The 67982-nt window shown below is 47.1% G+C and overlaps 1 protein-coding gene across 2 annotated transcripts; it reads right to left on the bottom strand.

Annotated features, from left to right (window-relative positions):
- Nucleotides 1-16081: 16081 nt before the first annotated feature.
- On the bottom strand, nt 16082-46849 carry LOC138498084 (zinc finger protein 84-like). 2 transcript variants are annotated; one of them, XM_069621933.1, is made up of 3 exons: nt 46742-46849; nt 46508-46568; nt 16082-25335 (listed from the first exon to the last, which is right to left on the bottom strand). In XM_069621933.1, exon 3 carries the CDS (start codon nt 24937-24939, stop codon nt 23482-23484), a length of 1458 nt encoding a protein of 485 aa, XP_069478034.1. In that variant the 5' UTR covers nt 24940-25335; nt 46508-46568; nt 46742-46849; the 3' UTR covers nt 16082-23481. The 2 variants fall into 2 exon arrangements, with proteins under 2 accessions (XP_069478034.1, XP_069478035.1); XM_069621934.1 differs by lacking the exons at nt 46508-46568; nt 46742-46849 and adding an exon at nt 38582-38700.
- Between the last annotated feature and the right edge of the window lie 21133 nt (nt 46850-67982).

The raw sequence follows: 67982 nt of genomic DNA, 5'->3' as shown, positions 1-67982 counted from the left end.
GGGGTGGCAGCTATTCTGGTTTGAATCCTTTCCTCAGGAATTATGGCCACGGGTTTGGATGCAGTAAAAGCCTCTTTTTCTTCACTCATTCATGATGGAGCGTCTGCTTTCCTATTGCGTACTTCAGGTCTATAAGTGATAATAAAATCGTATTCCGCGAAAAAGAGATCCCAACGAAGTTGACGCGAGGATTGTGCTTTGGCGGTTTTCAAGTATTGCAAGTTACGGTGGTCCGAGATGACAGTGACCGTATGTCTCGCCCCAAGAAGGTAATGTTTCCAGGCCTTGAATGCTGCTTTAATCGCCAGTAATTCCTTATCTGTGATTGCGTGGTTCAACTCAGGGGCTGAATGAATGCGACGGGGTGTAGCTGTCCTGTTTCAGGGTCCCGTTGTGACAATACTGCTCGCATTGCTATTTTTTAAGCATCTGTCTCAACTATGGGCCTCATCACAACTTGGGCATTAGGTATTAGCCCTACCGCCAAACTCCCCGGCGCTGATAGCGCCGGATCACGAGTTTGGCGGTAATGTTAATCCCCATTCCCCATTGAGCCCATTCGGGAATCCCCATTCCCCATTGGGCTCAATGGGGAATTTCCGCACTCTTACTGCCGGCGGAATTTCCCCGCCGGTGGTAATAGCGTGAATTTTCGGCAGATTTCCCCCCCAGCTCAGAGCCTGGGCGAAATCCGCCGAAGCCCTGATTTGGCGGACCCTTAAATCCAGCGGTAATAGCGCGACCGCTGGATTAAAGGGTTACCGCCAAAGTCGTGATGAGGCCCTATGTAAGGTAGGTCTGGTCGTGAGTGTCAAAGGACTGGTGCTGTAGTGAATGCTAGTTTCAACTTCTGGAAGGCTTCTTCAGCTTCTGTCCAATGGAACTTTAGATTTTTCTTTAACAAGAAGGTAATTGGATGTACAATTTGTGAAAACCCAGGTATAAACGGCGGCAAAAGTTGGCAAATCCAAGCACGCATAGCACTCCTTTCGTGGATGTTGGTGAGGGCCATTGGAGGATTGCATCCACCTTTCGTGTATCCATATGTATGCCTTGTGGTGTGAGCATGAAACCGAGAAACTCAACCTCGGTTACATGGGAAAAAATGTTTTCCAACTTGGCATACATTTGGTGTTGTCGAAGCCTCTCTAACACTGCCTGGACATGGCCGACATATTCTTCCATGGAATTTGAGTAGATAATAATGTTGTCAATGTAAACAAGAGCGCAAACGTCCAGTAGTTCACAGAGTACATCATTCATAAAGAATTGGAACGCTGGGGAGGCATTGCATAGCCCAAAGGGCATGACCTGGTATTCAAAGAGGCCGTACTTCGTGCGGAAGGCTGTTTTCCACTCGTCTCCCTCTTACTCTTACAAGATGGTATGCTCCTCTTAAATCCAGTTTTGGGTAGATTTGAACATGTTTCACTTGCTCCTGGAGCTCTGGTATAAGTAGTAAAGGATATCGATTTTTATACTGTGATCTGATTGATGGCGCTATAGTCGATGCAAGTTCTTAAGTCCCCCTCCTTTTCAGGCATGAAGAATAAGGGCGAGGATGCAGGTGACTTGGACGGGCGAATGAAACCGTTTGCCAGGTACTGATCCAGGTAAGTTCTAAGATGCTGATTTTCCTGTTCTGTCAGGGCATAAATTCGGCTGCAAGGGTACTGGGCTCCGGTTACAAGATCTATTTGACAATCGTTGGGTCTGTGCAGGGGCAGAACGTTGGCTTGCTCTTTTTTGAAGACATCCTGGTAATATTGGTATGCAAGCGGTAAGGAACTGATGAGGCTCAACACAATTCCTTTCTTCGGTTTGATATTGGTGTCATCTTTTTTGTAACATGTGTCGGCACAATCATGAGGAAATGTCAGAACTCATTTTCGCCAGTCGATCCTAGTATTGTGGGTCTCCAGCCAGGGCATTCCCAATATCATCTGGAACTGAGGAGCACTGATGAAATCGAAAGTAATGTCCTCTTGAAGCCCGTCCTGACACAGAAGCTTGACTTTCTCTGTGTATTGTGTCACCGGGCCGGATGATAACTGAGAACCAGCCACAGCATTGACTTTTCCGATTTCTGCTTCTGTTGGGGAGGAAGGCCTATTCGGAGAGCCAAGTCTTGGTCAATGTAGTTACCCACAGCTCCACAATCAATATATGCCTCCAAGGCAAGTATATTTTTATGGTTGCTTGTGATTCACCAAAAGCGCTTGATGGACTAGATGTGAGGTCTGTACGGATTCCTTTTTCATGCTCGACAAGTGGACCCCTACACTTGCCGGGCATTGGCGGTTCCCGAGTTCTAGTCTTCTTCATCAGTTTTGTCTGTTGCCCCAACTGTTTTCTTGGGTGGTTTTACCGGGCAGTCACGGAGGAAGAGACCTGCTTGTTCACAATATGAGTAAAGCTGTTGTTGACTTCTTTTTTCCCTTTCTGCTTTGGTAAGGGGACTTCGTAATCCACCAATTTGCATTGGCTCAGACTGTTCATGTGGTTTAGTCTGATTCTCACGCGGTCCTACGTAAACTGACCATCCCTCTGATCTAGCTCAATCCATTTTCCGATTCTGCAACCTATGATTGAGTTGCACCGTCAGATCCATGCAGTCCGCACACCTCTCAGGGGGATTCACCACTTGCGCTAACACATCCTTAAGTTCTCCACGTAAAAGATGGAAGAGCTCTTCTCTTCTGGCTAGTTGGTCTGGGCTATGAGACAATTCAAGGTTGCAATATAGGTTAATAGATCTTGACTCCCTTGTCTGAGTGACAACAACTTGTTGTCCAGAGCATGTCCTTGAGTATGATGGGCAAACAATTTCTCCATCTCATGTTGGAAATTCCCAAAGTTCCGGAGTAAAGGGTCATCTTGATTTACCAGTCCGCTGCACTACCTCCTAAACACGAGAGTACAAACGCCACTTTGGCTTGGTCATTAGGAAAGGCTCCTGGTCTGCACAAGAAATGAAGGCGACATTGGTTCATAAATACATCAAACTTGTTTGGGTCACTGATCAAGCGTTCGGGAGGGGCTAGAGGCACTGCTCCTGGAAGAACAACCTGAACCGGTGTTGATTGTTGTGGTGTGGAAGAATGAGAAGAATGCGTCACTCCATGTAGTGGAACCGGTCCTGCTTGTGCTTGTAGCATTTGTCTTGCCAATTCGTCAGTTCCTCCATAATGCCTTGGTTTCCTGTCTTGAAGCATGTACTTCAGCCTGTAATTTCCCTAGTAAGAGGGATAACTGATCTGTTTCTGAAGTTTCCATAATGCCCAGGCAGAGAGTATTAGAGGCTTTGCGTTCTTTTATGCTCACCTGGTCTCTGCGGAGGCGTTGGGGCACGGTTGCAGCCCTCCCTGAACTTGAAATACCCCCTTCAGGCCTCCACCTCAGTATAAAAGCTGTGAGCGGTGGTACATGGTGATACTGCTCCTGCGTGGAGATAAGAGTGTGTGAGTGCGCCCATCTGCGATTGTTGTACCCCTCAAACGCTTCATCCCAAAGTACGGATTTTGTGAGCATACGCCGGCCCATACAGCGCACCTGTGAATTATGGAAGATAAGCTCTCCGTCCTGCTACTTCTGGCAGGGGAAAATCGAATGGGATCTAGTTCCTTCACTGATTCCTGATAAGGATTAGTCCAGTCCAGCTGCGACTATGCTTCGCCATATGATTGGTAAGTCTTTCTTGAGCTCTTGTAATGCTGTTCGTTCTGTTTAATGTCTTTATATGTTGCTCCTATTTATACCCGCAATAATGTCTCTCTTCTGTTTCTTCCCTTAGATGGAAATGCAGCCTCAATGCAGCTGTGAGACGCGAGATGCGGCTGAATGGAAGATGGATGCTTCCGCAATGTTCGACAGCAGGTAAGTGATGGTTTAAGGAAAAGCTCGAAGTATGGCGAAGCGCAACCTTAAACTGACTGTTTTTTGGAAGTCTAACCTTGTCTTCTGTTTTTCCTTGCAGGCGCTGCTGTTGACAATGGATCTTGTCGTGTTGCGGTGCCAAGATGAAGATTTCGGCGTTCCAGAAAGTGTAAAGATGAATACTCGGTTCGCTGAAGAGATGTACAGGTAAGAACAGCTCCCCCAGTTGGTAAGTATGCTGGCAGGAAGCAGAATGTCCAGGAAGCAGGATCTTCAAAGGTAAGTTTGAACTCAGGCGACGGTGAGCGTTACGCTGCTTTCAAGTGCAGAATAACGCGAAGCGTCTGTCTTCAGGATTGGGGCAGCTTATATAGCTGAGATTGTGGGCACGCCCATTAGGGCCGGCTTACCAGCCACACCCTGCCACTCCTAGAGAGTGAGCAGGTGCGAAGGCAATCCATTAGCAGCCACACCCAAGAATACACTTGGGTCTGCTTAATGGATGGAATGTTCAAGGTTAATGTATCCTGCTTAATGGATGGAATGTTCAAGGTTAATGCATCTGAAGTGATATGTCCATAATAAAAGCTTTTTGGTGTTAAATGGATGGTCTTGTTTACTTTTGTTCATGAGTCTGGCACCAAAGGCACCAGGACAGTGTCCACCCAGGTCTCCTGTGCATGCGACCCCTGCATGCCTGTTCCCTTGACTTCATGACCATGACACTTTGCCACCAAAACACAGGACACCCTGAACACCATTGCTACCCACCCTCCCAACCCATCCCACGCCCCTTTTGCCTCCCTTGGCCCCTCACACTCCTCCTTCTCCCCTGTCACATTTGAAGAAGTTACCAGAGTTGTTCGCTCCATGAAGGTCTCTTCTAAACAGGTTTCCCCTTGCTCATCCAGGTCCATCAAGGATAACATTGGCTCTCTTGCCCCCGCACTCGCTGATTTCTGCAATCACTCTTTTTTTGACACTGAACCTTTCCCTCCTCCCATAAGCACTCCCTTGTGCACACACTCCTGAAAAAAACCTTCAGTAGACCCTACCTCCCCTGCCAACTACTGTCCTATTTCCATCACCCCCTTCCTGGGGAAGCTGCTGGTGAAGTTTGGATTGCCCCAACTCAACTCACACACCAAACGTGTTGATGGTCTCCACGACCATCAATCTGGATTTTGAGCATGCCGAGGCATGTAAACTTCTCTTCTGAACACCCGTGAAGAACTGCTCGCATCTCTGGACTCCAACTCTACTGCTGTCCTCATACTTCTCGATCTCTCCTCTGCCATTGATACAGTCAATCATTCCATCCTCGTACAAAAGCTCCACGATACCCTTGGTATCTTGGAACAGACACTGGACTGGCTGACATCCTTCCTTACAGACCGCTTTTCCAAAGTCTTCCTAGGCACCTTCTCCTCTTGTACTTCCTTCTCCACCTGTGGTGTCCCCCAGGGTTCTATCCTCTCCCCTTGGCTCTTTAACATCTATCTTGCTTTGCTTGTATGTTTCATCTCCTTCCCCTCCAGCTTCCAGTGTTATGCAGACGACACACTGCTCATTTTCAAACTTCCTGCTGACCCTCTTGTAGCCTCCATCACCCCTGACTGCCTATCTGCCATCCACTCCTGATGCACCTCCACCAAGCTCTACCTCAACGCCTGAAAAACTGAGATCCTTCCCATCGGGACCCCCTGCTCCCTCCTTACCTTATCTCTGCCATTCCTCCTTGGGTTCTCCCCCTGCTCCTTGTTCTGAAGCCAGAAACCTTGCCATCATCTTCACCTCCTCTCTCTCCTTCCTTCTTCACACTCAGAACAAGAAGGGCCACTTTCAGCTCTTCCTTCTCAAAGGATTCCTCCCTTTTCCACCTTTTGCCCAGAGGCTCAATGTTACCCGAGCCCCGGTTCTCTCTAGGCTTGACTATTGCAATAGCCTCCTCCTGAATCTACCTTCTTCCACTCTGCAAAACACTCCGCAAACATTCCAGCTAATCCAGAATAGGGCAGCAAGACTTATCCTTGGCCTTAAGCCCAGGGACTGCATCTCTCCTGCCCTAAAAAGCCTTTATTGGCTCCCAGTCGCTGCACAGATTAAATTCAAATCCCTCTGCAACATCCACAAGGGTTTCTGGGCCCTGGGACCACACTATCTTCAACTTTATTTTACTAAATACTCTCCCTCTAGACAACTACATTCCTCAGGTACAAACTCTTTGGCCCTCATTACAACACCGGTGCTAAACCATGGCGCTATAAGCACCATGGTTGGTGCCGGTGTTGTAACAGTTCGCCATCGTTCAATGGGGAATTACCACCCCATTCCAAGGTTGGCGGGCGGTAATTCCCCATTGAACCATTGCCCTTCCCCAGTCCCATCCCATAGGGCTCTATGGGAATGGGGAAAGCAAATTGCGGTACCATACTTAGCACCAAGGTCCCTTTGCGGGTCCCTACTTTAACGGCTGGTGTAGACCAGCCGTTAAGGTCGGGTCCCGCAAAGTGACCTCTTAATCAGGCGATAATGGGTTAACGGCGCCGAAGCCTTTTACGGCGCTGTTAACCCATTAGCGCCAGGGTCGTAATTAGGCCCTTTGTGTGTAAATAGAAGGTAGGTGGTCAATCGCTTTGCTGAGCTGGCTCCCTCCTATGGAACAGCCTCCACCTGCATCTGCCCCTTGAGCAGGATGTTCTTAAATTCTGGAAGCTCCTCAAGACTTTCCTCTTTACCTCCTCCTTCCCTTCTTCTCTTCTAATCCCACAGTTGCGGTGATTGGTGTCCGGGGCCCTTATGCATCCTTGGGCCCCTGACCTCCCACACCCAATCAACCTAGCTTCTGTCTACCTTCAACACTTGCCTTGGCACACCCTCCACCCTGGAGGTTCGCACTTACTCCCAATGTGGCCCCTGGCCATGTAGCACTTCAACAACCCATGAACTTTATCTGTGGCTCACTCATGAGCCCGGACACCCCAGCACTTACGCCGTCTTCCCTGCTGCACTTGCACGTTCTGAATGCTCACAAGGGCAAGTAGTTTCGTCCCTAATTCCTTTTCCCTCGTTAAATATTGAGTTTTGTAAAGTGTATTGCGCTCCCATGTTCCCTCCACTCGCCCTGTGGGTGCTTTGAAATGGTATTTTACTTGCTGTATAAGCGCCTAATAAGCAACCAATAAACAAATAAACAATAAATAAATTCATATCATCCAAATGAGTGGATAAGTTCATCAGCAGGAGCATGTTCTCTTCCACTGCATTGCGTGTGTATATAATCTTTTGAGACACAACCGAGACGTGGCTACTTCACTTGAGCCTTCAGGGAACATTTCTCTGGATTCAGAGGTCTTGGGAGGTTCTGCATAAAAGCTCTAGAGGCGTTTTATTTGACTTTTTTTAGGCAGCTGTTGGTTTTTTGCTTTTTTTGTTGATTTACGACTGTGATGCTCAAGTTTCCAAATAAATAACTTTCTACTTTCTGTTCTTGGCATATTTGAGTATGAATTTGTTGGTACTGCCTCTGCCTTTTCGGTTTCAATGTCGGACTCCGACATAACCGGTATAAGTTTGGTGTTGAGCAGATTCCACCATCGTTAGATCTCGTCTTTTCCCCTTCCAGTTATCCTCCGAACATCTCGATGGGACGAACTCACAGGATGTACCGAGACCGTTAGTCTAGCAGTCTCCCCTCATATCCACTGGAGGCAGAATATTAGTGGGGGCGATGTACGAGGGCCCTTGGTCACTGGCTCCCGCCACCTCTCGCTCATGAAATCTCTTTTGATGTCATTAGAGTGTTTTTAATCCACTGCCTCACCTCTAGCATGGTCGAAATGCCTAGCTTGCCATTGGGCAGATAATTCTGCTTCTGCACGGAACCTGAGAAGGATTCAAGAAAGATGAGCTTGGCGTGAATCATCGCTAACAGAGTAGCCTGGTCCTTTATTGTTTCACTCCGTCTCATACAGTTTTATAAAGGGATTGATTGATACATTCAAAGCAGCCATCATCAAGTTCTGGAGTTGGATGTGGTCTATTCCTCCAGATAGCAAAGCTTGGTGTGAGTTGGCCAGTCCATTCCTCATAGAGGTTAAGCTCGCTCAAGATTCAAAGGAGACTGAGGATGTTCATGGGGCAAACTTGAATTTGGTGAATCTTGAGGTTGGGTCCTTTTTAAGATATCCTTTGGAATCGTCTTTATGTTGCTAACGTCACCTCCATATTGCCTCCAGGCAAGGCATTTGGTGGTTTGCTCCTTAGCATTTATGGTTTAGTGGTACACCGCTGCTTAGCAGATTGACTTGAGGTAGCGATTCATTCACTTTAGCATTAGGGGTCAGGAACCCTGTTTGCCCACTTAGCATAGAGGTTGCCATTTCCTCTCGTAGCTTCCCCTGCCCTCTGGTGCACAGACCGTTCAGCGGTAGCATACTGTACAAACTCGAGGCGGCACTTCAGATAATTTGACGTAAAAATGCCATACAGGCACAGGGCAGTACTTTAGTCGCACAGTGGCCGTGTTCTTACTTTCAGGCCAAAATCCAATTGTGCAAGAGCTGCAGACCAGAGCTGAATACCAGAAACCTCAGCAGAGAAGCTTTCTCCCTTCTTCCAGCCTGCACAGCTGTGCAGCATGATCCGCGCTGCCTCCCAGTAGACGCAGGAAAAACACTCCCTTTCCAGTGATAGAAAGCCGGACTCTCTCCTCAAAACAACTGCACACCTCAGCTGCACAGCTCCGCCTACAGCCTATTGTAACACCTTCCCTTTTTTCCCCATGGAGAGTAGTAAACATCTTTTGTTACACCCTCAAGGCAAACTCTCAAAATCTAAATGACCTTGTAAATTTACAAAACCCTTTTTCCAGCAATTTTCTTCCAAACCTAGTTAGCCTTTAAAACCTTCGTACAGTGTTTTCAGGAAGGGACTACTATTCCCACAACACTGGGATGAGGAAGAGGAGCGCAGTAATGCAGAGCACAGGAAGCGGTCTAGTGGCAGCAAGCGCACACTTGTGTTAGGGACATTTAAATCACAGAAGCAAGAAATACAAGCAGGCTGCTGGCTGGAGAGAGTTGCTCATCTCCGTGCGAAGGGACGTCTGGAAGGAAGTTGGTGGAGCTCACCGGCTCAGGAACCTTAAGAAAGAAGACTGCTGGAAGCGGATGACATGGAGAGAATGCCAGAAGCCATCGGAGAGCTCCAGGGCGCTCGCCGGCATTGGAGCACGGCATTTTGCTCACCGGGATTCCCATGTGACGCATACAAGCACAGCGGATGCATGAAAACAGTGGAGAAACTGTTGCGAAGCAGAAAGCAGCAGGAGACCAATGGTGGACCACAGAAGAAACGAAACGCCACCAAGAACCAGTGAGTCCACAAAGTGACAGAAAGAAACAGGGTCTATTGGCAACCGCGCCAAGCTTAAATTACTCATAGCAAAACCGATAGAGAAAACAAATGGTTTCTAAAACTGGAGAAAGACTGGAGAAAGACTTTCAAGTTTGTCAATGCATGCTGCAAGCATATAAGAGACAAAGGGCCTCATTACGAGTCCGGCAGTAACCGCGGCAGTAAAACTGCCTGTTTACTGCCAGACTCGTATTACCATTCTGCCTCCGTGACTCCCGGAAATACCAGGGCATTACGACCCTGGTGTCGTGGGAATCGCGGAGGCGGAATTTGTTAAGTCCCCATTCCCATTGAGTCCCATAGGACTCAATAGGAATAGGGAAGTGGAAACACCGGCACCATCTCGTGATGGTGCTGGTGTTTCCACGTCCGCCTGCGGGCGGGCGGTGTTCAACCCGCCAGGTCAGACCTGCCGGGAAGATCACCTCCCACCTGTAGGACTCTGGATCGGGCAGTCCGGAATTAACAGTGGCTGCGGGTTTACCGCTACTGTTAATTCCAGACCGCCCAACCTGTAATGACCATATATAAATAAACCAAGTATATTAGCCAAGGAGGCTAAAAAGCAGAACCATCAAAGGTGGGAGAGAGGCAGGAGTTCACATATGAAAAGCCCTGGCAGGAGAGTATACCATACTGTTGCAAAGGTGCATATTGACAGGGAAATACACCAGGAGAGTTGGAAGTGAATAAGACACAAGATATAGCCAGCAGGCTGTGTTTGTTTAAGAGACTTGGGAACAAAATCCTTGGCAGGAGAGTACACTAGGTATCCTAACCACACATAAAAAGACAAGTTTGAAGATAAATGTTGCTGTTGACCCATGGGAACGTCAAGAACTGTTCTTCGCACCTGGGAAAGGCGGTCTGACCAATCAGAATCCGCCTTTCCTGGTTGCGATTCTCCCTTCACCGCTTGCAGCGGCTCAAAAAAAAAATAAGCAAAAGGAAATGGCTGCTGCCATTGACATAGAATAGGGACTGGGCCCCTTTTTGGATTACAGCAGCCATTTTTGAACATATTTTCAATGGATGCCGTGATCTGAAAAGGAACCTAGTCTGTCTTCCATTTTAATGGCGGCAACCATTTTTTGTATTTTTTTTTCCTGACGGGAGATGCATTCACACAGAGCGCATCTCTGGTCAGGCAAAACCCTGCAGAAAACTAGCCGCACCCTGGGAAATCCCAGGGTGTGAATAGCTTTCACGCCGCTCTGCCGGAGCGGACATGGCATTTAACGGCCTGCAGCTGAACATTTATAAAACACTCAAGGCGAAAGACATTGGACCTCATTACAACTCTGGCGGTAGCCGTGCCATTAAAAATGGCACGGCTGCTGCCGGAGTTGCATTTTTTCCGGCACCCGCGAATGGGCAAGAACCGGGTCATGCCGAGCTCGGCGGACCAGTATTTGCCCATTTGCGGGTGCCGGAATCAAGGGTGTCCCGATCCCCATTCTGCCCCATAGGGCTGAATGTGGATGGGGACGTCGGATACACTGGCACATTCAGAGTTGTGCCGGTGCATCCGGCGTGCTCTGCTCGCGGGTGCTGTTACACCCGCCAGGAAAAACCTGGCAGGTGAAATGGCACCCGCGAGCAGAGCACGTAGTATGGCGGTCCCGGAACTACGGTACCTGCATGCTTACCGATACCGTAGTGCCCGGACCGCCATGGTTGTAATGAGGCCCATTATCCTTTTCACCTTAGAATTCATTTGTTTAGAGTAGTACTTTGGACACAGGATGGTTTTGATTGGACATTCTGGCATTCTGACACCAACATATCCTTAGTTTTGAGTTTAGGTAGGGAAATTACACTAGTACAGGGACAGCAAGGCCTTTTCCCAGCCCAGATGTGTTATAATAAGTCTTCAGCCAAAATCATGGCTAACTCGTCTCCCAGTACCATTCCCGACGCAAACCCATGCAAAATAAAACACCAGAGTAATCAAAATCCCATACAAAAGAAAGTTCATCCATCGCTTTTGTTCAAAGTGTAAGAAAAGTGGCAGGTCATGCTAGCAAACTTTTATACAAAAGACAGGAAATATAGAATGTGGGTTTAATTCACTCGATTGATTACAACATTTTGGGCCTCATTACGAGGAGGCCGGTAAGGGGTTAACGGCGCTGGTAAAGGTGCCGGAGCCGTTAAATCCTTACCACCCTATTACGAGGTCCGCTCGAGGGAACCACGCAGGACGTCTGGTTTTACCAGACGTCCTGAGCGGGCCCCGCGAGCGGCCCTGCATGCCAACAACGTTCCCATCATTAACGGGCCTGTTGTTAGCATGCTCCCCATTCCCATTGAGCCCTATGGGGGCTCGAATGGGAATGGGGATGGACCAGGTCCAGGTTCCCTGAATGGGGAAATAGCGGGCCCTCCAATGTCGGAATGGCCCGGTATTTCCCCATTCAGGGAACCCGGCCCCAGACCCGAGTTTGGGGGTAGCCATGCCCTTATTAAGTGCATCGCTACCTCCAATCTCGTAATGAGGCCCTTTGTATCAATTTCATTGATTTGTGTGCACTTACCTTAATTTACACCATTTTGTCTTTAATGCCATATCTTCTTTAGCTGAGGGTTAAGGTATTTATTTATTTATAAAAAATGATTGTAAACCAAGCCACATGCCCATGGGCCTCAGAGCGTGCACATACAACGGACAGACACAAGAGAGCATTACAGTAGAACAGTACATCTGAAGTCCGGTAGACGGGAGAGAAAGAGCTGGAGCGATTGGTCAGGTGGTAGGTTAAGAAGAAGTGCCTTCAGCTTTTTCTTAAACTCTACCGTTGTTGGGATAGCTCGAAAGGCTACATTGGAGCAAATTCCAAGCAGTTGAACGCTGAACATTAAAGCTGCGCTCACCAGCCCTAACAAGTTTAAATCTGGGCTTTGCAAGTTTAAGTTGGTTCTTTGACCTGAGAGTACGGGACGGAGGATATGACTGAAGACGGGCTGCAAGATATTTAGGGGCAAGATTGAGGAGACATTTGTGGGTCAGGGTAAGGATTTTATGTGTTATTCTGAGCTTCACTGGCAACCAATGCAGGTCCCGCCTAGACGCACTAATACGAGTTTGTCTTGACAGACTAAGGACTGCGCAAACTGCTCCATTCTGCACAACTTGAAGAGAAGACATATTAGATATCAAACAGCCACTCAGAAGGCTGTAGTCTACTCAAGAATTAATGAGGACTGTAGCATGTGTTGCTGCATTTTCCTGAGTTAGAAATGGTTGGATGTTGCATAAAAGTTTGTTAATCAGGCCACAGGAGTATCTGGTCTGGGCGACATGCCGATTCATAGTGAGCTCGGCATCTAAAACAACACCCAGAGTCTTGACCTTCTTAGCCATGGGAATTGTGGGGCCAAGGATAAGAAAGCTCTTGTATTCAGGCAAAAGCGATTTCAATTTAGATCTAGAGGCGACAATCAGGAGCTCTGTCCTCTTGGCATTCAGTGCAAGAGAATTGGTAGCCATCCAGGCATGGATTGAGGCATAAATAGAGTTACGATTGGCCATCTTCTTGGCATTCAGTGGAAGAGAATTGGTAGCCATCCAGGCATGCATTGAGGCATACATAGAGTTAAGATTGGCCAGGTCCTCAGAGTGGGAGCCAGAAGGTTTTACCACAACCTTGGTGCCTAAGTCGCATACTGAACACCGAGGCTGTCGAGAAGTCTCAGAAAGGGGATGATATACATGATGAATAGAGAGGGGGAGAGACATGACCCCTGCGGGACACCACACGCAATCTGAGTAGGCTTGGAGAAGACCTCACCAATGCTCACTATGGCATTCCGAGGGCCTAGAAAAGAAGAGATCTATCCTCTAACAGTACATGATCAACAAGATCAAAAGCAGAGGACAGATCCAGCAGCATCAATACTGCCGGTTGCCCACGATCAATACTATTTAGGTGGTTTTGGTGCCATGCCCCATTCTGAACCCTGACTGGTGGGCCAGAAGTATTTCATTCTCCTTGACAAAATTCTGAAATTGGATATAGGCCACTTTATCCAACGTTTTTAAAAGAAAGGGAATGTTTGTAATAGGGCGATAGTTATCCACAAGGAAGGGAACGAGATTCTCCTTTTTTAAAAGAGGGGTGACCCAGGCCTCTTTCAGAAATAATGTGACAGACCCCTCGGCAAAGGAGAGGTTAATAAATGTTGTAACCGGGGGGGGGGGGGGGGGGTAGAGCACATCATACATTTAATGAGGAGGCTAGAAACATGGCCCTGGCAGAATGTGGGATTCATCCTGGGAATCATTTGCCAGATGGTGGTTTCAGAGCAGGGAACAAAGGAGAATAAAGAAGAAGTAGGTGTGGGAAGATCCCCTTCCGTACTGCCCATATTAAAAGTAGCCCGGCCATAGCAAGCATCCCTGCTAGACTGAATGCTGGTTTGATGCGTATTAACCTCATTGATAAGAGTCATTAATGGTTTGACACCAGCTTTTGTCTTTCACTGGGGCCTGCACAGATTCAGGCTTACCCTTGAATTCACTTAGAATTGCAAAGAGTTCCTTAGAGCTGTATTTTGCATTCAGAATCCTGTCATTATAAAGGGAGGATTTAGCCGTGATAATGGCGTCCTTGTATTGTTTGCCCCGGATTTTATAGTTGGCCAGAGTCGTTGCTAAAGGGTTATTTCACCAGCAATGTTCAGTGGTCCGTTTCCTGAGCCTGAGTTGCATTATGTTATCATTAAACCAGCCTTCGTGAATGGATTCACTTTTAATGGACCAATCTTTTAGGGGAGCTAACTGATCAGTAACTGCCTCAAGGATATTTGTAATGTGACGAGCTAGCTCATCAGCATTTCCAAAGTCCTCCAAAACACCAAGCTTGTCGCCCAGTAGGAGAGAGAACCTCTCGGGAGTTAAGGACTTCTGGATACGCATACGCACGACAGATCGAGTATTAGTATCAAGTATAGTGGGGGGGTGGTGCTGGAAGAATAATGTCGAATGACAACAGGGAGGGGTCAGACCAAATGTAGGGAGAGATAATCAGATTAGTGAGCACGAGATGATGAACCAGAAGCCAATCAAGGGTATGCCCAGCAATATGAGTGGGGCGTGGGGGAGGACACCATTGGGAGAAACCCATAGTATCAATAATGCACATTAATGAGACAGTGGCAGCATCGGGAGGAGCATCAAACCAGTAATTAAAATCCCCCAACATAAGAACTGGTGTCTGGGACTTAGTGACCTTATTTAATAGGTTTAAGACCTGCTCTTCCATAGAAGGAAGAGCCATCAGGGGTCTATAAATAACAATGATGGTAAGCGACGTGTTATCTGAGATTTTCATTTTCACCAGGAGAGATTCACAATCTGTGGAAGATTCGTGCAAAACTGAGTGAACCCGGAGAGAGTTTTTAAAAATAAAATAGAGCCACTCCACCAGCCCTACTGCTAATACGGTCAGCGCGGAGAAGGGAGTGGCTGTTGGGAACAGCAGGAAGTGCTTCTGACGGTGTAGTTTCATCAAGCCAGGACTCAGTAGTAGCAAGTAAGCCGGGACTGGTGGAAAGCTAAAGATCTGCAATCTCCACACTGTGACGACGCAGAGAACGGGTATTGAGAAGTGCAGCTTGAAGGAGGGGGGCACCTCTAGCAGGGGCTGTAAGTGGGATAGTGGACGGAGGGGCTTGAGAGAGCACAGCCACCTTGGCATCGAGGGGGTAGCAGGGTTCTACCTGTTCAATACCCAAAATGTATAAAGGGTTCATGACAGTAGCCAGCATGGGGGGCTAGTTAGTAGGATAGAGCTAGGCTGTGTCAGAGGCCTCATGGTTGACATCAGAGTGTGAGCTTACGGTGCAACCGGCAGGACTGGTGGAATTAGAGAGCTGGGATGTATGCAAATCGAAGGCCTGTTATCATATATTGCACTGCAAGTCTGGCTTGTCTATTCTTCTGAATATTCCTGACTAAATCTGCATGAGACATTAAAGAGGCGGGAGAAAATGTAAGCCCTACGGAACCTATCGTGGGTAGAGGAAGCATCCAGGGAGAAAGGAAGTTAGTCTGATGCACCCGAAATGCACCGGACACAAACTGGAACTGACCAGACAGTCACGCCTGGAGGCGGGCTAAATATTATGAAGGACTACAATAAAGTGGGAGATGAGGTCCCAAATGAGCGTGCAGCGAGGAAACGATGTTTCAAATCACTCAGGATCTAAAATAGGGTGAAGTTATATGCTAAAATGCAATAAATAAAAAAAGGATAAATGGAGGCAAACGTGGCAAAATAAAATATATAAAACCAATTACAGATTCTAGTGCTAAAACGATAAGGAAACTGCTATTTAGATAAAATACACAGAAGGAAACAAAGTATCATGGAGCGCACGCCATGCAGATTTGAACACCAGCACCTCCTTCTCTTTACCCCACATGCTCCGTCACGACCAGCTCCCTCATAGTAATCCACATTTCCCCCCCTCCACTGACCCTATTACCACCTCATCTTTAACCCACCTCCTGTCAGGACCAGCTCCCTCCATGTTCACCTCTTTCCCACTCCTCCACTGAACCCATTACGACCATCTCTTTACCCCACCTCCTCCATCACAACCTACTTTCTCTCCATGTTCATGACAATAGTGTTTAAAAAGTGGACAGTAACATTCATTCCAGCATAAAACTGGAAACGAGGTGGTCACCCCACTAATTAAAACAAATGAATCACCTCAGTTCCAGGAAGCAGTTCACACAAAAAGTGAAGCCAGAAAAAAAGAGATTTAACACAAATGGAGCTACTACCAACAATTTACATTTAATGTTAACACAGTGACATATTGGCGGAAGTTCAATATTAATTTCATTCAGTGTATGAATCCCGGTGGGAGACTTTTACATTAGACATGTCTGTCTATCCAAGACCAGCTTTATTTTGTAAACATTTATGTCCACTATTCCTTCTTGGAATTTAGAGAACAGCTAGGATACCATTACACCCGCAACTCTTTCAATTCAGACAGAAAGGTACCATTTTATTTCCAAATGTGCAGGAGTTTTATTGTCTCACAACACAGCAAACATTTCTATTCCATTTGCCCTTTCTTCTCTATTCACAAAATGTCACTTTTCTAAAATACATGTCAACATAATTTAATGGAACACTTGACATCTTCTCCGGGCCCTTTACACCAAACCAATTTCTTATAAGATAGTGCTTTAATAGTGGGCATGCACCCTCCCTTGTGTAATCACACCCTCACATGTCGATCCCAGGCTAGGGAACCATCTACTAATCCTAAATGCTCCGACAGAGATAGGCAATAGTGTAATAGACTAGAGGGGATCTGGGGAGAAAAGGAAACTAGTGCTGTAGAACATGCAACATAAAGTGGAAACACTGCAGCATTCAGTGAGGATGGCACTCAAGGTGAGGCATGCATTTCTTAGAATCTGACTTCTGGATTAATATTGGAGATTCCAGTTTTATAGATTCCATGCACCATATTTTCCTTTGTAAAACCGTCTTTGCACATGTGTTGTGCCAAACTTAGTCTAATTAGCCATATGAGATATAGCTTTCTCCAATTTTATTAAGAAGGGCTCCAGATAATTTGAATTTGGGGTATTGTAATCCCTATGTGTTGATGTTGAAAGTAAAATTACATCATGGGGGGTGTACAAATGTAATTCCCAGTAGAGGCATTTCTAATGGATCCCTTCCTGCCACAGATTCCTCATCTACGATATCCATATCCCAGGCCAGCTGTTCTCCGTAAACATTTCTTCCATCAGGGGGCTCAGCACGACTCTGTGTCGGGTCTATCCAAAGCCTCTTTGCAGCCTGCGCCAGAAATGACAGTGAGGCCAGTATAAGTAGTGGAGCGACAGCCCATGACCTCAGTTCCTTTTCCCACACATTCACGCTTCAACGTGTCAGCAGTGTCACGCCATGGACTCTGCGGCTCTGTGAGAATATTTCCCGCTTCCCATCAACACTTTTATGTCAAAAAGTATGACACAATAAGGATGGCGACCAGATCCCATTTGGGTTGGAGCCTATTAGTTATAGAGAGGAGAGGGAATTCCCTGAGGAGTTCTATGGGAGTGGCGAGATGCTGGACTTGGCAGCTGACCTACCAGGGGCCAGCGGTATGGACACTTTCCTGGAGTTGGACATTCTACCAGCACCAACACCAGCTAAACCTCAAACTGCTTTTTAGTGCCTGATGGCAAAGATGGCCGATAACCTGGGTTTCTCTGCGCCGCCCAGGTCCGTAGTGCAATACGAACTGTGCGACATTCTGGAAGATGCACCAAAGAGGCGCTGGTGCCCTTCAATATTGTGGGAGAGGCACCAGTGTTGGACGTGTGGTCGAATCCTGCCTTGGTTGTCCCAATGGGCAGGGATCTTGCATGAAGCAGTGTCATGCACCTTCAGACTCAGCTTTCCTCCCCGACCCACACATCATCTGAAAGCCTGGACCAGGCCACTACGGCAAGCATGAATACATCTACCTTTGCGTTCCTTCCACCGGATAGGGAAACAAAAGGCTGAATGCATGGGGTAAGAAAGTGTTTACATCAGGCAATATAGCGGAGTGAGGCGTGAATGCATCCTGTGCCATGGCAAAGTTGTCCTTTGGCCTCTGGTCGGCTGTAGTCGGTGCGGCAGAGCATGGCGAGATGAAGGAGGGGTTTTTGTCCCTGGTCTCAGACAAGGACGCAGAGTGGCAGATGCTGCAATCTGGCCTATACACAGCGGACTACATGGGCACGTCCATGATCACTAGCATGGTGCCCAAGCACCATTCATGGCGAAGGATGCCCGGGTTTGCCACCGACATCCAGTCAAGGCTGCTAGAAATGCCTTCTGATGGACAGAACTTATTTGGAGCCAAGGCTGATGAGGCCATCCAGGAAGTCCAAACATCTAAGAAGACCACCAAGATATTGGGACTCACAGTTCGGCAGCCTACCATGCTATTCTTGCCACAGAGCAGGGATTTTTGTCCATTTCCCACGTTTGCCCAGAGGTGCTGTGAACAACCTTCCCCGGGAAGAGGCCAAAGCAAATACTTCCAGAGAGGCAAGGGAGAATTTCACACTCAGGAGATATTGCAGGAGCCACTATCCACTCACTCAGGGCACCAAACCTGTGACTGGCTCCAGCACCTGTCACCAGTAGGGAGAACGCTGTCCCTGTTCAGCAGGGAGTGGTCGGAGCCCAGGTCCGAAGCTTGGGCCCAGCAGCACATCAATCAGGAATATTGTCTCCTTTTCTCCAATGCCCACCAGACCACAGTGCATGGGCCCACCCCTCTCTGGACTGCATCCTTCAAGCACCCATGGTTTTCTCCAAGTTGCTTGCAGTGGTAGCGGCTCGACTCAGGAGGGTTGGCATCCATGTCTTTCCCTACCTGGACTAGCTCGTCTGAGCTCGCTCACTGGAGCTAGTGTCAGAGCATGTACAGAGTACATGCACTCTCTTGCACAGTTTGGGCTGCTCCCTGAACTTCGAAAAGTCTTAGGTTCTGCCGTCCCAGTTTCTCCGAGGTGGAGGGGCTATCAATTTCTGGATGGTCAATGTCCTTCAATTACAGACACAAGGCTGAGCCTCTTCCTTCCTGCGCCTTCTGGGCCTCCTGCAGCCTAGTGGTGCAGGAGTCAAGACTGTGCATGAGATTGCTTCAGTGGCTTCTTTATTGCCAATGGTTGCAGTTCTCGGGCCCCATTTGGGGCCTCCTGGGGGTCTTGATTCCGTGGCTCAGGACCTAGCATGGTGGGGCGGGCAAGAATTTGCTGAGGCACGTTGTTTCTGCAACCTTGTCCCAGGTGACGATGGTCACAGATGCATCTGACCGGTTGGGGTGCTCGCTTTTCAGATCTTGCGGTGAGCAGACTGTGGTCTCCCACAGAGTCTCAGGAGCACATCAACTTGCTGGAGTTGGGAGTGATCAGGATGTAAGGAGAAAGACCAGGAGACAACCATAAGCATAGACATTGCAGGGCAGGTTTTAGGGCAATCTGGTAAACTATAGGCCATGTTTGGAGGTCCAAATAGAGTAAAGAAGTCAGAGCATTTTTCGGTAACAGTAGTTTTTTTAAGAATGCATTCTCAATAAAGGATGAGCCTTTTATTTGCGCATATCCCCAAACCTCAGCACTGTATAATGCTGCTGGGGCGGCTTCTTTGTCAAACAATTCCATAGCCGGAGAGATTGCCCCACTGCCATGGCTGCGGAAAAACGACAGAAAACCCTCACTGTATTTAGAAAGATTAATCTTACCTTTCATCATTTGGTCGGCCCAGCCTACTACTTCATTAAGCCTGATCACCAGGTAATCAAACTGCTCAACTTGCTCCAATACACTGCCCTCTATCATTACCCTCAGTTTATGGGACTTGGAGAAAGGGGGCTTTAAAACCATAACCTTGGTTTTACTCGCAAGAAATATCTCAAGCGCTACTACAAGACCCTTGAGGGGTTGTTGCGAGGATTGCTGCATCGTCACTGAAAAAGAGAGTGGGCCACCTCTTGGATGTAATCCTGGGCACGTCCAAGGAACGATTTCATTGATTGGACCCAATATGTGTCATTAAGTTCTACATCTCTCATACTCGAGAGGCTAGGAAGGATGACCAGCTTTTTGTTGGTTACGCTGGTGCTCATGCTGGCAGGGCTGTGACTAAACAGACCCTGCCCAGGTGGAGTATTCTCTGCATCCCAGAATGCTATGATCTGGGTATGAAGGGTGTCTCTGGTCCTGGACATTTTCCAGGCGGCAACGTGGGCGTCTCTGCACACGTTCGCTAAGCATTACTACTTCCGATTCCCGTGCAGGCCAGTATGCCCATTTTGATAGCGCTGTCCTCCAGAGTTGTCTGGTTTAGGTGGTGTCCTTGCTTTCCTCCCTCCTCCAGATTATGTACTGCTTTGGGAGTCTATCATAGATGGGGAATCCGTGGCAGGAAGGAATCAATTAGTAGAAACGTACCTCTTGGTGGTTCCTTCTGATGGATGTTCCTGCCACAGATTCCTCATTGCACTTCCTACCCTCTTGCAGGAAGCTAATACACCATCCATTCTAAAGTACCTCAGCGACAGACTGCTAGGGAAAGAGGGTGGAACTGAGGTCATGTGGCGCGGCACCGCTACTTATACTGTATTTGTATTTAGTATTTTATTGTTTATATAGCGCTTTAATCCAAAGCGCTTTGGTTACAGTTAAACAACAAGAAAACATCAAACATAGAACTAAGAAGCAATAATAATATACATGAATCAAACCCGGAAAACAGCATTTGAGAAGGAAGAGAAAAGGAGGGGGAGGGGAAGGAGAAAAGGGAGAGAGAAAAGGGAGTAAAGAGAGTAGTAGGGAGGGTGGAGATCGTAGGGGAGACAGGGAAAGATAAAGGAACAGGAAGATGGTGTAGGGAGGAGAAAGAAGAGGAGGAAGGGAAAAGGAGTCAGGGAGGGGGGTGAAGAAGTTGTGTTTTCAAGGAGGAACGGAAGGAGGAATAGGTGGAAATGGAGCAGATCGTGAAAGGAAGGGAATTCCAATGTAGGGGGGCAAGGAGCTGAAAGGAGTGGGAACGAGAAGAGGCACAAGGAGGTGAGGGAACAGAGAGTAAAAAGAGATCAGCATAGCGCAGAGCGCGAGAAGGGGTATAGAAAGAGAGGAGAGGAGAGGTAAGGAGGGGCAAGGTCATGAAGAAATGTAAAGACAAGACAAAGGAAGTGAAATTTAAGTTGGGAGTGGAAATGAACTGACCCAGACATATACTGGCCCAGACATCATTTTGGCGCGGGCACATAGAGGTGTCAGACCAATGCGGAGCTGTGCAGCCCCACCTAGCGATGGAAAGGTTTCTAGAGAACAGCTGCACTAGGATATGGATCTCAAACATGAGGAATCCATGGCAGGTCTATCCATCAGAAAAAACATTACTGACAGCTAAGTAATTTGTTAGTTTACTTACATAGAAACAATTGTAGCTCTGTAATTCACACTCCTTTACAACTAGCAATTAATGTAAAATAAAATACATTTTTTACTTTTTAGTTTCTCTAAATATCATGCAGAACTCCCTGCAGACCACCATCCACTGGTACTGCCTGGCTGGCACCACTGGGCTGAACACATTCATGAACCTGAGTGGGAGAAAGCAGGAAGGATGGCACCTATTTGTCCATCGCTTCCAATTTTGCAGTTGGGAGTTTTGCTATGTTTGTGAAGGAAGTAATTGCCCATTCTTGGGGAGTAAATGGTTAATATACTGCTTATCTGTAAGGCTGGTATTAAGAGCTGCCTTTTTAAAAATAAAATAAGAACATCTTTCTCTATGGCACTTATTCACCCTAAGGTGTCGGGGTTCTAACAGCAGGTGGACATAAAAACATAGCAGAATCCAGCAAAATTAAGGAAAGAAACCAGCACAGATGGGTCTTCAGCAAGCATCTGAAGGTCATTTAGCCTGTGGTGGCGTGCAATCTTAGACAGAGGGCATTCCAGATTTAGGGAGCAAACCCCCCCCAAAAAAGGTACATCCCCTCTGCATCTAGATGAATAGATTTAAAGGTACAGGGAGGACAAGGTTGGAAGGATCCAATGCAGAAAGAAGGGATGTTTGCCATAAAAGACACAATGAGCTAGACAAAGCACCTTATACCCAATCTGAGAGGTCACAGGAAGCCAGTGCGATTGTAATGAAAGTGATATGGCCACATTTCTCAATGGATGAAAAAAACAGGTTGACACTTTGTGCCACCTGAAGTTATTCACACATGCTAAGGAGCACAGAAAAAAAAGACATTGCCATAGTAAAATCTAGAAATAATGAGGGTTATAACAACTGACATTAGAGCATGAAGGTTGAGAAGCATCTATACAAGGGCTGGTTGGCTGACTAGCTGAGGCGATGCTATGCTGAGATTCTGTGAGAGGGAGAAGGGGGTGTACACTTTAAGCTTCACCTTTGAGTCATGATCTGGGATATTATTGCAATGGGCTTTGCTTTACTCAATGTGCTTCAAAGTTGTTTTTTTGGGATGATGCAGTGATGTTTTGCTATGCATTTGAACATTATGATGATTTACATTGAAATATATTGCTTGATATAGTGTGATTTGCCATAAGATAGGTTTGACAAGTCTATACAAGCTATCACGTTAGAGGTTACACCTTTGTGATTTTCCTTAAACAGAAGGGATATGGTTGGACAGGACTTGTGTCTGTCAATGGAAAGGCGATTTAAACCCCAGGTGGAGTTGGACAGGGGGGTTATATGCTTTATATATTTGAATATCCACGACTAAAGTGATGTAGATTGACTTGATTACAGAACATGAGACTTGATGCTTACCAGACATTGGAATTCTACGCGAACGTGGAGAGTTGGAATATTGTGTTATTCTAGCGAGAATGTGTAAATAAATACTTCCTTTTTTACAACGTTAGTCATTCTTGGCTCTAAGAGGTTAGTACAGTGAAATGCCAATTGATAACTCTTATGTAATGCATATTATGCCTCTTTCCCTGAAGCCTTTCTGTTTTGTGAAAACCTTCTCTAACCATATATATGTGCAGGAACTGTTGTGGATGTGTTTCAGATCCCAGGAATTTAGTACGTTTTAAGGGTTGTACATTGATAGAGATGTGCAATGGAGTTGGGAAGGGAAACAGATTCTGAGCACCTCAGAAACAACTTTTAGAATCGATGAACCAAGAGCATAATATCAATACTTAAAAAGACGAGGAGACACCCTCTCGGTTCCATTTCAGTAGCTGGTAGCTTCCCTCATGCATAAGAAGGGCGCTAGACCTTAGCTAAGCTGAGAGCTGGGGGGCGGGGTGGGAGCCCTCACCACTGAGTCTTTAAGCTTTTTGAAAATATCAGTGCACATTAATTTGCATGAAGTCCTTATGCAAAGTGTTCCATAGGAAAGTTGCATTAACACAGAAGGTACAGTCTCCCTTCTGAATAATCCAGAAGGGATGCATTTCAAACAGTGATTCAACAATCATAATCAGCCATCATTTGTATTAGTCAACAGGCATGCCAAACTCAGTAGCGTTATAGAAGCACCTCCTTTCTCTCTGAAGCATCTTCAGTTGCAGAAGAGATTTCACCACCTACATGTCCTGTCTCATGGCAGATAAGAACATCCTGTGTACTGAGGTATTCGCCACATTCACTAAGCTGAAATAGACCCAGGTATGCATGTTTTGTCTGGTGCCCAATAAGGTTTCCCACCTGTATGTGTTCTCTTGTGGGGAATAAGTTGTCCCTTTTGAGCAAACTTTTTCCCACATTCAATGCACTCATAAGGTTTCTCGCCTGTATGTGTTCTCTGGTGGCGAATAAGTGGTCCCTTTGTAGCAAACCCTTTCCCACATTCAGTGCACTCATAAGGTTTCTCACCTGTATGTGTTCTCTGGTGGCCAATAAGTGGTCCCTTTGTCGCAAACCCTTTCCCACATTCAGTGCACTCATAAGGTTTCTCACCTGTATGTGTTCTCTGGTGGCAAATAAGTTGTCCCTTTTGAGCAAACTCTTTGCCACATTCAATGCACTCATAAGGTTTCTCTCCTGTATGTGTTCTCTCGTGGACAGTAAGCTCGCATTTTGTAGCAAACCCTTTTCCACATTCAGTGCACTCATTAGGTTTCCCACCTGTATGTGTTCTCTGGCAGAGAGCAAGATTTCCCTTATGAGCAAACCCTTTCCCACATTCAGTGCACTCATAAGGTTTCCCACCTGTATGTGTTCCCTGGTGGCGAATAAGTTGTCCCTTCTGAAAAAACCCTTTCCCACATTCAACGCACTTATAAGGTTTCTCACCTGTATGTGTTCTCTGGTGGCGAATAAGGGGTCCCTTTTGAACAAACCCTTTCCCACACTCAGTGCACTCATAAGGTTTCTCACCTGTATGTGTTCTCTGGTGGATAGCAAGATCTCCCTTATGAGCAAACCCTTTCCCACATTCAGTGCATGCAAAAGGCTTCTCACCTGTATGTGTTCTCTGGTGGCGAATAAGTTGTCCCTTCTGAACAAACCCTTTCCCGCATTCAATGCACTCATACGGTTTCTCACCTGTATGTGTTCTGTGGTGGCGAATAAGTTGTCCCTTTTGAACAAATCCTTTCCCACATTCAGTGCACTCATACGGTTTCTCACCTGTATGTGTTCTCTGGTGGATAGCAAGATATCCCTTATGAGCAAACCCTTTCCTACATTCAGTGCACTCATAAGGTTTCTCACCTGTATGTGTTCTCTGGTGGCGAATAAGTTGTCCCTTCGAAACAAACCCTTTCCCACATTCAGTGCACTCATGAGGTTTCACGCCTGTATGTGTTCTCTGGTGGATAGTAAGCTCACCCTTTGTAGTAAACCCTTTCCCACATTCAGTGCAATGAAAAGGTTTTGCCAGTGTATGTGTTCTCTGGTGGCTAGTAAGCTCGCCCTTTGGAGCAAACCCTTTCCAGCATTCATTGCGCTCATGAGGTTTCTCACCTGTATACATTTGCTGGTGGCACTTAAGTGTATCATGCAAATAGACGCTATTCTCAGATTCAGTGACTGGATACGTTTTTTTACCTATGTCCGCATGTGGGCAAGAAGTATTTTCTTGAGATGGCAATTGTTCCCACATTCTGTGCACGTTTCAAGTTTCTTGCCAGTTTATTTTTGTCAGGTGCCCAATAAGAGGAGCTTTTCACTGAACCTTTTCCCAAATTCAGAGCACAAATGAGAAGTGATTTTCTTACTGCACATAACACATTGTAATTTCCGAGCTAGATAGCCCTCTCCCCAAGGATTGACAGAATGAACAAGCTTGGTTACTGCATGTTACCACAAAGGTGTTGCATGGACGGAAGCCATCATGTATCCAACAAGCTGATCAATCTCAGTTCCTGAATACTCTGAAAAGACAACTGGACCTCAAATTTGCACTCTTCTAAAATGATTGGAAATTGCATATTCCAACAATGAAGCGATAGTCCAGAGAATCGAACAATCACTGTTGCATTTCTGGGGCATCAGTAACCTATTAACATAAAAAGAGATGCACATTATTAGTTTCAACACGTTTACAATCGCAGGCATCACATGTAACAAGAAGTCTCTACTCAGTAGTAGTGATGTTAACTCACGTAGTAATAACGTATATGACATTGAAGTGCCATCTATTGGGGAAAAGCGCTCTAATATGTGGCAGCATAGTGGTGCTCCAATGAGAGCATTTAATGGGACCGAGGTAACAGGCAGCAGGAATACTGCAGTTTATTTTTATTTAGAAAATGTTAGCATCCAAAACATTCTGAGAAAAACTATTTCAAATGGATCTTTTAATCATCAGGAACATGTATATATGTTCTACTATTTTATTTATTCAGAAATGACTTAATTAGTACACGGAAGCTCCCAATTTCAATATACAAATGATAAAGGCAAGAGTTTGCAACCAATTGGACACCTGCTTGACCAGTCCATTAAGTAACCACTGATGACTTGTGTATTGGCCCAAACACAAATAGTATGAGCAACAGCACCATCAAGCAAACAAGGAGAGCATTGTGATTTAAAGGTAACGTGCCAAACTCTTCCCACGGTGAGAATGGCACACACCACGCTGGCACTACATTCAAACATGTACTTTAAACCTAGATAAACTCCTAACCCTGTTTCCCTGTGTATCAGCGAGTAGTTTTCCGAAGGGGGATGCACACGGTTAAGAAGTGGGTGTAAATGGATCTGTTATTTACCAGGAGCCCATAACCCGACCCAGGCCCCTTTTTGTGGATTCTGAGAATTGCACCCCTGGGTTTAACCTCAGCATGCCCCTGTACCCCCTGTGCTGGGACCAGGAACTGCTTTCATCACATGCCTAGTAACCAATGAGGATGTTGCCCCATCACTGCCAATATCCAAGAATTGATTTCCACCATTTAGTGATTACACACGATTTCTGTTGATCTACGGTGGAGATTCTACTCACCCTACTCCAGGGGAATCTGTGCAACATAATACCACAGATCCATGATCTGTAACATGTGGGAATTCCATTGCCAGCATCTATTGCAACCCATATGGCATCAACCCTGGAATAAGACCTTATGTATGTGTGAATAATATGCATAGTTAGTCACCCCAGGATGCGTGAGACACCAACCGTCCACCTGTCAGTCCTACCTTACTACATTTATTGTGCGTCTAGCATAAGTAGCTATCACTTCAGCTCTGAAATCTCTCCATTGGCTCCCAGTGGATGCAAGGTTTAAATTTAAAACCCTCTGCATTGTCCACAAAGCTTTCTGGGGCCTGGGTCCAAAATACCTTCAGCTATCCCTCCGCAAATACCTCCCCTCTCAATCTCTTTGCTCCTCTACCTCTAATTCCCTCAGGGTCGGTCGTTTCTCAAAGAAACGAGCCGGGGGTAGATCTCTGTCTTCGGCCGGGGCCTCCCTCTGGAACAGCCTCCCTTCCACTCTAAAACTTGAGGAGAACCATGTCCGGTTCCGGAAGCACCTCAAGACCTTCCTCTTTGCATCTGACTTTGCTCCCCTCCTCCCTTGCTAATCTGCTCTCTCTTGGCACTGTACACCTGGCCACCCTCTATCTCCTTGGCCTAGGTACCTGCTCACTCTGCCACCCTTCTGCACTTCCTCCCGGCCACCCATTGCACTGGAGACTGTATCTGTACCCATACAGACCCCCAGTGTCCCCCATTTTTTTCTTCATTTTATGCACTTATCAGACTTACCCAGTCTGCTGCCGTAGCACTTGCCACTTGCTGGCTGCACTACCCCTGCTTATAGCTTATTGCTCCATTATCTATTTTATTTTTGTATTTATTATTATTTATATGTCTATCCTCTGCTCCGTACTTTCACTCTCCCCCTTCCATGCACTTTTCCCCCTTTTCCCTTCCCATGCACTTGCACGTTCTCAATGTCATCGGGCCTAGTAAGATTGTTGTTTTGTTCTCCCCCGTTTCCCCTCCCTTGCCTTATCACGCTCTGAAACACTTGTGTACGAGCGCGATACCAATAAAATATCATATCATATATGCGAGAACCTTCGAGAGTTCCAGTATGGTGGACAAACGCCAGGTTGCTGTGAGCCAATACAATCATTGTTTGTGAGTGCTCCATGTTCCGAGTGGATAATCCCTAGAAGCCCCCATCCGTTCTCAGGTATGTCTACTCTGCTGCCACAACCTTAGGCTGTGTGTGGTAAAGCACCCTCCACTTTCGTGGTCTTCTTAAAATGTGGCTATTCTACGCCTTCCTGTGGCTCCAGTCTGTTCCTCTTCGCACCATGATGCCTCCTGGTGACCGTGCGGGTTATAAATATTGTTAACATAACAGAACTTTTAGGATGTCAAGGCCCACAATATTTAACAATCTTGGCCTAACCATATCCCTGTGCGACACGTATCAAACTCAAGTCCCCTTTGAATCCAATTTCAGTGATTTATCTGGCCACAATGTACTATAATGACCGACTGCAATAAATAAGCCCTGCTGTACCTCAACACCCTCCATCCTTGTCTCTACATATGTGCTTCTGAACCCGCTGAGTGAAAACGAATTAAAAACTCCATCAATGAGGTTCCTCACTAGGAAGTAGAAAGAGCCAGATTCCTGTCCTTGACCCAGTACCCATCCCAACAGAGCCAAGTGCATTGGTTCTCATTGTGCCGCCGACTCTCCTGTATCCCTGCAGCGACAGTTCCCTCCCACTAACGTGGGTCAGAGCTGGTGGCGCAGGGTGCTTTCATTCATTTCTTTAATGCACCTCACTTCAAATGTCATGGAAGCGGGGCACATCGCCTCAACCCCCATTCTGCATTAGATTGGGAATGCTGATACTTTTCATTTTACAGGAGCCAGGCTTTGCGCAATTCATACTACGCTTAAAACGATATTACACATGTCCCCAATTAGAAATAAATATTTATAGGACTGGATGTGGACCAGGCGGTGTGCAGGTTAGTGCTAACAGGGGGTAGGGTATGCACATAGTGGAGACACGATCTGGTGGCACCAGCACTAGGGACAAGGGTGTAAGCTTCAGAGTCCAATAGGGTGCTGCACCAGGGCGACATGCCCTGTGTTTGAGTGCCACACTGTGGGCTACTCTGCCCTCCTCCCCCACTGTGGGTCTGGCTGTGAGCGGGTTCCCTGCAAACCTGATGTCTACAGCTACCAGAATTCCTTGCAGCAGAATCATCACTGAATGATAACACCTGCACTGGCTGAAAAAAGGTAATTCTTAACAGACCAGGAAAGCAACACTCACCCTGCAGGGTTAAAAAACGCCACTCATTCTGCACATAAGAAGTGCTTCTTCAGGCTGGAATTAGTTAAACATCTTAGTTCACTTCCTAATACATTAGGTCTGTTAGCCAGACTCTGCCTCCGATTCAAACGTCATGTGATCGCAAAATAAATGACGGGAATAAAAGCCACTACGCAGGCGGCCATGTAAGAATGTCTTCAAATTGTGAAACAGCTAATCATGGCACCAAATCAATTGAAGGGAAGCTATAACTGGGGAGATAAATCGCACCATGGAATAGTAACACCCTGAAACACAGGAGATATATACACACTGAAATAATCTTTGTTAAAGGGATGTTATGGTTAGAAGTAAAACTGAAAAACTCAGAAATTTGCCAGTTATGGTAAGCTAAGCAACTATAACTCGCACCACCACTGTGCAATGCTAAAACTAACAACCAGGACATCAAAGATGACATCACAAATGTCATTGATGACATCACATATCTGGGCCACTTGTTTTTGTTCACTGACATTTCTAGGCCAGGTGGTTTTGTTCACCGACAGTCAGAATATTAAAATTGAAAAGGTGCTATATATCTAGACATTAATCTTGCCACATGTTCTTAAAGTACTTTCCTTAGGGTTTGCTCTCAGCTCATGGTGCACATACATGGGGCAATAAGCAGGCCTAAAACACACAATTAATTTGTGTACATGAAGATTAACTTGAATTATCATTTTCTGGTGATGCTGTTTCTTTCTTCCTTTAGTTTCCCTGTATGTGCCTCCGATTTGTACGCATTGTGGGTCTTCATATGTATTGTTTGTACTAGCGCAAGTGTGTGTAAGCCTTGAATTGTTAGCTAGTTATTACATTTTAACATTACTCAAAACTCTAATAAGGTAGCATTCATTAGCTTACTATCTACAATTACAAGATTATGAATATTGTACTTGTATGGTGCAGCTGCAGCCATTGCCTACGTTTATGTATGATTAGGTTCCTGTACTAACAACAACACTCCAATATGATGTTTTGTTTAGACGAGTACATTCTTTAAGATGCTGGGCTATCTGCAAGTACGCAACCCGATCTAAATGTTTGTGGAGGAAAGGAGTGTTAGTTATTGCTTGATAGTTGAATGGGTTATCTTGGGCAAGACCTGTTTTTTCAGTATAGGGATTATCCATGCTTGCTTCAAGTCGTCTGGGACGATACCCCGATCGAGGAATACGTTAATAAATGTACGCATCCTCTCCAAAAGGGACGGTGGGCAGGTCTTAATAATGAGAGAAGAACATGGGTCTCATATATTTAGTGGCTTTGAGTTGTGTGATAACCTTCTTAAATTCCTCCGTTGAAATAGGGCAAAAGTTGAAAGCAGGAATGGCAGGATCTGTAATGAAAGATTTGGGATCACCCATGTCAAGATTCGAGGCCAGGAGTTTTTATTTTGACATTATGCCCTCTCGAATGTCCCTACGTTTTTGAGACATGGCCTTTTGAATCTGCAAGCATCAGTTTGCGTCTTTAATGATAGTAGAGGCCAATGGTTGGGGAGTAGTCTCTTGCTCTTTCAAGATTCTAAACAGCTCTTTCAAGTCAGAGGTTGCTTGGGAGATCCTGAGATTATGAAAGTTCTTTTTCACAACTATTATGGCAGATTTATAATTTCTAGCGGCTCTTTTATAGGCCTCCAAGGCTATAAGGTTAGGGTTTGCTTTCCAGACATATAATGCTTTACGTGCAGAGGATTTCAAAATGTGCAGGTCCGGTGAGAACCAGGATTTGCTTATTTTTCCCTCAAGCTGTTTATTTTTGACCTTCCGGGGAGCTAGTGCTTTAGCAACATGCTCAAGAGTAGCTGTGAGACTGGAGGAAATTGAATCGGATGAGTCTAATTCCGTAAAATTGAATGTGGGCTCCAGAAGGGGTTCGATATTCTCTAAGGTCAGCTGTTTCAAATTCTGTGCAAAGAAAGCTTGAGATCTGTTAAGCTTATTTTTTATTGGGAATGGTGCGGTAAAGGAGAAATGCACGAAGGCAAGATCTGACCATGGACAAGGGGAGATTCGCATATCGTGGCAATGGAGGTTGGTGGTAGAAATCCAATCCAGGGTATGGCCTAGTTTGTGGGTAGGGGCATGCATGATTTGGACTAGCCCCAAATCTGAAAGTGACTGTTGCAGTTCAGCAGCTGCAGGGTCATCAGGATGGTCTAACCAGAAATTAAAATCACCAGGCAGTATAAAGCAAGAGGTTGGCAGAAAAAGAAGAGGGCCGATAGATCAATAGAAGATTGACAGTTGCCTTCCGCATTCATACCTACTTTAACATGCATACATTCTATGCCCTCGATTATGTGTCCTTGTATTTCCCAAGCTGGTAAAGTGTCTTTAAATATCATTGCAACACCTCCTCCCCGACCTGTAAGTCTGTCTCGTCTTAACATAGTATATCCAGTTGGAATGGAGATGTTTAGAGCTGGTCCTGCAGAACTGGAACCCTAAGTTTCTTTCAGAAAACAAATGTCAAGATTATGGAGCTCTATGTAGTCAGCCACCTCATGAGCATGTTTCACCAGAGACCTGGTGTTTCAAAGCACACAATGTAGAATATCTACAGGAGCCACAGGATTTAAAACGGGTTCTGGAGAAGGGGGATTGTGTTCCGATTGTGAAGAGGACTTTACTTTACTTTATAGCATTTGTATGGCGCACCATAAACCCATAGGTGTGAGGGCGCAGACAAAAACATAGAAGAAAGGGGAGATAGAGAGGCTGAACGATCTAATGGAAAGAGTAACCGTAAACCAGGGGCAACTATTTGAAGAGGAAGGTTTTAAGGCCCTTCTTGAATGTATTCAGGGATGATGAATTTCTCAGTTGGTCTGGCAGAGTGTTCCAAAGCACCGGTGCAGCAGAGGCAAAAGCACCACAGTGTGCCTTTTTGCCTTTGACTCTGGGCTGCTGGAGCAGATTCCGGTTGTTGGACCGAAGGTTTCTGGCTGAAGATTTTATTCCAATGTACCTTTGCAGGTAGGAGGGCATCTTGCCCTGAAGGCATTTAAAAGTGATGACCATAAGTCTAAAGGAGATTCTTGATTCCACGGGCAGCCAGTGTAGTGCTCGACGTGCCTCCGAGACATGTACCCTGTATGCAAGACAAGATACCACTCTAACAGCTCTGTTCTGAACCACCTGAAGGCGTGCTAATAGGCTACAACAGTAGTCTAGTTTGGAGCTGATAATGGCTCGGGCTATGGTCTCGGCGTTGGATTGGGAGATGTACGGACGCAGATGGGACAGGAATTTAATATAATAGTTGGCGGAAGAAACGGTACTGGCCACATAAGAATTCATCTTGAGTGATTGATCCAAAACCACGCCCAGGATTTTAACCTTGGGAAGAGTGGAAATTAGAGCATCTCCCAGCTGGAAATGTTTGTAAGTTGGGTCTAATTTGGCTATGATGCTATAAGATCCTACAACCATGAGTTCTGTCTTGCTGCGATTGAGTGCAAGATTATTCAACATCATCCATTGTTCTATCATAGCAAAGATGCGATTAAGTTCTTTTTCATCCTCCGAATGCTGGCCTGTAAGAGGGATGACACATTGAGTGTCATCAGCATAGTTGGAAAAGAGGATGCCCTCATGGGCCAGATGGGCAAAGAAAGGAGACATGAAGATGTTATAAATGCAAGGCGACAAACTGGCGCCTTGTGGCACTCCAAACAATGTCTGAATTGCAGGTGCTTTGGCATTGTTGGAACATACCCTGCTAGACCTGTTGGATAGGAATGAAAGTAGCCAGTTGGTAGCGGCCTGCGAACAGTTAGCTACTGACATAAGCCTGTCTGCTAATATGGCATGATCGACGAGATCGAATGCTGCCGATTGATCTAGGGAGATCAAAAGAGAGATCTTTTGAGAGTCCATTCTTTGTAGTAACTGTGACTTAAGGTCAAGAAGCGAGGTCTCCGTACCAAACCCTTGTCTGAATCCTGAGTGAAAAGGATTAAGAATAGGGTGGGCGTTTAGATGTTGCGCTATTTGAATATATGCTACTCGATCCAGTATCTTAAGCAAGAAAGGAGTGTTAGTTATGGGCCTATAATTTGTAGGGATGTTTTGATCCAAGCTGGGTTTTTTCAGTAAGGGAGTAGCCCACGCTTGTTTCAAATCGTCTGGGACCGAACAGTTCTGCAACGAGGCATTTACAAATTTACATATGGCTTGAACAAGAGAAGGGGGACAGGTTTTGATAATTGTCGAAGCACAGGGATCCCCTGTGCAGTTGGTTGCCTTAAGTTTATTAATAATGGAAGCCAACTCCTCCTCTGATATAGGTGTAAAATCAAAGATGGGAATATTGGGACCCCTGATGAAGGTGTTACTAACTAGGTCGATACCTGGTGTGTCAGAGGCTGCTTTTTTGGTTGCTATAGATTCCCGGATACCATCCAATTTATTAGCCATGGTGGTCTGAATATCCAGACACCACTCGTCATTTTTAATAATGGCGGATAGTGCCGGTTCTGGGACGGACTCTTGTTCTTTCAATATTTTAAATAGTTCCTTAGAGTTCGATATAGCCTGGGAGATTCTGGAATCCAGGTAGGATTTCTTGGCATCAGTAACCGCCCTTTTGTAATTTTTTGCAGCTTCCTTATAGTTGGAGAGTGCTGTGGAAGATTGATTGGCTTTCCAAGAATAGAATAGCTTGAGAGAGAGAGGGCTTTAAGAGATTGGAGTTCGGGCGAAAACCAAGGATTAGTGAGTTTCCTTTCAATCGGTTTCTTTTTGTCTTTTATGGGAGCGAGAGAGTCTGCCACTAGTTTAAGATTAGAACAGATTTTCTTGGTAAGAATGTCAAGATTATCTGTCTCTCGGATATGTAAGGTCTGAGAAGAGAGGGATTCAATTTTATCTGAGGGTAACAGTTTGGTATTGCGATATGTAGCAGTCACCGAGCGAACTGTTTGCGACTGGGAGCGACTGGGAGGCCTCCTCACACGATAAGGTGTCCTGCGGCATAATTGCCATTACTGGAATGCAAGAACACACTAAGTCCTAAGAAAAGCTAGCTGTATTAGGCGCCTGTAAGCTTTGCACAATATTAGTAAGGGTGTCTGCTAACTGATAGGTGCCCCCGTTGGGATGTGCGGCAGCGAATAAAGTGGTGGCAACGGAGGTAGCACTTACCTTAGGGCTAATGTTTCGTGGAGGGGATGGGCGGTTAAAGATGTTTCTGGCTGCTTCTATAGTATCCAGGACTGCTTGCAATCCCATAGCTGACAATAGGGAAGTGGACCACCAACAGCCGTACGTCCGGCACAGACCGACTAGCTCCTTCGTGAAGGCACGTTCGTGCCGGGTTTCAACTCAAGAGCACGAAGGAGAACTACACATCCGATGGGATTTGTAGTTTATTTTAATAGCAAAGCTACGTCCATGCAGACTAAATCTGCTTTAACTCGCACTGAGAAACGTGATTAGGAAAATCAACAAAGTGCAATTTTAAAAGCAGAAAAATAAAATATACAAATTTGATTTTCAGACAAGCACAATACTGGGTACTGTTAGCCCACTCTAAGTTACCCGCTAATAAAACTATAACATCTGTAACAAAGTAGCAAACAATGAAATCAATCTATCATGGCTCAGGGTCCTCAACCCAAACTCCTCCTCCTCTTTGACCGGGGCTTGGCGTCCCTCACCAACTTCCTTCCCGCGCCTGCTACTTTTTCCTCTCTCTCTCTGTTCCCCCTCCTCTGACTGGTGTACCACACCCCTGAACCCCTCCTCGGAAAACCCTCAAAGGCAGTGACCTCTTGCATCTAGCCACACTTAATGTTCGTTCAGCCATCAACCACTCTGCTAACATCTGCCTCCTCCTTGAAAACCTTGACCTCGACATCCTTGCTCTGACCGAGATGTGGTTCAATGTCAGCTCAGTCACTGCTTTTGACTCCCTTCTCACTGATGGCTATAAGATCATCTCAGAGCCTTACCCCAACCGTGCTGGCGGTGGGTTTGCTCTGATCTTCCCTGATGGGCCCCTTCTTCCCTCATACCCACCCAGCCTTACTCTTCCTTCGAGAGCCTGGTTTGCAAGCTGGTCATCTCTTGCACTTCCTCCCTGACCATTGCCACTACCTACAGGCCACAGGGCTCTACCACCCCGTTCCTCTCTGAATGGGCCAATTTCTCCTCCTCTCTCCTCACAGCCTCCTCTAAACTCCTGCTACTGGGTGACTTCAACATCTACCTTGACTCCTCAATCACAGCATCCACTCTCTTTCGTGACCTCTGCACCTCGCTCTCCCTCTCAATTCTCCCCTCTAGTCCTACCCACTCGGCTGGTCACACTCTTAATGCCTTAATCCACACTGATCTCCTGCTCTCCTCCCCACCCCACTCTCCTGGTCTGACCATTCACTCCTCTCCTCTCACCTGGGTCCTCTCTGCCGTCTGACCGCACCTCCCCAGACCTGCCAACCTTGTTCACGAACATCCGTCCGATGAAACGAGGGTCAGTTGCTGCCTTTGCATCAACCATCATACCCCTAAGCCCCCACTGCAGACTCTACCTCTGACTGCACTCTCAGCAACCTCCACCTTGCCATCACTAATGCTCTTGACACTCTGGCGCCAGTCATGAGGATCTGCCTGAAACATGCCTCCAAGCATAACATCTGGTACGACTCCGAACTTGCAGCCCTGGTGAAACGCAAGTGCAGAGCTGCGGAACGGAAGTGATAGACCTCAGGCTCACCCTCTGACAAACTGGCCTGTCGCCTGCTCCAAAGGCATAACCGACTCTCCATTCGCTCCAGAAAAGGGCCCACCTCCAGGCTTGCGTCTCTGGTGCACCGAACAACCCGGCTGAACTCTTTAAAATGTGCAACGAACTAGCCAACCCTTCCGGAGTCTCCACCTCACCTCTTCCCTTCCAAGTCCTCTGCAACGCACTGGCCACACACTTTACTGCAAAAACTCAGGACATCCTGAGCAACCTTGCTTCTCTTTCTACCTCTCCTTCCTGTGCTCCCCTGCCTCCTATGGCCTCCCATCCCCCCTCTACCTTTCTCTCCTCCTTCTCTCCAATCACACCTGATGAGGTCACCAGAGTTGTCCGCACTATGACGGTCTCCTCCAAACAGGTCTCCCCCCTGTTCCTCCAGGACCATTAAGGACAATCTTGGCTCTCTGGCCCCTGCACTTGCTGATTTCTGCAACCACTCTTTTTCTGCTGGATATTTCCCCTCTTCCCTCAATCACTTCCGTGTGCATCCCCTCATGAAAAATCCTTCTGCAGACCCGTCTTGTCTGGCTAACTTCCTCCCTGTCTCTATCACCCCTTCCTTGGGAATCTCCTGGAGAAGATGGTCTTCCCCCAACTGACCCAGCATACTGAGCTTGTTGGTCGCCTACATGACCATCAATCTGGATTCCAAGGTTCCAGAGGCATGGAAACTGCTCTTCTGGACACCTGTGAAGAACTGCTTGCAACTCTTGATTCTAACTCTCCAGCTGTTCTCATTCTGCTTGATCTCTCCTCTGCATTTGACACAGTCAAAAATCCATCCTCATAATACGGCCCCACAATACCCTTGGTATCTCACAGCGGGCACTGGACTGGCTGACCTCCTTCCTCAATGACCGTCCTTCCCAGGTTATTCTGAGCTCCTTCTCCTCCCCCACCTCTTTCTCCACCTGCGGCGTCTCCCAGGGTTCCAACCTTTCTCTCTTGCTCTTTAACATCTATCTTGCTCCACTCGCACACCTAATTTCCACCTTCTCCCCTATCTTCCACTGTTATGTAGATGTCACACAACTCTTCTTCATACTTTCCTCTGATCCTCTCCTTACTTCCTCCATCATTCCTGAATACCTATGAGTGCTTCCAATGATCTCTGCCTCAATGCCAGCAAGACTGAGGTTCTTCCCATTGGGACTCCTGCTCCCTCTTTCTTCCCCTCACTCTGGCCTCCCTCCATGGGCTCTCCACCTTCTCCTTCATCCAAAGCCAGAATCATTGGAGTCATCTTCATCTCCTCTCTTTCCTTCCTCACATTCAGGATCTTGCCAAGAAGACCTGCTTTCAACTCCACCTCTACAAAGGGATCCTTCCTTTCCTCACTTTCTCTAAGAAGCTCAATGTCTCTAGAGCCCTGGTTCTCTGTAGGCTAGACTACTGCAAATGCATCTTCCTCTCTACGACCCCTCAAGCTAATCCAGAATAGGGCTGCGAGACTTATCATTGGCTTAAAGCCCAAGTACCACATCTCTCCAACCCTAAAATCTCTTCATTGGCTCCCAGTTGCTGCAAGGATCAAATTCAAATCCCTCTGAATCTTCCAGAAGGCTGTCTGGGGCGGGGACCACACTATCTACAACTTGCTCTCACTAAATAATCTCCCTCCAGATATTTAAGTTCCTACGGAACCAACTCTATTTGTATCAAGTGCTTTGCTAAACAGCGAGCTGGTGGCCAATCTCTTTCCTCAGCTGGCTCCCTCCTATGGAACAGCCTCCCCCTTCCTCTTGAGCAGGATCTCCTCAAATTCTGGAAGCTCCTCAAGACCATCCTTTTCGCCTCCTCCTTCCCTCCCTCCCTCCTCTGCCAAACCCCACAGTTGCTGAGATTGGTGGTCAGGGCTCTAGGTGTCTGGCCTCCCACACCCAGCCTCTGCCTGCTCCCAGCACTTGCCTAGGCACCCACTGGCCTGTGCTATCACAGGCTTGCACTTATTTATTGTCTGTTGACCACTCTTGCCAAGTCACTTAACAGCTGCTTACTCCCTAGCACTTCCCTCTATGGTACTCCTAGCACTTACCTCCCCCCTCTCTCTCTGCACGGGCACGTTCTGAATGCTCATGAGGCCTAGTAGTTCCACCTCTATCTTTCATTGTTATATTTGCATTTAATTCCCAGGTTCTCTCCCTGTTGCCCTGTGGGAGCTTTGAAACACAATTTACTTGATGTATAAAAGCCTTACAAAATGCACGATAATTAAAATTAATCCAAAAAGTATAAAGCTATGTTTGGGGCGTAGATGAGCAGCCACCACTGTGATTAACTTGAGGAAGACAAGGCACCGATGGAATCGCAGGAGGAAGCTCACTGAATTGAAAATGATGGTTTGCTACATTGAGCTGCAGATATTTGCAGTGGCCTGGAAAAGTATGCATTGTGTTGCCAGAGGGATATCTTGGAGTGCAACCATCCTGAATTTCTGGGATTTTACAAATATTCCTACAGCAGTAGGTTCGACACTGGCCTTTTGGTTTGTCTTTATTTGGCACAAGGATATTATGAGAAAATACCCCCTACTTACCAAGTGGCTGGTACTGGTTCTATTGCTCCTTTTAGTAGCAGCTTCTTGACCTCTTATTGGAGCAGTGAGAAATGATTGTGTGGAGGCAGGTCCAAGTAATTATCTGACTGCGCTTAACATCCACTTGTCTGACAATCCCCTCCCATTCGTGGGTGAATGTTGTTAATCAGTCCTAGGAACTGCCACTTAGCGGGACCCAATCCAGGGACTGAAAGTGACCACTGCATCCACGACACATGGACCCTCTGCAATCGAATTAAGTGATCCCAATGTATTTAGGAACCCTAGTGGTGGTTCTTAGCAGTTCTATGTTCCGTCATCAACGGTTGTTTTTTCGATGGGATTTTGCGTCATTTATTTTTTCTGAAAAAAACCCATTGAACATTTGATTTGTGGGGGGTTCCGTCCCAAACCGCCTCCCCCGTTAGTTTTACTCTGTGAGAGACCCCCCATATATACCCTCACCCACCCCCCATTTTCCAATGGTTTTTTCTAGAAAATAAAAATAAAAATCAGCAAAAAACCCATCGAAAAAACATTTGTCGATGAATGAACGTTGTATCATTCTTAGCTTAACTGAAATCAGGAAGACACACATGGATAGGAATTTTACTGCGCACACACCCACAAAAGAGCTTATGGGGTGGAAGGTACTCACCCTACCTCTTCCTTGCCTGATCGTGATTGGTGTAGTTCTGGCCAAGGCTACTTGACTGGGCTTCAGAGCAGTGGTCTTCAAACAGGGGGGCTGGCCTACTTGGGGGCCGGAAAGATGTCCAAGGGGGGACCACAGACTAATTTAAAAGGGATTAAGATTACTGTTTTTAATATTAAAACAGGAAGAAGGTGGCTACTTTTAAAAGAAAATATAAGCAGTAGAAAAGAAAACCTAGCAAGATAGCAACACAATTTCCGAAATAAAATCTGGATTTTCCTTCTTTGGAACAAGTAGGTTTACCTTTCTTTGATGCCCACTTTCACATGCAATTGACAACATCATTATTTTACAGTGAGGTGAGTGCAGGTATGAGTAAAGAGAGGGAGATTATTCCTGAAAACAAAATATATCGGTTCTAAAAAACCTGCGTTCCTCCCCAACAGGTGGGACCATAAAACAGAGGGCAGGTTACTCTGGCCTAAAACCAAGGCTCTTAATGCTATACTTTCACAATAAAGCCTTTGTCACATCAGTGATTGAGACCTTAACAGATGAGGTCCATACCTCACCCCTCCTGCCAGGATGGTCCAATATCAGGATTTTAGATCCCTCACATTGCACGCCATGGAGAGCTCAGCACGCGTCATGACTGAATCATGCTGCTGTTAGCAACAGTATCTGCAGGGTGTAAGCTGTGAGGACTGGATGAAAACCTAGGTCCAGTTGATGGAGCCACAGCTTAGAGCTTCCTTCGCAGGGCAATGTGTGGGAGAGTGCTTCAAAGTGGGTCATCATCAAGAACGCACATGGGATGCTAGCCATCAGGGGGGTCCTAACACCTAACCATGCCAGTTGGTCATTATTTCCCATAACCAGAGACCAGAAGTTATTTAGGGATACAGATAAATTCAAGAGCCTGTAACACTCGGATCACCTGACTTGCTAACCGTTCACGAACGGGTGCAAGTGGGCATGTCACTGTCCTTGACTTTCCTTCACAAGCGTGAGAAAGGGGTCTCGTTTTCAATCACCTCAGGTTGTGGCCCCTCTAGCGGGTGGGCAGGCAAGGGAAGTGTGGGTCTGTCATAAATCCACACTCCATACCACCCTTTCCATCGACTCTACCTCACGCTCTCAATTCCCCTCCAGAACGCTCACTCATTCATGCCTAGACACAAAACCACACACAAATGGACAAGATGCCGTAACAAGCCACCAAAGTGCAGATCTGGCGTCTCATTTCATTCAGCCCCTCCTGATTTAGGCTTTATCGTCACTCCCTTGCTTCCCAGGTGATCTGGAAAGAGAACAACAGTACTTGTAGATACCAATGTGCGTATTTAATTATTTTATTTATGTGTTTTTATAGCGCTGCAGCCTGCAGGCATCAGAGCGCATTACATGAAGTCAAGGACTTTGTGACAGGACAACGAATAAAGTGCATTTAGGTTTGAAGGTTACATTGAAAGTGGTTTATTTGAAGAGTAATGTCTTCAAACTCTTTTGTTTGTCTAGTAAGGGTCTGATTTTCTCAATAGTTTTTGATGATATTGACAGTTCCTCTTAAGGTATGTTACTTGGGCTTCAGCTCCCAGTGATGCCTCCAAATAGACGCCTAGCGTTTAAGCTTTTTCCGATACTACAATGGGTGTTTCTTTTACGTTGAATGTGGAATAGGCCGGGCTGAGTTTTTTCCTAGCATGGGAAGAGCCAAAGATCATGAGCTCTGTTTTGGAGCCATTAAGGCACATCCCATTTGCCTTCATCCAGGATTTGATGGTGTTATATATGGATGTTAATTTGTTGCTATCTTGATTGTAGTCTCCACTGAGTTCGAACACCAGTTGTGTATCGTCGGCGAAGTTGGTAAAGAATATACCGAGATGGGTCAACAGGGTGCATATGCACCGCAGGTATAGGTTGAACAGCAGTGGGGAAAAACTAGCTCCGTGAGGGACTCCACAATCCACTGGTTTGGATGATGATGTGTGATTTCCCCAAATTACTTTGGATTGTCTATCTTGAAGGAAAGAGGTCACCCAATCGATGGCTCCTTGGGAGCAATTTCCAACTAGATCTAGGGCCTCTCGGAGCTTCCGATAATACAACAAATCGAAAGCTGCCATGAGGTGCAACAGGATCAGCAGGCTTGCTTTGACCTGGTCCAGTAATCCCAGCATCTCAGTCTGAAGATCGATTAAAGCTGACACTGTGCTGTGGGCTTGTCTGAATCCTGACTGTTGGGGATGAAGTAGATTGTTGTTGTCTACATACTCTTGCAATTAACTTGTACAACTTAACTCCTCCACTACCTATAGCAAAGTGCTGTGATCCACCATAGAGGTTCAATAGTGAATTACAAATTGAGTTTAATAGGATGGCACAGAGGAAGGGATTGACATAATATAATAGGTGTATTTGTAGCGTGCACCCCCACACACACTGATGTATTTTGGTGTTACAGACAGAAAGTAACAGATGCTCATTGTTACACAACTCAGTGGTACTCATGCAGTTAATCTTGGGTGGATGAAGTGCTGGGGGGACCTGCAGGGATTCAAACCAGTGACTATGAGGTCACAAGCATGGATACTTCTAGAGCAGGGGTCCCCAACCTTTACGTTAGCTAGAGCTACTTTTTGTGGAGGTCAACAGTGGAGAGCTACTAGCGGGCGATATCGCGGTGGGGATATTTATAAACCTCTGAATTTTTACCAGTTTTGTTTGGCCCAATTATTTCCTCTCTATATAAACAGATGGAATAACATATGCCTTCACGATTATATTAAGAACTTCAAAAACCTCTTCGTTGCATTATTATTTATTAGTAGCTGTCTCAAAAAGACAGTTATTTGTTGGACTACCACAAAAATATCCTGTAATTTTTGTGCCCTTCCTTTGCGTTTTATGCAAGCTTTCTACATGCTATGCACACTATTGTTTTCCAAATGTGCATTTCACTCTTCCATAAAAAAAAAGTAATTTCCAAATTGAAAAATGCTGCTTGTGTTCACTAGTTTTTGTTAAAATGTTTTTTTTTCGTCACACACCACACATACTCTGTTATTGGTGGGCCCCTCTGTGTTTTAGCAAAGGTTATATTTATAAAGATGTTATATGCTTGTCAAACTGGTTAATCACAAATAAATGTTTCTGTTGTGCTTACAGCAGTTTTTAGGAAATGAAACTGTGGGTCCATGGGTGCCAACTTTTGATTTTCACTACAGAGGCAGAAATATCCCCACCTCCGTCCTGAATATAAGCAAGCAACCAGCCCAACCCATACCCTGGCCAAACACATTTTATAGCACTTTTTTATGCTTACAGTGCTATGCGGACGACACTCAGCTCATTTTCAGGCTACCCTCAACCACCTCTTCTGCCTCCCTCATCTCTGACTGCCTGTCCGCCATCCAGGAGTGGTGTGATGCTAGCGATCTCTGTCTTAATGTCTGTAAGACAGAGATTCTCCTCATTGGAACACCTGCTCCCTCCTTTCCTGTCACACTCTGGCCGGCCTCCCTTGGCCCTCCTCCTGCTCCCACCTGTGAGGCTAAAAACCTTGTGGTCATCTTCGACTCCACACTCTCCTTCTCTCCTCACATCTCTAAGACGTCACACTACCAGCTGCACTTCCTCAGAGGTATTCTTCCGTTCCTCTCCTTCCCCCAGAAGCTCACTGTCTCCAGAGCTCTGGTTCTCTCTAGGCGTGACTATGCAACAGCCTCTTTCTAAATCTGCCTGCTTCTACTCTCCGCCCTCTGCAACTCATCCAGAACAGGACTGCAAGACTTGTCCTAGGCCTCGAGCCCAGGGATTGTATCTCTCCAGGAATGAAATCTCTGCACTGGCTCCCAGTGGCTTCGAGGATTAAGTTCAAAACCCTCTGTATTGTCCACAAGGCCTTCTGGGGCCTGGGGCCTCAATACCTTCAGCTCTCTCTTCCAACATATCTTCCCTATCGAGCGCTTCGCTCATCCGCCTCCAGCTCCCTCAGGGTTAGTCGCTTCTCCAAGCAACGAGTTGGTGGTAGATCTCTTTCTTCGGCTGCAGCTTCCCTCTGGAACAGCCTCCCTGCCTCCCTGAAACGTGAAGAGAATAATCTCTGGTTCTGGAAGCACCTCAAGACCTTTCTCTTTGCTTCTGCCTTTTCTCCTCCTCTCACCTTCTGACTTCCTGGCCGATACTGAAACTGCAATGGTCACCTGCACTGGTCACCTGGCAACCCCCCCTGCTCCCAAGCCCAGCCCTCTCCCCCCCAGTTGCACACCTACACTGCCTTCCTGGCAACCCCCCGCACTTAGAGACTGTTCTGTACCCCTACAGTTCCACCACTAGCACTTGACAGCTGATGTCTGCACTACCCTTGCACTTGCCACCAGCTGGCCGGACGCTACTTATTGTTATTTAGTTATTATCCCATGTACTGCACTGTCCCCTTCCCCTCGCTGCCGCACGTTCCTCCTTCCCATGCACTTGACACTTGGCCTAGTAGGATCATTGTCTGTCTTCTCTCTGTCCCCCTTCCCTTGCCTCATTGCTCCTTGAAACACTTATGATATGATATGGTACGGCATTTAGTTTTGAATATATAACATCTCAGCATCGATCTGTCAACCTGCTGAGCTACCCTGGTAGGCTTCTACTGTACAGCATGTCTATAGATCGCTTAATGTACTAAGAGTGGGTGTACCTGTGTCATGGAAGTGATTTGTATTTGTATTTGTTTTATTTATATAGCGCAGACTAGGCCCAATGGCAACCAGGCGCATATCTTAGTCGAACGTTAAATACATGCATAACATATAATCACAGTGGCCAACAGAATTGTCAAAGAGTATACAATTGACGTTACAGGTCAAGGTGACAAGCAAACACAGTAATGAAAAAGTGCTACAAAGCAAGGTCTCAAAGGTGGCCTGTCCGGTACAGAAGAGCTGTTATTGGTGAGATGTGGCTAACCAAAGCTTGGCTTTGTGTTTGAATAAGTTGAATGAAGGTAGAGTTCTTATGTGGTACGGTGTTCCAAAGCTTGGCTGCCAGGACAGGGAAGCTGGTTCCCTCGGCAGTTTGGAGTTTGAATCTAGGGATCGCAAGACCTTGTGATTGTGCAGATCTAAGTGCTTGTGAGGGTATGTACTGGGTGAATCGCGCGACTAGATATGCAAGGGCCTGATGGTTTGCACATTTGTATGTGAGGGCCAGTGCTTTCAGGGAGATCCTTTGGGCGACGGAAAGCCAATTGAGGTTCTTCCTGGTATCTGAGATGTGGGCAGATCGGGGGATATTGAGGGCCGCTCTAATGGCATTGTTTTGGGTAGTCTGAAGTTTGTTGAGATTACCTCGGTTAGTGCCTTGGTACAGAGCATTGCAGTAATCCAATTTGGACATAATCAAGGTCCTGGCTAAGGTGATGCAGTTCTGCGTGGTTAGGAACGGGCGACAGGCTGAGATCAATTAGCAAGTGTAGGCAGAAGCAGCAGCCACAGCGTTAGTTTGTCTAGTGAGGGTCAGGGAGGAGTCGAGGTAAATACCCAAGGTTTTGGTGTCTTTGGATACTTTAATTAGATTGCCGTCAATGTTGAAGTAGCCGAACAGGGGACTCAGTTTGTTGAGTCTCTGTTGCCTCCCTAAAACGAGAAGCTTGGTCTTGTCATCATTGAGGCACAGTTCGTGCTGGGCCATCCAGGCTTGGATGACAAGGTAGATGTCATTAAGGGCTTTAGAGTCAGCAATGTAGTCACCAGTGATAGGTATGAGTATCTGGGTGTCATCAGTGTAATTCGTGTAGGTGACGTCCAGATAATCAAGCACATCAAATAGAGGTTTGGTGAAGACATTGTAGAGGGTTGGAGAGACACAGGACCCTTGCGGGACTCCACAAGGGACTGGTGTAGGATCGGCCGATGAGGTTGGTGAAAAAACTCTCATGTGCCTGTTGTCGAGGAATGACCTGATCCAATTGGAGGCATTGTCAGAGAAGTGGGCAGCGGACTTCAAATGCCGACATAATATTTGGTGATTGACCAAATCGAAGGCAGCAGATAAGTCCAATAGTAGTAAGAGGGCCAATTTGCCGTTGTCTTTAAGGTCATCGATTTAAGTTTTAAGCCAAGAAGAGCTGTTTCAGCCCCGTGCTTAGGTCTGAAGCCAGATTGTCTTGAGCCGAGGAGGTTATGAGTTTCCAAGTCGTTCTGAATCTGCAGGTATGCTGCTCTGTCAAGTATTTTGAATAAGAACGGTAAAGTAGTGATAGGTCTGTAGTTTGTTGGTGTTTCCGGGTCTAAGGTCGTTTTTTTTAGGAGAGGGATAGCCCAGGCGTCCTTTAAGTTGTTGGGTACCGTTCCAGTTAAGAAAGAGGAGTTAATGAAGGTGGTTATGAAAGGAGCGAGGTCATGTGCCGCTTCCTTAATGATAGGTGCTGGGCAAGAGTCGCCTTGGCAATTAGATGGTTTGAGGTTGCGAATGATGTTTTTGACCTGGGGGATAGAGAGTGGGGTGAAGCTAAAAGGAGTGTGAGAAAAGGATGCCGTCGGAGTAATGGATGATTTAGTGGGAGGGTTGGTGAGTAAGGTGGTTTGTTTGGCGTTAATTTTCGATTGCAAGGTGGTGATTTTGTTGAGGAGGGTGTTTTGGATGTTATTGCACCATTTACTGTCTTTAATACAGGTATCAGGTGCTGGAGTGGGGGATTCCAGTTCTTTAAGGATTTTAAATAGCTCCTTGGTGTTGGATTCCGCTTGGGTGATCTGTTGGTTGTAAGTCTCCTTTTTGGCTTGTAAGATCGCTTCCTTGTAGTTATGGGTGGTGATGATAAGGGGATCTTTGTTGGGGTCACATGGGTGGCTCCTCCAGAGCGATTCTGCCTTGCGTTTTTCTTTACGTAAAGTCCTTAACTGCGGGGTGAAGCAGGAGTTCAGATGGGGTTGTTGTTTAGCTTTCCGTAGTTTGAGCAGTGCTATATTATCGATGGCTTTAAGCAGTGTTTGATTGAAGATATCTACTAAGACTGTGGGGTCGTTATGTTGAGTCATGCTGTTATCCAGGATGGGAAGGATAAGTGGGAGTAGTTTATCTCTGGTGATGTCTTTTTTATTCCTTGTGGGAATGGCAGAAGCTATTAGAGGAATGGTGTGCGGGTTGGTTGCTGGTAAGTGGAAAATGATGATGTGGTGGTCAGACCAAGTGCAGGTGTAGTTGGAACTTATGGTGGTGTTACAATTAAGAACAGTAATCCAGTCGATTTAAAGTGGAAATGTATGGTGTGGAGTTTGGAAAGAAGCCACATGAAAGAAATTGAACCATTTTTTAAATATTTTGAACCTTTCCAGGCGAGCGGCAGTGCTACTGTGATATTTTCATTGCGTGGTCACAATGATCCTGATCCTGCCCCAGCCCCTCTGACATATCTGGCAAACAAGAGCAGCTTGCTTAAGCAAGACAGTGTCGGGGGCGCACAAGGCCAACTCTGGTACTACAGGCGGCCTGCAGAAGCAGAAGGTGATTTTTTTACATCTGTCAGGGAGTTTACAAGCAGCTCCATGTGGCACAGCAGCCAAGCTCCCCACCCGCAATTGGGACAATTGGGACGGCCAAGGTTCGGATCCTGATCAAGGATAAAAGCCACAAAACACAGCATTTAATTATTTAACTTAAAAAAGTGTTCATTTTTCATGAAGAGGCTCAGGTGAGCTACTAGTCGCCCGCGATCGACCTTTTGGTGACCTCCGTTCTAGAGAATGCAGTTCTCCACGGGGAGCACAGTCCTGGACCCTAAACCTGGACACCACTTCCAGGAAGAGGCAGGAAGGAGGAATAAGACAAGACAGGAGGATATGAAGGGTCCAGGAACGCAGGGTGGGAGACAGGTTACCTCAGAAGCATAGGACAACCTGTGCAGAGAAACAAACTACAGCAGTTATTTACCTTTCAGTGCCTGTGCTGCTTACGATTTGCAGAGTAGGATGACACAATAGTGTGTTTAGATCTAGAAATGGAAGACATTATTATGTTATTAATTAAATATTAACAACACAAGACATCCTATAACGATATATAATCAAAATGTCCAAAGAGGAGCTGCCGTTCCCCTCTCCCCACCCAGGAATGCATCCTCCATCCCATACACAAGACAGGAGTGAATAGTTGCTGGTCACTCACCTACAGCAAATGATCAAATGATTCATTAAAATATCGGGATGTATTTCACATTTATCATTTGAGGTCTCTGGGAGATGAAAAGGAGGCGATCCACCGCCGGGCCGCAAATGCGGAGAACAGACATGCGCAGTGCAGAGATACTGGTTACCAGAGCATGCGCAGAAAAAGATTACGAGCCGGGACGCTGGAGCCTCGCAACAGAGTGCGCATGCTCAGTGATCGCGAAAAGTGCAGCGTTGATAAACACACAGATCACTGAAGCCGAATTACTAAAGCGGGCGCTGAGACACTAATCGCCAAAGTACACATAGGAAAGGATGATCAGGGCATGCGTACATCTCGGAACAGTTGCCGCAGGCTTAGTGATCTCAGTACTATGTATAGGTGATAAACATTTGGTCGCCGTGACGAAAATCACTAAAGTATGCGCGGGGAGAAGGGTGATGAGCCCGTACCGGGCACATTTCGGAATTAACTGCGCATGCTCACTGATCCCCGCCCCCAAATTAATGCGATGAATATGGAGGATGCGGAGACACTTTCACTGGAGCATGCGCAGTAGTTGGATGAGGGCTGAGCATAGGTGCAGAACATTTCGGAACTGACTGCGCATGCTCAGAGTGATAGGATTTACGGCAGAAGTGATAAACGTGCGGCACGCCGAGACACTACTCGCTAGAGCGTGCGCAAGAACGTGCGAGAAGTGGGGGCGGGCATGCAGTGATGACATCACGGGCAAAGACAGCAAATGCGACTCACGGGGGCATGGTTTGCGACTAAGCAGGACGGTTGATACTAGTTTCCCACCTGAGAAACGGACCATGGGTTGTTATAGCTGCTTCAGTGTGAGTGGGCCAGTTCCCATTAGAGAAATGGCCCTTTTTGCTCCCCTAGTGGCCAATTCCTGCATAATAATGGGAACTAGCCCACTCACACAGAGAAGGCTAGTTCTCATTAGAGAAACGGCCCTGTTGCCCCTAGTGGCCAGGTCCTGCATAATAATGGGACCTAACCCATTCATACTTAGAAGGCTAGTTCCCATTAGAGAAATGGCCCTGTTGCCCCTAGTGGCTGTGCTGTCACGTGCCCGGAGACCTGACCCATCCAAAGTACAAGACATCAAAGACTTCAAACCTCCCCAGTCTGCATCGGAGGTGCGAAGTTTCATGGGGATGGCAACTTACTGCGCGCGTTTCATCCCGGATCTCGCAAGCATCGCGAGTCCCCTCAGGGAACTAACCAAGAAAGACCAAAGATGGGAGTGGACCGAAGTCCACCAGCGAGCATTTCAACAAATCAAGGATGCCCTGTCGGCTACCACAACCATGGCGTTTTTCAACGTAGAGCGGCAGACTGAGCTCCTCGTAGACGCCAGCCCCGTAGGCCTAGGGGCCGTACTAACCCAAACAGATAGCGAAGGCAGAGTGTTCCCCATCGCATTTGCCAGCAGGGCCCTCACGAAGCCAGAACAAAATTACGCCCACATCGAAAAGGAAGCCTTAGCAATACTGTGGGGGTGCCGCCACTTCAAGGTGTACCTATTAGGAAAGCAAGCGAAAGTCTTCTCGGACCACAAACCCTTAATACCGATATTCCGAGGCTCTGCTCCACACCCCCCGGCCCGCATAGAGAAGTGGATGCTGCAACTGCAGCCGTACAACATTGAGGTAGAATATCGGCCAGGTTCAGACAACCCGGCAGACTATCTGTCCCGCCATCCGCGGCCCGCCACCGACAGCGAACAACATCATGCTAAAGAAACAGACGAGCACGTCTGTCACGTGGTGGCGTGTGCCAGGCCACGAGCCCTGACGCTGCAAGAAATAACACAGGAAACAAGGGAAGACACAATCTTGCAACACACTACCTCGGCCATTCAAACAGGAAGCTGGAAGACCTATCTCATGTCTGCATCTCACCGCACCATACCAGCTCAAACCAAGCTCAGAGCACTGTTCGGGATCAGACATGAACTCTCGATAGCACCAGAGGGAGTGCTCCTGAAAGGCCACCGCATCATCCTGCCGGAGTCCCTCGAAGAGAGAGCACTCAAACTAGCACACAGTGGACATCAAGGGATCGTCAAGTCCTCGGCGTACCTCAAGTCCCGGATGTGGATGCCAAACATGCATCAAAGAATCACAGAACTAATTGAGTCGTGCGCGGCTTGCCAAGCGTCCAGAAGGCCAGAGAACCCAGAACCGATCGCCAGCGCACCACGAAGCTGCAAAAGATGGGACGCGGTCAGCATGGACCACTGCACCATCGCAGGTGAAGGATACTTGCTTGTAGTGATAGACGAATTCAGTAGATACCCCGAAGTGGAACATGTACCATCCACCAATGCAGAAACCACCATCTTCACGCTGGAGAAAATATTCACCACGCATGGGATCCCAAGGAAAGTGAAGAGTGATAATGGACCGTCATTCACCAGCCAGGAGCTACGAGAGTTCTTCAAAGAGGTAAACGTGAAACATCAGCGAATTACCCCACGATGGCCTCAGGCCAACAGAGATGCGGAACGCTTAATGGGTCGCTGAACAAAGTCATCAGAATTGCCAAAGAGCAAAAACACCCCTGGCTGAAGGCAGTCTACCGATTTCTGAGGACACACCGGCAAACCCCGCACTCAGCCACTGGGATCAGCCCGGCAGCCCTTATGTTTGGAGTACCAATACAGGCGGAACTCCCCATACATCCACACTGGGTCGCACCCGAGTTAGACATCCCAGAAATGGATGCGAGGAGGAAAAGGCACAACGAACAAGAGAGCGCCGCCAGGCGCGCACATCATCGGGAACTAAACCCCGGGGACACCGTCCTCGTCAAGAACCGGGCACAGCCAAAGAAGATGTCCCTAAACTTCGAAGTCCATCCATGGACAGTTCAAACCACCAACCACAGCATGGTCACTGCCACCCGAGGAGGGGAAACGGTAACCCGGAACATATCCCATTTCAAGAAAGTACCCACGGAAATGTGGGAAGAACACCCCCTGTCCCCGAAGGAAAAGACTGTTGAGACGCCCCAAAGACCCACACCGCCAACCAGCGAAAATACGCCGGAAGAGTCTAACAGTCCGTGCCCACCAGGGGTCGAGACAGAAGAAAGAACCACCACCGACACCTCGCCCAAAGAACGGAACACCCGCTACAGCCTGAGAGAGAAACCTAAACCATCATCCCGCCTCAAAGGGTATGTCATAGACGGGGTATATCGTAAAAGGGACTAGCAGAAGAGACAATAATCCATACTAAAATGTATTCTGTGAGATATGTGAATTTACCTCCAATTTGGGGAGGAATGTGGTGTCACGTGCCCGGAGAGAAGGGTCACGTGACACAAGGAGTGGGAGGAGAAATAAAGGAATCACCGGAACTGGCGGTTTCGCGCCAGTCCGGGTTTATGCACGCAGCCAACGAGTCGCGTGTCTTTTGTTGCGCGGCGCGCTGCATGTTCCGCGCGCTGGGATTCCTTGCTGGGGGCCGCGAACACGCCGCTACCGCGGCCCGCTCCAGAGGCGTCGGAGCGGACATCACAGTGGCAAAGTCCTGCATAATAATGGGAACTAGCCTACTCAAACTGAGAAGGCTAGTTTCCATTAGAGAAATGGACATTTTTGCTTCCCTAGTGGCCAAGGTCTGCATAATAATGGGAACGACCCTACTCACATTGACAAGGCTAGTTCCCATTAGAGAAATGGCCCCTTTTGCCAAGTCATGCTATTTCCCATTAGATAAATGGCCCTTTTGCCCCTACTGGCCGGGTCCTGTATAATAACGGGAATTAGCCCACTCACACAGAGAAGGCTAGTTCCCATTAGAGAAATGGGCCTTATTGCTCCCCTAGTGGCCAAGTCCTGAATAATAATGGGAACTAGCCCACTCACACTGAGAAGGCTAGTTCCCATTAGAGAAAGGGCCCCTTTTGCCCCTAGTGGCCTATTCCTGCATAATAATGGGAACTAGCCTACTCACACTGAGAAGGCGAGTTCCCATTAGAGAAATGGCCCTGTGACCTGCAGAGGCAGAAAGGTTCTCTCGTCTAATGGGAACTAACCCATTCACACTGAAGCAGCTATTTCCCATTAGAGAAACGGCCCTCTGACCTGCAGAGGCACAAAGGTCCTCTCGTCTAATGGGAACTAGCCCATTCACACTGAAGCAGCTATTTCCCATTAGAGAAACGGCCCTCCGAAGTGCAGAGGCAGAAAGGTCCTCTCGTTTAATGGGAACTAGCCCATTCACACTGAAGCAGCTATTTCCCATTAGAGAAACGGCCCTCCGACCTGCAGAGGCAACAAGGTCCTCTCCGACCTGGAGAGGCAGAAAGGTCCTCTCGTCTAATGGGAACTAGCCCACTCACACTGAAGCAACTATTTCCCATTAGAGAAACGGCCCTCTGACTTTTCTGCCTCTCCAGGTCGGAGGGCCGTTTCTCTAATGGGAAATAGCTGCTTAAGTGTGAGTGGGCTAGTTCCCATTAGACGAGGGGACCTCTTGATCTCCTGTCGATCATCAACTTGTGCAGAATGTACTCTTTCTGATAATGTTCAAAACAACACTTTATAGCCAACCTTCACAGTGCTGTAACAAACTCCTCAGTAGTCTCACAATATTTCTGTTGTCTGATGGCAAATTGATAACAAGCAAAAATGTTATTCCCCTTCACCTCGTAATGCTTGTCCATATTGGCTATGCAAATATAAAACTGGTTGCAGATCTTGATGCATTCAGCTAGTTTTAAGAAATTGTTGTCCAGCCCGACCTCGACAATGAAACAGTGCCTCTTTCTTTTTACTCAAATAATTAGGACCATATACTGCCAACATATACTTCTGGAATCTTTCTTTCCATTTAATAACCTAGGAATAACCCAGTGCCTGATGTATTTGCCATAATCTTTAAATTAGTTTCTGTTGCTTCCCTATTTTCGTGCTCTTGGTATTTGTCACCTTGTTCACAGGGACACCTATCTGTAATCTCCCTTTTAAGGTGCAATGAAAAAAAACCTTTCAGAGTAACAGCCAGTTGTGCTACTGAATTCTCCCTTCTTTATGTGTGCAAGTAATTCTTTCAGTCACTACACTGCATGTGGGACGGGCACAGCACGGAGCACAGGGCCCGCAGTGAAGGCCTTCAGCTTGTTACATAGCTAAGCAACAGACATGTCAACTCCTTATCATGTCTAAAATTACCAGGTAACAACTTGCAACACCGGACAATGCATCCTTGGATCACGTGTTCTGTTGTGTGCATGTACGGCTATGCTGCTAGGGTGCTTCATGTGTCTCATAGGCTCACACACAGGCCAGATAGTCCCCAATACATGCCTGAAGAGTGAGCCACTATTCGACTGTGCAACTAACCCTGTACCTGCTCAGCCAGGGAAGCCACAATCTATGGAAAGTGCAGGCTCTATCATTGCTGCAACTCATCACCAGTTAAGGAAGTGAACCAGAACACAGCCAGTATGTGTGACTTAATTTTTTTTAAGTTCATCTTTATGCTGTAACAACTCTCTCTATCCTCACCCTTACACCCACCACCGTACAACTTGCCTTGCATTCTCTACTAGTGTTCTCTTTTCGCATTCCACACCCATAACATTCCCTCTGCTGACATTCCTAACACCGTAAGGGGTCCACCTTTCTTCTAGAGGACTTTTTCCCATGGCCACTTTCCGTATTCTAATATTACTCAACTAGTGTTGTATTGCCAAGTGTGAATATGATATGATGATATGATATGGCATTTATAACGCGCCTATGCACAAGTATTTCAAGGCGCGACAAAGGTAAGGGAGGGGGAACAAGGGAACACAGACAACGACCCTACTAGGCCAGGTGTCATTCAGTTCAGTTAGTCCCCCTCTAGTGCTCTATATGAGCATGGGTTGAACCTCCTAGGATTGATGACGCATTGGCCCTATTAGGCATGAATATTTGTTTGCTCTCCTTGCCAGAAAGACCATTTGTCTGTCCTGGGCTTGAAGACAGAGATAGGCCCTTCCAGAGGCCAGAAACTGATGATTTGATGCATTGGCAGGGCCAGAAACCGAAGAGAGGCCCACTCAGCTTGGTGTTGAGAGTTAAACCACGGTCAAGTTGGTTTACTCAGGATACTGCACTCGTCCTAGTCTTTCCACTACCCCTCTCTACTTTTGATGGGCTAGATATTAGGTTAAGATGTACGACCGGGCGCCAGCCAGCATACTTCTAAATGGACACAGGCCTTCTTCCACAGTATTCACCTTATTTTCAGGGTCCACCTTCTGCACTTCTTCCTTCCTCCACCTTCCTTTTCTTCCTCAGTACCTCTCCCAAAATGTTCCTCCATCAGTGGCCCTCATCTTCCTACACCGATTTTGTCTGTACCTTTTAAACTGTTCTCCAAGTAATTTCCTCCTTTCTCGTGTCTCACCTTCCATCTCTCCTTTGCCCTCTTGCTAGTTTTCCCCTCTTCACACTGCTCTCCCCTTTCCCTTCTTTTGACGCATTTTCACCACCCTCTCCCATCCACCTCAAGTCTTACTCTCCTTTCACCCCCTTCGCCTTCCTTCTTCCTCTTTTACTCCGCTCTTTACTGCAACACTTGTTTGCAAACTCCCATAATGGGCCTTCTACCAAAGCCTCCCTGTATAGTCCTGCCCCTTTTGATACTGGAAAAGGAAGGGTGGTAATGAATGTGCCCAAGTCCTTGTGTGTACGTGACAAAGTGTTTGGCTCTTTTGAGTAACCCACCATCTTCAGATCTAGCGATTTGTATCAGGTATAAATTGTCAGCTGCCAACTTGAAGTCAAGCAACGCTGTCATGGTAGCTGCCTGACCCCCACCATGGTGCCTCCTGCAGGCAGCTGCACAATAACTCTGCCAACCTTGAACCTCATCTGCCAACTTCATTGCATACCCAAGCTCAAGTAGGTCTTTTCCACAGTCCATCCTGCAGACTGTGTATTCAAATGTACTTTTAGTGGGATCAAAGACAATACCCTCAGATCTTTTGGCCTTCTAATACAGAGTTGTTCATTCTTCAAAACTCTACCAGGTCTTGAATTAGACTGCCACTGGGCAAAGGATAAAGTGGATAGGGTAGACACCTTGGGAATACCTTATATACTGGCTATTATCTTTCTAAAGGTACAGCCCCCACCACGGTCTCGTAGCTCTATTCCTATGTGTCCACCTAGAAACATGGTCAAAGTTCTCTCCTTTTTTTATGCCGTCACTCAGCTCATTGTTGTACTCAATATGTAATTCTTTTCATTGACAGTTTCATATTTTCAGTCCTGTATATTCCATGAAAGTATTTATATTGTTAAAGTAGGCCTTATTTTCATTTATTATATTACTAGAGTTATCAGTTCATGGTTTAAGATTTGTTATAGCCATTTAATTGGACCAAAGTGATCATAGCCGTTGGCAAATTATGGATCTATGTATTAAAATTGAACCTGAACTAGTTGAATTTTTTTCAAATGTTTTGTACCGAAGTTTTTTTAATGTCAGATTTTGGGTAGGTCACCCCACCACCATCTTACACAATCCAATATGGCCTGTCCCCAACCCACCATCTACCTTTGGTGGTTTAAAAAATGTAAAGAAAATGAGGGGAAGGGGCAGGGGATTTTAAACCAGTTGGAAGGCAGCGTGGGGGACAGTCGACCAAAATCCATAAACCTATAATTATACGGTTAAATTGTGTTATGGTCACTAATAGTCTTAATAAAAATCGGCCCCTAGGAAGGGGCATATGTGTTTTTACTGGGGTGTGAGGGTCACTAGACCACCAGGGAGGGCTTGAAAGGGGGCAGTGATCAGAGCGTGATAGTTATGATTTGTTTTTGCTGGGCTGAACAAAGGTAATGAATGTTTTTCGTTTTGTTTGCAGGTTTCTTTACGCAAGGAGCTCCAACGTTATGTGAGTAGTCTTTTTATTCTACGAGATTGGGCAGTCTGGGAGGTATTTTGGTGGGCTGGGACACAAATGCAGGGTCAGGCCACAAATTCCTCCCCATGCCAGCAAAACATTGGTGTTTCCCTGGGAGCGGCTGTCTCCCATGTGGGTTGACTGTCTACAAGCCCAGGCTGCACCTCTGGCTGTGCTGCGTGACAGATTTCACCTCCGTGGAGGAATGGAGACCATGTCAGGGCTCCCCAGAACTACAGCTGGACTTGGGGACAGTCAACCCACATGGGAGACAGATGCCGAAGGCTGGGGACATCACCTCCAGCCGTCCTGGAGTTTCGGCTGGGCTGCATTACAGCTTTTCCCTTCATGGAGGTATTGGCACACATCCAGGGCTCCCTGGTGGGTGAAAGCTGTAACAGAGGCCAGCCAGAGCTCCAGGATGGTTGGAGGTGATGTCCCCGGCCTTGGGCGGCTGTCCCCCATGTGGGTTGAACATCCCGCAGTTCAGCAGCGGTTCCAGGAAGTGTCCCACTCCCTTAGGGAGGGGGACCCTGTCAGGGCTCCCTGGGACAGCCACTGCACTTTGGAGATGGTCACTCCATATGGGAGACAGCTGCTCAAGGCCAGGAACATTACCCCCAACTATCCTGGAGCTCTGGCTGGCCTGTTACAGCTTCTCCCTCCGGGAAAGGTCGGCGACCCTGCCGGGGCTCCCTGGGAGTGCAGCTGCGCTTGGGGAAGGTGAACCCATATGGTAGAGTCATCCAAGGCCAGGGACATCACCCCCGACCATCCTGGAGCTCTGGCTAGGCAGCATTACATAATTTCCCCTCAGGGAATGGATGGAGACCCTGCTGGTGCTCCTTGGGACTGCCGTTGGACTTGGGGACGGTCAACACTTTCTTTTTCACCCAGGTAAGTACACCCACACATGAGGTACTGTTTTAATCCAGACACCTGTGGGAAGGTAGGACATGTGTTGTTGGCGGTATGTTTCAGTAGTTTCCAGGTTGGAATTGTCTGAAAACTGTGTTTTTTTTCCCCCTAAATTTCAGACTTTGCCAGGCTTTTGGGTAATAAATTCTAGGGCAATTTGCACATGTCAGACCTCTGTGAGTTCCTACGGGAGTCTGCTCTCCTGAAACACTTGGGTTTACCAGTGGTTTAGCCTTTTCCCTTTGCACCCAGGTAGGTCCACCCACACATGAGGTACAGTTTTCAACGGGACACATGTGGGAATGTAGGACATTTGTTGTTTTCTCTTGGTTTTCATAACATATTTTATACATTTGCTACTGCACTTTGTTACACAACCCTTTCATTTCCCAAATGTGAACTACATGTATTTGCTGATTTAGGCACTGTATGCTTTTGTAACCTGCTCAAGTTACCTACCCTTCATAAGGTCTGCCTGTGCTCTATCAAGAATGGTATGCTTGCCTTCCCTCACATTCATTTTCCTTATTTACACATGCTAAGTATGTCTGTTTAGGCCGTCAGCATAAAATTCCTATGTACTATGGCTCAGTTTGTGGCTTGTAGTATTGCTTGTTTTGTGAAACAATACAAAAAATATGCGATTTCCTAACTGGAAAAGTCAGGGGAATGTAGCAGGGCATTGCTTTCCTCAATATTCACAGAAGCCATTACCTTATAGGTCCAACCATATCCAGCACATACCTTTTTTAACTGTTAGTTTTTAAATCTTTCCCCAAACTATGGGTATTTTCCCTACGTAGATGTAGCCTGACCTGCACAAATCACCCTTTGCTAAACTTGGAATTTGGTCTACTTTTCAGAAATGTATGCCTTGGTCTTCCCTTTCAGCTTTCCTACCCTCCTCTTCCATTCCGTCCACGCATGGACTATTGGGGGGAAAAAGGGGTAAACTTGCAAAGCTCTCAGATGGTAACTTTATAAAAATGTTTTTTTTTGGTTTCCACTCAACCTGTTCTTGAAAGCCTGGAAAATGGCAAATTCAGCACAGCAAACCATTTCTTCCTAGCTCTTACAAGGAAACAACCACAGGCTTCTTTGTACATCATTTTATTGGAATTTTCTGAAAAAACACAAAATGTGCTCCCTTTTTGGTTATTTTCTCTCACCCCCATCCAGAAAACTGGGATTCCTAGGTGGCGTTATGACCACCTACATGTGGGAAGAAAAGGGGCCAAATGTGGCTGAGATATCACATGTTAAAATAAAAAGGTACAAGGAATTGAATGGCGATATACTGAAACCACCAAAAATGGGCTTGTCATGGGGTGGGCATTGGCAGTTAAGGGGTTAAAAACAAAACAGATTAGCTTAAATAAATAAATAGACAATTGGATAATTGAAGTGTTTTTATTATGCCAAGTGCTTACACTGTACAGCAACTAATAATACATAATACATGTGTAAACCAAAGATCAAATTTGTGGAGCCATATGGAGTGAACCTGCTTTACCTGGGGGGATTGGAAGAAAAAGAAGCCGAACAGTGAAACCTTTATGGAAAAACAGTTCTCATAACTGCACATGCAAGAATTGGATAACAGAAAAAGTAAACTTTATTATTGCAAATGTTCACAATCTTTTGTCACAATATTTCCTGTAAGGGCTCAACAGATATCACGACTTCACACCTTCAGCAGGGGCATGCTAATACACAGTGCCGGAGGTTTGTGACGCAATTATCGATCTATACATTATTTGCTTTTCATAATGGTGCTGTAGTGTGAACAAGTACAGGTAAACTATAGATAACTAAAGATCTCAGAAAGAACATTTCCAAGCTAACAATGTCACTAAAAATATGGATTTATAGGACAGCGAGTTAAAATAACATGAAAAGCAACGTGCACTGCCTAAAATTAAAAAATGCGATTAAACTGGAATGAACTCAGAAACACTTGACACTTTTCGCAAGCACCCCTGCCACTTTTTGAATCTGTTATACTCTTTGCACTTTAGTCAGGCATTTCCAATAGTTACGATTTGCCTTGAAGTAATATGGTTCTGCTTTGACTTTATGATGCATTTTGCACACAGCACTTTTATATGGATGTATAATGGATTTGTATGTACAAGGCAGTTTTGTCAGTATTTAACATCAGGCATTTACCAAGCGAGTGGCCGAGCAGGAATGTACAGACAGAATTTGGCCTGTAGATATTCTGCCCCCGTTCCATAAAGGTCATGATGAACTAGACATTAGGCCTTGACTGAAATGGGCTTGACCATGGGTAGCCAATGAAAATGGTGCACACATGGAGTAATGTGAACACAACTAGGTGTGTAAGTGGCTACTTTGGCTGCAGAGTTCTGCAGGACCTGAAGGTGCCATAAGAAGGAGACGGGTTGTGCCAGAAATAGGGCATTGCAGTGGTCCATGGAGGACATAACAAGTAAGGACACCACAGAGGGCACATAACTGAGAAAGGAGTAAACAAAGAACCTTACTATGGGGTTTTCAGTTGAAGATAGCCCCTTTGACATACTGGACTTATCAGAGATTCCGCAGACAGAAATACAATATATTTACCCCTAAAGATGGCCAAAAAGAGGAGGTCCAAAAGGCATAGGAAGGAGGGCCCAACACCAACACCTCAATTGTTTCCCCTGAACCAGCTATTACACATCCATGCACCCACAGCTTCGAGGCAGGCCCTAAACCTGGTTGCTGTCTCGACAAGAGAGATCTAAATGGACCAGGATCTGTGTCAACTGTTAAGAATAACATTGGAAGCCATGAGAGCAGACAAGCCTGGTAAGAGGTTTCATGTACATGTTAAACAAAACCTGGAAGGTGGAGGAAACCCGAGGGACTCCACATCTCAAGGCAGATGGCACAGAGTGAAAAGGCGGATGGAAATCGACTGTTCGGTTAGAGAGAAACAAAGAAAACCAGGAAAGAGCAGCACCAGAAAGTCCGGCCCAGATGACCATGGTCAACAGTATCAAAGGTGGCAGATAAGTCAAGTAAGCACCGATGCTGCCCAAGTCGTGCAGCCAAGCCACATTGTCAACGTTGGCGACCAGCACCCCCTCTGTGCAATGTCCTGGATGAAACATTGATTGAGAAGTGAGGGAGAAGAAAGATTACTCAAGAAAGGGCAGACAAAGGCTTCAAAAAGCTTCATAAGAAGATTCCAAGATGGCCCCCGTGACCACTCCACCATGAGGAGCGCGCTCCTCCCCGGCCACTGGAAAAAGGAGCAATAAGCAGCGTTAAAAACCAGACCCCAGGGCAGCAAAAGCAAAGGGGATGACCCGCAAACCGAGTGGTCCCCAAGAAAACTCCAACTGGAGCGTTTGGGGGCCGAGTGAGCAGACCTGAGGCCGCCAGCAGCGATGCCTGTGTGGGGACTGGCAGTCAAGCCGGAGCAGATCAGAGAGAACCCACATTGGTGGTGCTGAAAACGCAGGGTGCCCATTCAGTCACAGCAACATAGGCAAGACTGGGAGTGTGAGCGGACCACTGCGGATCCCCAGCGGCCGACCTGGGGGAGACAAAGCTGCTGGACCAGCGCGCCCGCCGGGACGAAATCCAGCAGAGCTGGCGCGGCACGGACACCGAGCTACAAATGTGAGGGAGCGGTTAGTAGTCCCCTAAAATCCTGTGCCTGCCTCTGCCCCATACAGCAAGCCCGGCTCCACGCGGCACAAGGCCTCCACAAGCCACGTGGCGTAGGGCCCCCATGAACTGTGATATGCCCCAGCTGGCGGAGGGTAAGCAGGCATAATTAAAGGAGTTGGCAGCCATGAAGCAGGCACACGCAAGATGCTCCCCTCCCAAAAAATGGACAGGGAGGCTCCTGAAAGCATCTGCCCCAGCGCACCATAATCTACACTTGGAAGGGGACCCCCTACGGTAGGAGACCCGCAGCATACCCAGACCCAGGTAAAGGCCCAAGCCCATACCATTCAGCAACATCAGAGGCAAACTGCAGTAATAGAAAGTTGACAGCACTAAGTCTCCTGCAGCACCCCCCCCCGCTAACGGGCAGGGAGGGGTGGGTGGCGCATGCTCCCAACATCCAGCATTTGACTCCGCAGGAGAGCGCTGCTTCGCTCCACCGCCCACCCTTATGAAAACTAGCCCTGCCATGCAAGATTAACCAAGAAGGAACCTCCAGGGGGGCAAGACCGTACTTATAGGCTCAGGAGCGGTGGGAGCCCAGGGGCACCCCAGCAAGAAATTGAAGAAGCTCTTGGGCTTCTTGCCCAGTGTGACACCGCAAACTTGACCACTTTCACCTTTGAGCGTACTAGCCCCACAGCCCCCAGGGGGCAACCTACCCAGGCTCTAAAGGGGAGCTAGACCCCCACTGCACACAGGAAGGAGAGAGAAGCATCCCCTTCATACGGAACAACTGGCCAATACCCCGGGGTCAAGAGGAACCTCAGAAGCCTGGGAAGAAGCCTCCTACAGTAAGGTGCAGGCAGGCACTTACCATCACCAGGCAATGTTGCACATCAAACCCAAGGAGGCCAAAGAGGGCCCCTCAAGGGCCAAGATCACAAGAAAACAGGAAGGGACCCTCCAAAAGCTATGGAGAAAGCCCCAGAGGAAGAGGATCCAGCGGTGACAGGGAGGCAGCAGTCGGAGGAACACCTGATGCTGCCACAGGGGCAAGAGGTCATGAGCAAGGTGCTGCAACAGTGCTTTAAAGCATTCAGTGACCAAATGATGGGTACCCTTCAGACACAATTAAGCCTAATAAGCACAGAACTTACACAATCCCTGCAGGAAATCGAAGGCGACAGTTGAATTGATGCAAATGAAAAACCCATTCAAGAACTCAAACACCCGGAAGATAGATGTATTAGCGAAGCTGCAGGCGGTAGCGACACACAACCTGGAGTTCCAAGCCAAGGACTTGGAGAACCACTCGCGAAGGTCCAACATCAGGGTGAAGGGGCTGCCAGAAAGAGTGAGCGATGCCGACCTCAAGGAAACAATGCAGCACATGTTCAAAGATTTGCTGGACATGGCTGGGGGAGAAATTCTCATAGATAGAATTCACTGCGTGGGTCCGCAGCGAGAAGAACCCGGGGCCAGGCCAAGATAAGTGGTGATGGCTTTACAGCAATACGACCAAAACAAATTGATCCTCCAAGCGGCGAGGAAAGCAACCCTGATTAAGGTGAACAGCGCCGTCATAGAACTTTTCCAGGACGTAGCCAAATCCATGGTAACAATGAGGAGGCAAATGGGCCCAGTGACCAAAGCCTTTACCAAAGCCCAGATAAGATCCAGGTGGACATTCCCCTTTGGAATGGTCTTGAAGTGGGAAGGGCGCCAACACCACATCACCACGTTGGATGAGGGACCCAAGTTCCTGAATATTGAAGAAGAAGGGGATGCAGGGGGAGGACATAATAGGAGGCCAGAACATGAAGGCCACCAAGAGAAGCCATGGGAGTGGAGGAGAGTAGAGAGGTCAAAGACAAGACACACAAAATTGCGGGGCCCAGGTGGGCAGCAACCGAAGCCCCAGGCTGAATAGACTGTCCACTTAACAGCAGCAGTGGGTTAAGACCAGATGGGGTTACGAGGGGAATGTCAGCCTAAGGGTCAGCTCTGGGAGACGGGGGGCGACGGATCTTGGAAACAGTTGAGAGCAGAGGAATGGCTCTCCTCGCACAGTTATTCTCCAGGATGGGAATGAGATCCGGCAACCTAGGACGACGTTACGGCCTGGGGAAGTTGAGCCGAGTCCAGCCGGAGGGGGCGATGTGACAGCCTGGGGAAGTTGAGCCTAGTCCAGCCAGAGGGGGCGAGAGGGAAGGTAGGGTGGGGCGGGGGGCTTAAATCGAGGGGGATTGCTTCAACATGATTACTCTCAGGGCGTAACGGGGTATGGGTAGCGGGAAAAGGGATCCAAATACTAAAGCTCAATGTTAGGGGACTAAACACACCGACTAAAGAGAAGTAACCTGGAGAACCTCCTCCAGGATACCAAGCCCGACATTGTGATGCTCCAGGAGACCCATATCAGTAAGCAAGACAGACACAGAATGAAGTTGAGAGGGTACACCCAGGTTCTGCAGGCCAACGACAAGAACAAAGCTTGAGGGGTCCTCTTAGCATTTAGACACCTACCTGATGTCGAAATAATGGGCACAAAAGCCGACAAGGAAGGTAGATTCCTCTTCGTCCAGCTACCATGGGGGGGCTCTCACAATCACCACATTGTACGCCCCCAACTCAGGGCAGGACAGATACTTGCAGGGGTTTTGGAGATGCTAGACCAGTTAACAACGGGCCAGCTAATATTGACAGGGGATTTTAACTTGCCGTGACGCCCATCCATGGGCCGAAGCATGGACAGGACACCCATATCTAAAGGCCCATCTAGTAAACTACAGGCTAGCATAACAGAATGGCATTAGGGGATACATGGCATGAACTAAAAGGGGACTCTAAGGGGTATACTTACTACTCACATGTGCACCGATCATTCTCAAGAATTGATTACATATGGGTTTCGGTGACACTGCTTGGCCAAGTACGGATCATAGAAAGGGAACCCATAGCCATGCCCGACCACACTCCCCTGCAGAAATCCAATGGGAGAAGGGGGGGCGGATCTCTGGAAGTGGCGGTTCCCCTTCTATCTGCTGAGAGATGAAGTCATTTGCAATGAGATGCACAAGTCCATCCGCAACTTCTTTGGGGGAAAATAAGACCCTGGACATGCAGGAGCATGTAGTATGGGACGCCTTTAAGGCAACCATGCAGGGGATGCTCATAGCAAAGCAGGCATCTCGAGCCAAATAGGAGAAGGCCCTGCAGGTGGACCTAGAACAGCGCTTAAAAGGGCTAATGGAGAGAATGGAGACCGATACAGGGGCAATGATCAGGAGGGAGTATAGGCATATCAAAGGGCAAATCAATATACTTCTAGCTAAACAAGCAGTAACAATCGTTCCTATTCTTGAGGCAGAAGTATTACCTCCAGACAAACAAGACAGGCCGCCTCTTAGCCAGGTAGGTTAAGCAGAAGGAGGTGGCAGGTACAATACGCCACATTCAGATGGTCCAGGCACAGGAAACCACATGTACAGAAGAGGTACTGCAGGTATTCACAGAGTTCTATACGAGCCTCTACTCTACGGAGGCACCGGGGAGTGACCTCCAAAAGGCCTTCTTAAAATCTTGCTGGCTAAAAATATTCCCTTTTCACTGGCCGTTACCGAGGGAATCCTGGTTAGTTTCTTTTCCTCTGCTTAGTAATACATTCAGGTAACTACATCTGATCTGAGGCCGTTGTCGGGGGGAGCACAAAGCTCAGGGCAGCTGGCCTAAGGCCTGTACGGGGGGGTTATTCCCCAGCCCTGTGCCTCTGGCGCAGCAGAGTGTGCGCTGTCCCGACCTGTGGCGAAGCCCACATGGTCGCAATGCCCGTGCTCCATGGCCATCCTGCACCGGTAGTCGCTGGACACCAAGGAGAAGCAGTTTGTGGTGAGACAGCCCAGTGCCCTGTCCAGCTCAGCCGAGACCATTGTGGTTGAACCTCGATGCCCGTTGTGTAAGCCTGCTGTGCCATGGCTCAGGGCTCGCGCCTGGCATGCTGGGCCCCTGTCTGCCTGGGGAAGCGCCTTTCGAGAGAAGTCAGGTTTCCCCTCGGCTCCCAGCTGCCCCCATTCGGAGCTTCCCTGCTGAGGGGGGAGGGGGGCCCACCCAATGGAGGGTTAGAAAGTGGAGTGCATGGCCCCGACCAGCGCAGCGGCCTGCTTGGTGACGAGAGGGGGCCGCACAGGGCTTCCTTTCCGGTGCATGGTTGGGGACATTTCCCATTTGGCCTATTCCTGCATAATAATGGGAACTAGCCTACTCACACTGAGAAGGCGAGTTCCCATTAGAGAAATGGCGCTGTGACCTGCAGAGGCAGAAAGGTTCTCTCGTCTAATGGGAACTAACCCATTCACACTGAAGCAGCTATTTCCCATTAGAGAAACGGCCCTCTGACCTGCAGAGGCACAAAGGTCCTCTCGTCTAATGGGAACTAGCCCATTCACACTGAAGCAGCTATTTCCCATTAGAGAAACGGCCCTCCGAAGTGCAGAGGCAGAAAGGTCCTCTCGTTTAATGGGAACTAGCCCATTCACACTGAAGCAGCTATTTCCCATTAGAGAAACGGCCCTCCGACCTGCAGAGGCAACAAGGTCCTCTCCGACCTGGAGAGGCAGAAAGGTCCTCTCGTCTAATGGGAACTAGCCCACTCACACTGAAGCAACTATTTCCCATTAGAGAAACGGCCCTCTGACTTTTCTGCCTCTCCAGGTCGGAGGGCCGTTTCTCTAATGGGAAATAGCTGCTTAAGTGTGAGTGGGCTAGTTCCCATTAGACGAGGGGACCTCTTGATCTCCTGTCGATCATCAACTTGTGCAGAATGTACTCTTTCTGATAATGTTCAAAACAACACTTTATAGCCAACCTTCACAGTGCTGTAACAAACTCCTCAGTAGTCTCACAATATTTCTGTTGTCTGATGGCAAATTGATAACAAGCAAAAATGTTATTCCCCTTCACCTCGTAATGCTTGTCCATATTGGCTATGCAAATATAAAACTGGTTGCAGATCTTGATGCATTCAGCTAGTTTTAAGAAATTGTTGTCCAGCCCGACCTCGACAATGAAACAGTGCCTCTTTCTTTTTACTCAAATAATTAGGACCATATACTGCCAACATATACTTCTGGAATCTTTCTTTCCATTTAATAACCTAGGAATAACCCAGTGCCTGATGTATTTGCCATAATCTTTAAATTAGTTTCTGTTGCTTCCCTATTTTCGTGCTCTTGGTATTTGTCACCTTGTTCACAGGGACACCTATCTGTAATCTCCCTTTTAAGGTGCAATGAAAAAAAACCTTTCAGAGTAACAGCCAGTTGTGCTACTGAATTCTCCCTTCTTTATGTGTGCAAGTAATTCTTTCAGTCACTACACTGCATGTGGGACGGGCACAGCACGGAGCACAGGGCCCGCAGTGAAGGCCTTCAGCTTGTTACATAGCTAAGCAACAGACATGTCAACTCCTTATCATGTCTAAAATTACCAGGTAACAACTTGCAACACCGGACAATGCATCCTTGGATCACGTGTTCTGTTGTGTGCATGTACGGCTATGCTGCTAGGGTGCTTCATGTGTCTCATAGGCTCACACACAGGCCAGATAGTCCCCAATACATGCCTGAAGAGTGAGCCACTATTCGACTGTGCAACTAACCCTGTACCTGCTCAGCCAGGGAAGCCACAATCTATGGAAAGTGCAGGCTCTATCATTGCTGCAACTCATCACCAGTTAAGGAAGTGAACCAGAACACAGCCAGTATGTGTGACTTAATTTTTTTTAAGTTCATCTTTATGCTGTAACAACTCTCTCTATCCTCACCCTTACACCCACCACCGTACAACTTGCCTTGCATTCTCTACTAGTGTTCTCTTTTCGCATTCCACACCCATAACATTCCCTCTGCTGACATTCCTAACACCGTAAGGGGTCCACCTTTCTTCTAGAGGACTTTTTCCCATGGCCACTTTCCGTATTCTAATATTACTCAACTAGTGTTGTATTGCCAAGTGTGAATATGATATGATGATATGATATGGCATTTATAACGCGCCTATGCACAAGTATTTCAAGGCGCGACAAAGGTAAGGGAGGGGGAACAAGGGAACACAGACAACGACCCTACTAGACCAGGTGTCATTCAGTTCAGTTAGTCCCCCTCTAGTGCTCTATATGAGCATGGGTTGAACCTCCTAGGATTGATGACGCATTGGCCCTATTAGGCATGAATATTTGTTTGCTCTCCTTGCCAGAAAGACCATTTGTCTGTCCTGGGCTTGAAGACAGAGATAGGCCCTTCCAGAGGCCAGAAACTGATGATTTGATGCATTGGCAGGGCCAGAAACTGAAGAGAGGCCCACTCAGCTTGGTGTTGAGAGTTAAACCACGGTCAAGTTGGTTTACCCAGGATACTGCACTCGTCCTAGTCTTTCCACTACCCCTCTCTACTTTTGATGGGCTAGATATTAGGTTAAGATGTACGACCGGGCGCCAGCCAGCATACTTCTAAATGGACACAGGCCTTCTTCCACAGTATTCACCTTATTTTCAGGGTCCACCTTCTGCACTTCTTCCTTCCTCCACCTTCCTTTTCTTCCTCAGTACCTCTCCCAAAATGTTCCTCCATCAGTGGCCCTCATCTTCCTACACCGATTTTGTCTGTACCTTTTAAACTGTTCTCCAAGTAATTTCCTCCTTTCTCGTGTCTCACCTTCCATCTCTCCTTTGCCCCCTTGCTAGTTTTCCCCTCTTCACACTGCTCTCCCCTTTCCCTTCTTTTGACGCATCTTCACCACCCTCTCCCATCCACCTCAAGTCTTACTCTCCTTTCACCCCCTTCGCCTTCCTTCTTCCTCTTTTACTCCGCTCTTTACTGCAACACTTGTTTGCAAACTCCCATAATGGGCCTTCTACCAAAGCCTCCCTGTATAGTCCTGCCCCTTTTGATACTGGAAAAGGAAGGGTGGTAATGAATGTGCCCAAGTCCTTGTGTGTACGTGACAAAGTGTTTGGCTCTTTTTAGTAACCCACCATCTTCAGATCTAGCGATTTGTATCAGGTATAAATTGTCAGCTGCCAACTTGAAGTCAAGCAACGCTGTCATGGTAGCTGCCTGACCCCCACCATGGTGCCTCCTGCAGGCAGCTGCACAATAACTCTGCCAACCTTGAACCTCATCTGCCAACTTCATTGCATACCCAAGCTCAAGTAGGTCTTTTCCACAGTCCATCCTGCAGACTGTGTATTCAAATGTACTTTTAGTGGGATCAAAGACAATACCCTCAGATCTTTTGGCCTTCTAATACAGAGTTGTTCATTCTTCAAAACTCTACCAGGTCTTGAATTAGACTGCCACTGGGCAAAGGATAAAGTGGATAGGGTAGACACCTTGGGAATACCTTATATACTGGCTATTATCTTTCTAAAGGTACAGCCCCCACCACGGTCTCGTAGCTCTATTCCTATGTGTCCACCTAGAAACATGGTCAAAGTTCTCTCCTTTTTTTATGCCGTCACTCAGCTCATTGTTGTACTCAATATGTAATTCTTTTCATTGACAGTTTCATATTTTCAGTCCTGTATATTCCATGAAAGTATTTATATTGTTAAAGTAGGCCTTATTTTCATTTATTATATTACTAGAGTTATCAGTTCATGGTTTAAGATTTGTTATAGCCATTTAATTGGACCAAAGTGATCATAGCCGTTGGCAAATTATGGATCTATGTATTAAAATTGAACCTGAACTAGTTGAATTTTTTTCAAATGTTTTGTACCGAAGTTTTTTTAATGTCAGATTTTGGGTAGGTCACCCCACCACCATCTTACACAATCCAATATGGCCTGTCCCCAACCCACCATCTACCTTTGGTGGTTTAAAAAATGTAAAGAAAATGAGGGGAAGGGGCAGGGGATTTTAAACCAGTTGGAAGGCAGCGTGGGGGACAGTCGACCAAAATCCATAAACCTATTATTATACGGTTAAATTGTGTTATGGTCACTAATAGTCTTAATAAAAATCGGCCCCTAGGAAGGGGCATATGTGTTTTTACTGGGGTGTGAGGGTCACTAGACCACCAGGGAGGGCTTGAAAGGGGGCAGTGATCAGAGCGTGATAGTTATGATTTGTTTTTGCTGGGCTGAACAAAGGTAATGAATGTTTTTCGTTTTGTTTGCAGGTTTCTTTACGCAAGGAGCTCCAACGTTATGTGAGTAGTCTTTTTATTCTACGGGATTGGGCAGTCTGGGAGGTATTTTGGTGGGCTGGGACACAAATGCAGGGTCAGGCCACAAATTCCTCCCCATGCCAGCAAAACATTGGTGTTTCCCTGGGAGCGGCTGTCTCCCATGTGGGTTGACTGTCTGCAAGCCCAGGCTGCACCTCTGGCTGTGCTGCGTGACAGATTTCACCTCCGTGGAGGAATGGAGACCATGTCAGGGCTCCCCAGAACTACAGCTGGACTTGGGGACAGTCAACCCACATGGGAGACAGATGCCGAAGGCTGGGGACATCACCTCCAGCCGTCCTGGAGTTTCGGCTGGGCTGCATTACAGCTTTTCCCTTCATGGAGGTATTGGCACACATCCAGGGCTCCCTGGTGGGGGAAAGCTGTAACAGAGGCCAGCCAGAGCTCCAGGATGGTTGGAGGTGATGTCCCCGGCCTTGGGTGGCTGTCCCCCATGTGGGTTGAACATCCCGCAGTTCAGCAGCGGTTCCAGGAAGTGTCCCACTCCCTTAGGGAGGGGGACCCTGTCAGGGCTCCC

This window comes from Ambystoma mexicanum, chromosome 5q (assembly GCF_040938575.1).
Source record: "Ambystoma mexicanum isolate Mex_15411 chromosome 5q, UKY_AmexF1_1, whole genome shotgun sequence".
Taxonomy (NCBI): Eukaryota; Metazoa; Chordata; class Amphibia; order Caudata; family Ambystomatidae; genus Ambystoma; species Ambystoma mexicanum.
Note: the sequence above shows the minus strand (reverse complement) of the source record. Positions and strands in the feature narration are given on the sequence as shown.

Excerpts from the sequence above, each read along its gene's own strand:
- LOC138498084 (XM_069621933.1), bottom strand. The coding sequence starts at position 24,939 with ATGTGGGAACAATTGCCATCTCAAGAAAATACTTCTTGCCCACATGCG.